Source organism: Neovison vison, chromosome X (genome assembly GCF_020171115.1).
Source record: "Neovison vison isolate M4711 chromosome X, ASM_NN_V1, whole genome shotgun sequence".
NCBI lineage: Eukaryota > Metazoa > Chordata > Mammalia > Carnivora > Mustelidae > Neogale > Neogale vison.
In genome coordinates, this window is record NC_058105.1 from 68620551 (window position 1) to 68686722 (window position 66172).

The following is a 66172-nucleotide window of genomic DNA, read 5'->3' on the forward strand; positions in this document are numbered from 1 at the left end:
CCCTTCTGAACCCAACCTCATCCCTGAAACTTAATAACCACTACTCTATTTTCCATTTCTATGGTTCTGTCATTTTCAGAATACTATATAAATAATACCTTCTACAATTGGATTTTTTCACCTGGCCTAATTCTCTAGAGATTCACCCAAGTTGTTGTATGAATTTCATTCTTTTTTATTCCTAAATGATTACACATATCAAAAATTTAGCTAAGCTTCTCTATATTGCTGCCTCAGCATCCATTTTGTTTGGCTAAACAGGCCTGAAGGGGCCTTAAACTGACATTTGCTCTTCATGCAAACACATGCCCTAGATAACAACCTACACAGTCACAACTATGTTAGTCCTGATACAACTTCCCCAATGGCGCTGTGATAGTCTCCCTTGCCTCCCAGGGCTTTTCCCTTGTGCAACCCTTGTATTAGACCCCTGAAAAGCTTACCAAAACCTTGCATTTCTAGGCTTGAATCGACCAATCCAGTCTTAGCCCAGAAATCCCAAAGCACTACCTACAAACCCGAACAAAGGCATGTGCCCCAGGTCCTGACTGCCGTCCACCTGCACCGTCTTCTCTCCTTCATGTGGCTCCTCAAGATGCGTGGTGTACTTACCTCCAAGGACCTGTGAGTAATGAACTCTCTATTTCCAATTTTCCTTGTGGTCTCTTATAGCACCTAGGCTCACCATCAAACATCCCAAGGGTTTTGCTTAACAAATGTTAATTTGGGGCACGTGGATGACTGTCGGTTAAGCATCCCACTCCTGGTTTCCATTCAGGTTATGATCTCATGAGTTGTGGGATTGAGCCGGTTCTCTGCTTGGCAGGGAGTCTGCTTGGAGATTCTCTCCTTCTGCCTCTCCTCCTGCTCTGTCCCTCTTAAGTGACTAAATCCATCTTGGGGGGGAAAAAAAAAAAGTTAAATTAACAACTTGCAATGAACATACCACAATTTCTTAAAGGCATCCAACCATTAAAAGACATCTGGAAGGAGGTGCCTGGGTGGCTTAGGTGGTTAAGCATCTGCCTTCAGCTCAGGTAATGATCCCAGGGCTCTGGAATCCACCCTTGCATCCTCTAGCTCCCTGCTTAGCGGGGAGTCTGCTTCTCCCTACCCCCTCTGCTCCTCCCCTAACCCCACTCACGCTTGTTCTCTCTTAAAAAATTAAAATCTAAAACTCAAAGAATTTTTTAAAAAATTAAAAATAAAACACATCCTGGAATTTCTACACTGTCACTATTTTGAATAAGATGCTATGAACATTCATACACAGGTTTATGTGTGAATATAAATTTTCATTTCTCTGGGATTTATTTTTTATACTCAAGGGTGTAACTGCTGGATTATACAGTAGTTGCATGTTTAATATAATAAGAAACCGCTAAACTTTTCCAGAATAGCTATATCATTTTACATTCCCATCAAAAACATGAGTAATCCCGATTCTCGGCATTCAATACTTGATGTTACCACTATTTCTCATTTTATTATTTTAATAAAATGTTTTCATCTTCGTTTTAAAAATGGCTAATGGGGCACTGGGTGGCTCAGTGGGTTAAAGCCTCTGCCTTCAGCTCAGGTCATGATCCCAAGGTCCTGGGATTGAGCCCTGCATCGGGCTCTCTGCTCAGCAGGGAGCCTGCGTCCCTCTCTCTCTCTCTGCCTGCCTCCCTGCCTACTTGCAATCTCTCTCTCTCTCTCTCTGTCAAATAGATAAAACCAGTCTTCAGCAGAATAAGAGTTTTTAGTTTTCATGAGGTTTGATTAATCAATTTTTCCTTTTACAGGTCATGTTTTTGAAGTATATGAACTCCTGGGGCCCCTGGATGGCTTGGTCAGTTGAGTAGCTGCCTTAGGCTCAGGTCATGATCCCAGGGTCCTAGGATCGAGCCCCACATCAGGCTCCGGCTCAGTGGAGAGCCTGTTTCTCCCTCTCCCTATACCTAATGCTCTGCCTACTTGTGCTATCTGTCAAAAAGATAAAAACCTAAAAAAAAAAAAAAAAAAAAAGTATATGAACTCCTTGTCTACCCCAAGATTCTGAGGATTTTCTCCTGTTTTCTTCTAGAAGTTTTATAGTTTTAAGTTTTACATTTTACACTGAGTCTAGAGTTTGTTTTTCGTTCATTTTTATACAAGGTGTGAAACTTAGGTCAAGAGTCTTTTTTCCCCCTATGGATGTCTGGTTGCTGAAGGACCATTGTTGAAAAGGCTCCTTCCCTACTCAACTGTTTTTCTGCATTTGCCAAAATCAGGTGGGCATAACTGTATCTATTTCTCAGTTCTTGATTTTGTCATACTGATAAGTATGTGTCTATCCCTTTACCAGCGTAACACTGTCTTGATTATTCTAAATATACAGTAGACATTAATAAGAGATAGAATGATTCTACCAATTCAGTTTTTTCAAGACTGTTTCAGCTATCTAGGGCCTTTGCTTTTTCATATAAGTTTTATCTTTTTTTTAAAGAATTTATTTATTTATTTATTTATTTATTTGACAGATAAAGCACAAGCAGGAGGGGCAGGAGATCCTAGGACCCCAAGATCATGACCTAAGCTGAAGGCTGATGCTTAACCGACTGAGCCATCTAGACACTCCAAATTCATTAATTTCTTACCTTATTATTTCCTTCCTTTAGCTGGTTTGGGGTTAATTATGTTTTTCTTTTTTAGTTTCTTCAAGTGGGAAGTTGATTATAGAATTGACCCCTTTTCCCATTTCTAAAAAAAAGAAAGAAAAGAAAGAAAAAGAAAGTACTTAGTGGTATAAATTCTTCTCCATACAATGCTTTAATACTTTGTCTCACATATTTTGATAACTATGCTTACATGTCCTTTCAGATAAATAAACATATATATGCATATATTTAAAATTCCCCTTGAAACTTTAACTTTGATCCACAGATTATTTAAGAGTGTTGTTTAATATCCAACTAGTTAGAGTTCCTTATTTTTGCTTTTAATTTTTAGTTTGAATCTATTATAATCAGAATACACTCTGTATGATTTCAGTTATTTTAAATTTGGTGAGGTTTTTTTCATGGCTAAAGTTTGGTTTATGTTGGTAAACCTCTTTTTTAATTTGAGAGAGTGCGAGTGAGCCTGTGCAAGCCCCGGAGGGGTGGGGGGGGGGACTCATGCAGACTCCACACTGAGCATGGGGCCCAATGTGGGCTCAATCTCATAACCCAAGATCACAACCTGCGACAAAACCAAGAGTCAGATACTTAGCCAACTGAGCCTCCCAGGCACCCCTAAATCTTCTGAATAGCACAGAAAACACTATAAAATAGTATGTATTTATTATTCAGCAACAAAAAGAAATGAGCTATCAACTCAAGAGGCACAGAGGATTGCTACATGAAAGAAGTACAGTGAAAAGGCTATATAATGTATGATTCCAACTGTAGGAGATTCTGGTAAAGGCACAACAATGAACATAGTAAAAAATATTAGTAGTTGTCAGGAGTTTGAAGGGTGGGATGTATGAAAAGGTGGGAATACAGGGGATTTTTAGGGCAGTGTAACTACTTTGTAGGATTCTGTAATGGTGAATGCATATAATTTTAAATTTATCAAAAACAAATATAATATATAAAGCAGAGTGAACCCCAATGTCAACTATAGATCTTAGTTAATAATATATCAATACTGGCTCAACTGTAATAAATGTACCATACAAATACAAAATAGCAATAATAAAGGAAACTGGTTTTATCTGGGGGGGTGTTTTGAGAGGATATATGGAAACTATATTTTCTCGATTTTTCTGTAAACATAAAACTAAAAAATAAACCCTAGTAATTAAAAATAATTAATGTATATTCTTCAGTTGTTGTATGATGTGTTCTATAAATGCCAATTAAATCTCGTTGGTTTACTGTACTGTTTCCTTTTTTCTTTTTCTTTTTTTTTTTTAGATTTTATTTACTTGACAGAGAGAATACAACCAAGAGGAGTGGCAGGCAGAGGGAGAGGGAGAAGCAGGCTCTCAGATGAGCAGGGAGACTGATGCGGGGCTTGATCCTGGGACTCTGGGATCAGGACCTGAGCCAAAGGCAGACACTTAACCAAGTGACCCACCTAGGTGCCCCACTGTTGAATTCTTCTACACACATACTGATATTCTGTCTCATTGTTCTACCAATTGTGAAGACTGCTGAGTCTTACAATTCTACTGTTTGGTACATGCACTTCAGAACTGCCGTATTTTGGGACGCTTGGGTGGCTCAGTTGGTTAAGCAGTTGCCTTCGGCTCAGGTCATGATCCCAGCGTCCTGAGATCGAGTCCCATATCCGGCTCCTTGCTCCACAGGGAGCCTGCTTCTCCCTCTGACTCTGCCTTCCACTCTGTCTGCCTGGGCTCGCTCTCGCTCGCGCGCGCGCTCTCTCTCTCTCTCTCTCTCTCTCTCTGACAAATAAATAAATAAATAAAATCTTTTTTAAAAAAAAGAGAGAGAGAATCCAAGTGGGAGAGTGGAGGAGGAGGGGCAGAGGGAGAGGTAGAGAATCTTAAGCAAACGCTGCACTGAGGGAAAAGCCCGATGTGGGGCTCAATCTCATGACTGAGATGGTGATCTGAGTAGAATTCAAGAGTCAGACACTTAACTAAGCTACCCAGGGGCCCTAGGACTGCCATATAAGTGAATTTTATCATTACAAAGTACCCTCCTCTTTAATATCTATACATTAATATATACCAATTATATTAATGTGCCATATATACAATATACTTTTGTCTAAAGCCTACTTTATCTGATATTAAAATAGTCACTACTAGGGTATCTGACTAGATCAGTCAGCTACAGCATCTGACTCTTAATCCTGGGGTTGTAAGTTCAAGCCCCATATTGGCTGTCAAGTTTACTTAAAAATAAAATCTATAAAAAAAATTTTTTTAAATAAAATAAAATCTAAAAAAAAAAAAGTCACTACTGCTTTCCTTTGAGGTTTGCATGGCGTATCTCTGACTACAACTCTACTTTCAATCTGCCTACATAAACATATTTGAAGTCAGTTTCTTATTAACACATATAATTGGGTCATAGCTATTACTCTATTCTGACAGTCTCTTGTCTTTGTCTTAAGTGCATTTAGACCACTGAAATCTAATGTAATTGTCAATATATTAAAGCTAACCTCTGCCATTTTATTTTTCCTTTGTTCTCTTAGTTTTCTATTTTTTACATGCATATATATATATATATATATATACACACACACACACACACATTACCAAAGTCTACTGTCAACCTTTTACTAATTCAAATCAAGTGCAGAAACGACCCCTCCTTTATGACCCTTGATCCTCCCCCAATTATACCAAAATTGTCTTAAATATTTCCTTTAAGTACAATTTACATACAACACCAAAACCATGATCCATGAAAGAAATAACTGATTAAGTTAAACAACTAAAATAAGTTGCATGCTCTGTACAAAACAGTACAAGGAAAATGAAGAGACAAAGAGATGATTTTGCAAAAAACTATCTGATAAAGGATGTGTAACCAAAATATACAAAGCACTCTTTTTTTATAAATATCGTATTTCTTTATTCAAGAGAAAGAGATAGTAGGATCAAGAGAGTGAGAGAGAGCATGAATGGGGGGAGGGGCAGAGGAAGAAGCAGACTCCTTGCTGAGCAGGGAGCCCAACACAGAGCTTGATCCCAGGACCCCAGGATCACGACCTGAGCTGAAGGCAGACACTTAATGACCAAGCCACCCAGGCAACCCCACAGAAAGAACTCTTTCAGAACTCAACAATAAGGAAACAAGAAATCTAGTCCAAAAAATAAGCAAAACACCTTAACAGTGACCCAAAGAAAATAAGGAGATGAAAAGATGAACATATATCGTAAGAGAACTGCAAATTAAAACAACAATGAAATACCACTACACACCTATCAGAATAGCTTAAAAAAAAAAAAGAATAGCTAATATATTTTTAAAAAGCAAAAACAAAAAATGAAACAAAATTGGTAATATCAAATGCAGCAAGGACAAAGAGCATCTCTCATTCATTACTAGTGACAGTGCAAAATATCACAGCAAGTACAGGAAAGAGTATGGCAATATAAAACTAAACACACTCTTACCATACAATTCAGCAGTCATGCTTCTTAGTATTAGAACCGAAAATTTATGTCTACACAACCTGCAAAAGGATATTTATAGCAGCTTGATTTATAAAGATATGGGTTTACTTAACAATACATCAATTGTCAAAAATTAGAAGCAACTAAGATGCTGTTCTTCAGTAGGTGAATGGTAAGTAAACTACTGTACACCCAGACACTGAATTATTATTCTCCACTAAAAAAAAAATGAGCTATCAAACCATGAAAAGACATGGAGGGTTCTTAAAAGAACACTGCTAAGTAAAAGAAGCCAATCTAAAAAGGCTATATACTATATAATTCAGACTACAAAACATGGAAAAGAAAAAACCACAGAGACAATGAAAGATCACTGGAAAAGGAAAAACCACAGAGACAATAAAAGATCACTGGTGGCCACAGACTTCAGGGAGGCAGGTGAAAGGAAGGGATGGAGAGATGGTGCATAGGGTAAACTATTCTGTGTAATACTGTAATGTTAGATACATGACATCATGCATTTGTCGAAACTCTTAGAACTGCAGGACATAAAGAGTGAACCTTAACATAAACTGTAGATGGTACTTAATAATGACTGTAAGTCCATTTACTGTAATAAATGAACCACACTAATGCAAGATGGGTAAACTGTATGATGGGGAGGGAGCAGTATGGGAACTCTCTGTACTAGCTGCTCAACTTTTCTGTTAAGTCTAAAGCTAGTCCATAAATAAAATTAATTTAATTAAATTAACTTTAATTAATAGATTTAAAGACCTGCATGTAAGAAGTGAAATGATAAAAAAAAAAAAAGAAGTGAAATGATAAAACGAGAAGAAAACAGAATATTTTTTCTACTTTGGCAAAGGAAAATATTCATTAGATAAAAAACATGGACCCACAACTATATGGTCAACTAATCTTTGGCAAAGCAGGAAAGAATATCCATTGGGAAAAACACCTCTTTTCAACAAACTGTGTTGGAAAAACTGGACAGCAATATGCAGAAGAATGAAACTGGAACACTTTCTAGTTCCAACACCATACACGGAAATAAATTAAAAATGGATTAAAGACCTAAACATGAGATGAGGAACCATTAAAATTCTAGAGGAGAACACAGGCAGAAACCTCTCTGACACTGGTCTTAGAACTTCTTATAAGACACATCTCTATAAACAGGGGAAAAAAGGAAAAAGGAACTACTGGGACTTCATTAAAATAAAAACTCTACACAGTAAAAGAAACAATCAACAAAACCAAAAGGCAACATATGGAATGGGAGAAGATACCTGCAAATGATATATCTGACAAAGGGTTAGTATCCAAAATCTATAAAGAACTTATAAAGTCCAAACCCAAAAGACAAATAATCCAGTTAAATGGACAGAAGACATGGATAGACATTTTTCCAAAGAAGACATACAGATGAACAACAGACACATGAAAAGATGCTCAACATCACTCACCATCAGGGAAAACACAAATAAAAACTACAATGAGATTACCACCTCACAAGGTGGAGAAAGGGGAACCTTCTCACACTGTTGTTAGAAATGCAAACTGGAGCAGACACTCTGGAAAATAGTACGGAGGTTTCCTCAGAAAGTTAAAAATAGAACTGCCCTACAATACAGCAATTGCACTACCAGGTATTTATGCAAGAATACAAGAACACTGATTTGAAGGGATATATGCACCCTGATGTTTACAGCAGCATTATCAGCAAGAGCTAAATTAGGAAAAGAGCCCAAATGTCCATCAACTGATGGGTAAAGAAGATGTGGTAAATATATACAAGGGGATATTACTGAGCCATCAAAAAAGAATGAAATCTTGCCATTTGCAATGACATGAAGAAGCCAGAGTATAAGCAAAATAAGTCAGTCAGAGAAAGACAAATACCATGATTTCACTCATATGTGGAATTTAAGAAACAAAACAGATGAGCATAGGGGAAGGAAGAAAAAAAAAGATAGGGAGGCAAACCATACGGGACTCCTGACTACAGAGAACAGAGTTCCTGGAGGGGAGGGGAGCGGGACATGGGCTAAATGGGTGACCGGTATTAAGGAGGGCACTTGCTGTGATTAGCACTGGGTGTTATATGTAAGTGAAGAATCCCTAAATTCTTTTTTTTTTTTTTTTAATTTGACAGACAGACATCACAAGTAGGCAGAGAGGCAGGCAGAGAGAGAGAGAGGAGGAAGCAGGCTCCCCACAGAGCAGAGAGCCCGATGCAGGGCTCGATCCCAGAACCCTGGGATCATGACCTGAACCAAAGGCAGAGGCTTTAACCTACTGAGCCACCCAGGAGCCCTAAGAATCACTAAATTCTACTCCTAAAACCAATATTACACTATACTTTAACTAACTAGAATTTAAATAAAAACTTGAAACAAAAAAAAAAACAATAAAGTATATACCGTATGAGGAAAAAAAAGTTATGAAATGAATTTCATCAAAAAACTTCTGATCTTTGGGGCGCCTGAGTGGCTCAGTGGGTTAAAGCCTCTGCCTTCGGCTCAGGTCATGATCCCAGGGTCCTGGGATAGAGCCCCACATTGGGTTCTCTGCTCAGCGGGGAGCCTGCTTCCTCCTCTCTCTCTGCCTGCCTCTCTGCCTACTTGTGATCTCTGTCTGTCAAATAAATAAACAAAATCTTAAAAAAAAAAAAAAACTTCTGATCTTTGGGATGCCTAGGTGGCTCAGTTGGTTAAGCATCTGCCTTCGGCTTAGGTCATGATCCCAGGGTCTTCAGAGCAATTAAGTCCTGTGTTGGGCTCCTTGCTCAACAAGGAGCCTGCTTCTCCCTCTGCCTGCCACTCCCCCTGCTCGTGCTCTCTCTATTCGACAAATAAATGGATGAAATCTTTAAAAACAAAAAGTTAAAAAAAATTCTGATCTTTTAATGACATCCTTAAGAAAACCAAAAGCACCCCAAGAGAATGGGAGGATATATTCAAAATACATACATCTGACAAAGGCCTTATACCTAGAAAATATGAAGAAACTTTCTATATCAATCCTAAGATAAGCAACCCAATTAAAAATGAACAAAATTTTGACCAGACATTTCACAAAAGATATAAATGTAAAACAGCACATGAAAAGGTATTCAACATCATAATTCCTGGGGAAATGCAAATTAAAATGACAAAATACTACTAAACACTTATTAGAATGGCTTTTTTTAAAACACTATGAAATGCTGTTAAGAGTGTAGAACATTTGGAAATGCATACATTTCAGGTGGGAATGTAAAGCAGTAAAGCTTTTTTGGAAAACTATTTGGCAGTCTCTTGTAAGGTTAATTATACTCTTACAGTATGACCCAATAAACCTACTCCTAGGTATTTATTTACCCAAGACAAAACTAAAAATACATATTCATACCAAAATTAGTATGAAATATTCAGAAGCTTTATTGTACCACTAAAACCTGGAGACAACCAAAAAGTCCTTCCAACAAATGAACAAATAAACTAAGGTACTATCAATTTTATTTATAAATTATAGCTTGATGTGGGAAACAAAGGTGAAGAAAAATTATTAAATTTCCTTACCAGCTACAAGCCACTGACAAATCCCTAAAACAGGCAGAGTGACATTCCTCTAGGGACTCAACTGCCTCCATGTTAATATGGGCAAAAGGCAATCCTAACCTGACCCCACCCCCAAACCTGTAAGTCTACTTTAACGTATAAAAATTCCTTTGGAAACTTCCTTTATCTCTAACCACCCCCCTCCCCGCAAGATACATGTTGGCAATCTTCCTACAAGCTTATGGCCCACAGGTATACATCTGAAGGGTCTCATAACTAAGGTTACATTAGGTGGTAATAAATGACCTTTTCCCAACAACAGCAAGCCCCCTCAAGGTCCTGGAAACCTTGCTTCCAAATTCCTTAGAGAGTTACAGTATCCCTAAACCCTATCCAACTTGAAAGCATGTAATGGGCCACTCCTCATGATCCCTGTGCAGCTCTTTCTGCCCACAGGTCTTGCCCCCGTGCTTTAATAAAATCACCTTTTTGTACCGAAGATGTCTCAAGAATTCCTTCTTTGCCATCGGCTTCGAACCCTAACATCTTTCCTACATCATCTAAGTTGAAGAAAAAGGAAGAAGGGTAACTAACAAACTCAGGGAAAATATTTGCAATTTAACTTCAGATAGGGCTACATTCAAATTAAACAAAGAATTATTTAAAATTGCAGAGAAATTATCAAAAATCTAACAGATAAACAGGAAAAAGGGGTATTAACTACTTGCAAAAGAAAAGCCTATGAAGGGGAGACTGGGTGGTTCAGTCATTAAGCATCTGCCTTCGGCTCAGGTCATGATCCCATCCCAGGGTCCTGTGATGGGAGTGTCACGTTGTCCCTCCTACTCCCTCTCCTCCAACCCCTGCTTGTGTTCCCTTTCTCGCTGTGTCTCTGTCAAATAAATAAAATCTTTAAAGAAAAAAAAAAGAAAGAAAGAAAAGCCTATAAAAATGATACTTAAAATTGAGAAAAATTTTAAACTTACTCAAAGTTTTAAAAAATACAAATTTAAAAAACACTGGGATGCCATTCTTCACCAAATTGGCAATATTTTTTTAAATATGAAAAGTGGGAAAAATAAAAAGAGCTAAGATGGCAGCATTGTAGGAGGACCGTACAAAAATTCTAAGTACCCAAGAAATCAACCTGGGAACTATCAAAACAAACTGTACAACTAGAGGGAGAGAAGAGGCCACATCAAGGAAATTGGTAAATGTTGAGAGGTGCTTTGGGGGAGAAATGGACTTGTGGGTGCTGTGCCAGGGAGGGAGCCCTGGTCTCAGAGAAGGGTGAGATAGAATGGTACGCACAGGAATACACACAAGAGAACACTCCTCCAAAGCCACTGGCTGGGAAAACCAGAGAGGCTGATTTTCATGAGTTTTTGTAACAAGCGGGACTTAAAGCCTTGAGTTTTGGAGGTCCACAGGCTTGGCTGGGATAGAGACCTGGGGGCACTGCCCTACTCCTAGAGAGAAGGCAGGAATGCAACCCGAGGCAGACAACACCATCTGAGGACTGCCTGTGGCACATGGGGACAGACTGTTCACACTTCCTGGAGCATTATCTGTGAGAGGTGGCTTTGCCTCTCTCCAGGGACAGAATGGACTAAAGAGCAAGAGCCACCATTTCCTTCCCCTGTCCCTCAGCACAGGCACAGAGACACCGGCTGAGGGTGGATAAATCAAACTGGCTGTTCAGCCCACTTTGGTCCAAATCCCACACCCCTGCACTCTGGCGTGACTGCCCTTCTTGATCAAAACCTGCATTAGTTCTAGTGGAGTGAGACCCTACCCGAGAAGACCATCGCAGGCCTCCAGCACACCTAGTCCCTAAAGTTTGGCTATTTAAAAGCCAGCAAGCTTGGCTGGGATACAGCCCAAAGTGCAATAAACTACTCCAAAAAGGCAAGAAACCTGGAGACAGTATGAAAACTGATCTGAATTAACACATGGGACACATGAGGGGAAATTATTCACTGTTCTGAGTGCTTCCCCTGAGAGCACCGAGCACAGACTCCCTCTCCAGGACAAAAAGGAATAGCTGGCGCCATTTCGCTCCACTGCCTCTCAGCACAAACCAACTTCAATAAACAGCACAGCGCCAACACTGGCTGCCTGGCTCCCTAACCAACCCCCGCCCCACCAACCATCCCCCCAACCCCAACACTCTGCTGCTAATGTTTGACTTTAGCAAGTGTAAATAAGGAAAAGCACAGCAGGCCCCTTCCCCAAAAGACCAGCAGAAAGCCCTGCATGCACCAGGTCTACAGACCATAGAGTTCTTCCTTTTTTTTTTTTTTTTTAAATTTAAGATTTAAGAGAGCACGCAAGAGCAAGCGCGCGGAGGTTGGGGGGGTGGTATGGAGAGGAAGAGGGAGAAGTTGGCTCCCTGTCAAGCAAGGAGCCTGATGCAGGGCTTGATCCCAGGACCCTGCGATAAAGACCTGAGCTAAAGGCAGACATGTGACTGAGTCACCCAGGCATCCCCTGACCACGGAGTTCTGCAAGGCTTCAGTTCTAATGGAAGTAGTATCAGTTCTCATGTAACAAGCAGACCAGAGCACACCTGGCTAAAACCCACCATATTCTGGCCAAGAGCCAAACACTGCTCATTGCAAGCAAGGAAAACCTCTACAGATGACTGACCCACGAGCGTAGCAGAGTGCTGCAAAAGGGAGAGAAAAGGCAGAGTGCTGCATGAGGGAAAGCAGAGTGCATGCAGTACACACCACAGACATTCGCTGAAGTGCCAAGCCCTGTACACTACCTGACCTCTTCTTTGTAAAGCCACCATTCTCAGGAGCAGGAAACGTAACAGACTTTTCCAACACACATAAGACAGAGCTGGAGTCAAAGTGCCCAAAAGGAGAAATTCATACCAAAAGAAAACAAGAAAAGATCACAAAGATCTAATCGAAACAGATATAAATAATATGCCTGATGGAGAATTTAAAACAACAATCGTAAAGTCCCTGGGCTTGAGAAAAGCATGAAAGACATCAGGGAGATCTTCACCACCAAGAGGAGAGTTAAAAAACAATCAAACAGAAATGAGAAATGCAATAACTGAGATTTGAAAATGACTGGATGTAATGATGACAAGGATGGAAGAAGTGGACATCCAAATCCAGGAAGCTCCGGAAACTCCCACCAAAATCAAAAAAAGAAGCTAGTAACAAGACATATTATAGTTAAATCTGAAAAATATACTGATAAATGAAAAATTCTAAAAGCATGACAAAGAAAGTCCCTAACTTACGAAGTAAGACCCATAAAATTAATTGCAGATCTCTCCACAGAAACTTGGCAAGCCAAAAAAGAATGGCATGATATACTCAATGAGCTGAATGGGAAATTATCTGCAGCCAGCAATACTCTATCCGGCAAAGTTATCTTTCAGAATAGAAGGAGAAATTTTCCCAAACAAAAACTAGAGTTCATGACCACTAAACCAGCCCTGCAAGAAAGATTAAAGGAGACTCTTTGGATGGGAAAGAAAAAGCAGAAGTGACAAAGACTAGAAAGGGACAGAGAAAATCTCCAGAAACAATGATAAAACAAGTAATAAAATGCCACTAAATTCATATCTATCAATAACTACTTTGAATGTAAATGGACTAAATACGGCAATTAAAAGACACAGGAGGGGTGCCTGGGTGGCTCAGTGGATTAAGCCTCTGCCTTCGGCTCGGGTCATGATCCCAGGGTCCTGGGATCGAGCCCCGCATCGGGCTCTCTGCTCTGTGGGAAGCCTGCTTCCTCCTCTCTCTCTGCCTGTTTCTCGCCAACTTCTGATCTCTGTCTGTCAAATAAATAAATAAAATAAATCTTTTAAAAAAATAAAAAAATAAAAAATAAAAGACACAGGATATCAGAAAGGATAAAAGAAACAAGACCCATCTGTATGCTGCCTACAAGAAACTCATTTTAGACCTAAACACACTTGCAGATTGAAAGTGAGTGAATGGAGAAATACTTAACCATGCAACGAATGTCAAAAGCAACCTGGAGTAGCAATACTTAAACCAGAAAAACTAGATTTTAAACCAAACACTATAACAAGAGATGAAGGAGGACACAGTTATCATAATAAAGGGGACAATTCATACCAGAAGATCTAACAATCGAAGTATTTCTGCCGCCAACTTATATACAAGCAAATATATACAACAATTAATAACCAACATAGGGAAAGCATGGATAAAAATACAGCAAAGAGTAGGACTTTAATACCCCACTTATATCAATGGACGGATCATCTAAGCAGAAAATCAACAAGGAAACAATGGCTTTGAATGACAAATTGGACCAGATGGACTTAGTAGATATATTCAGAACATTTTATCCCAAAGCAGAATACACATTCTTTTCAAGTACGCCTAAGACATTCTGTAGAATAGATCACATATTAGGTCACAAACCAGACCTCAATATACAATGCACCTTTTCCGACCACAACACTATGAAAACTGAAGTCAAGCACAAGAAAAAATTTGGGAAGACCACTAATAAATAGAGGTTAAACATCTTAAGTTGGTCAACCAGGAAATTAAAGAAGAAATTAAAAAATACATGGAAACAAATGAAAATGAAAACACAATGGTCTAAAGCCTTTGGGAAGCAGCAAAAGCCACCAGAAGAGGGAAGTATACAGCAACACAGCGTATCTCAAGAACCAAGAAAAATCTCAATACACAACCTAACCTTAGGTTGGAAAAATCTCAAATACACAACCTAACCTAAAGGAGTCAGAAAAAGAAACTAAAGAGTACAGTCCTCAGAAAAAGGGAAATAATAAAAATTAGAACAGAAATAAACGATACTAAAACAAAACAAAAAAAAAAACCAGAACAGATGAATGAAACCAGGAGCTGTTTCTTTGAAAACATTAAAAAAATCAGGGGCACCTGGGTGGCTCAGTGGGTTAAGCCTCTGCCTTCAGCTCAGGTCATGATCTCAGGGTCCTGGGATTGAGCCCCGCATCAAGCTCTCTGCTCATCCGGTAGCCTGCTTCCACCTCTCTCTATGCCTGCCTCTCTGCCTACTTTTGATCTCTGTTTGTCAAATAATTAAATAAAATCTTAAAAAAGAAATTGACAAACCCCTAAGCCAGATTAACCAAAAAAAGGAGAAAGGACCCAAATAAATAAAATCACAAGTGAAAGATGAGAAAGAACACCAACACCACAGAAATCCAAACAATTATAAGAGAATATTATGAAAAATTAAATGTCAACAAATTGAACAATAAGGAAGAAATGGATAAATTCTTAGAAACATATAAACAACCAAAACTGAAACAGCAAGAAATAGAAAACTTGATCATTAACCAGTAAAGAAATTGAATCAGTAATCAAAAATCTCCCAACAAACAAAAGTCCAGGGCCAGATGGCTTCACAAGGGAATTCTACTGAGCATTTAAAGAATTAATTCCTATTCTTCTGAAGCTGTTCCAAAAAAAAAACAAAAATGAAAACTTCCAAACTCATCCTATGAGGCCAATATTATCTTGATTCCAAAACCAGACAAAAACTCTACTAAAAACAAAAAATACAAGACAATATTCCTGATGAACATGGATGCAAAAATTCTCAACAAAATACCAGCAAATCAAATCCAATAATACATGAAAAGAATGAAAGAATGATTTCACCATGATCAAGTCGGATTTATTTGGGGGCTGCAACAACAGTCATTCAATTATTTGCAAATCAACATGACACACTACATTAATAAAAGAAAAAGGGGGTCACCTGGGTGGCTCGGTCGTTAAGCAACTGCCTTCAGCTCAGGTCATGATCCCAGGGTCCTGGAATCGAGCCCCACGTCAGGCACCCTGCTCTGCGGGAGGACTGCTTCTCCCTCCCCCACTCCCCCTGCTTGTGTTCCCTCTCTGGCTAGGTCTCTGTCAAATAAATAAAACCTTAAAAAAAAAAAAAAAAAAGAAAGAAAGAAAGAAAAAGGATGAGACCATATGATCCTCTCAATAGATGGCAGAAAAAGCATCTGACAGAGTACAAGATCCACTCATGATAAAAACTCTCAACAAAGTAGAGACAGAAGGAACATACCTCAGCGTAAAATCCATATACAAAAAGCCCATTTTCAATGGGCAAAAACTGAGAGCTCTTCCTCTATGGTCTGGAAAAAGACACAGATGTCCACTCTTACGACTGTTATTTAACACAGTATTGAAGTCTAGCCACAGCAATTAGACAGCAAAAAGAAAAGGCATCCAAACAGGCAAGGAAGAAGTCACACTTAGACTATCTGCAGGAGAATGATACTCCGTACAGAAAACCCAAAAGACTCCACCAAAAAAATTGCTAAAACTGACATATGTGGGATATAAAATCAATATAGAGAAATCTGTTCCACTTCTGTACACCAATAAAGCAGCAGCAGAAAGGGAAATCTAGGAATCAATCCCATTTAAAATTGCACCAAAGCCATAAGACACCAACAAATAAACCTAACTGAAGAGATATAAGAGTATACTCAGAAAACTAAAACACTGATGAAAGAAACTGATTTTAGACATGACTCCAACAAAAACACAAAACACAACCACTATGAAGTTATTCACACCACTGTATGTAATCATGAAAAAACTTAAAGTTTCATTAGGATGTAAGGACCTATTTAGCCAGAGCGATTCCATCCAGTTAAACTGATTTTGTTGTTTATGCAGTAAAACTTAAACTGACCCTGCTCCCCCCACCACAGGGGAACCTATTAAAAGCAAGTCCAGGAAACCTGTAAAACGTGGTCTACCAGTCCCAGATAACAGAGCCCAAATACAAGGGTGGGTCAGGTCGGGTATAGATAAGAGAGCCCCCATGCAGGGATGAGTCGGGCCAGGTGGAGACATCCAATCAGTGGGGTGGGGGGCGCGCACATACTGTCTCCCTAGCTACCAAGGAGTGTGGGCCCCCGCCTTTTGGGACGCCAATTCTGACCAAGGTGATAGGCTAGTTCGAATAGCTACTATGGGGTGAATTGTATTCAATTGGACACCCATGTGTTACCTAGCATGACTGTGCAGCTTTCTCTGTGTGTTACAATCTCATTGGCCACCTGCATGCGGCCAGCCTCAACCACATGGCCTTTGCTCTATAAAAGTTAGTCTGTAAGGCAGGGAAGGGTCGCTCTCTGTAAGAGGCAGCCCCGATCGGGTAGGTTTGATTCTCAATGCTTGGCATGAAATAAAGCTTTGCTTGACCTTCGCTTTGTATTGGTCTCATTCCTTTGATTACGGACCCAGCAAGGAGAGGCTTGGGGGTGCCAGGGTCCAGGGAACAAGCACCACGTTGGGCTCCAGGCTCACCAGGAGTCTGCTTGTCCCACTCCCTCCACCCCCAACCCCTGCTCCTCCTCTCTCTCTCTCTCTCTCAAATAAATAAAATCTTTAAATAAAAAAGCAGAGGCTTATTTAAATATAGTATACACATACGGGGGTAAAAGGTTCAGCCATTGCAAACAGATACGTAGCTGTGTTTCTATGCATTTTGTATGCATATGTATACACGCATGACCACCGTTTGTTGTTAAATGCAAAAAATTTATCATGTTTGGTAAAATCTTTCATTTGTTTAAAACTACATTCAGGGGTGCCTGGGTGGCTCAGTTGGTTAAGCATCTGCCTTCGGCCCAGGTCATGATCCCAGTGTTCTGGAACGGAGCCCCACATCTGGCTCCTTGCTCAGTGGGGAGGCTGCTTCTCCCTCTCCCTCTGCCTGCTGCTCTCCCTGCTTATACTCGCTCTATCTGTGTCAAATAAATAAATAAAAGCTTAAAAAAAAAAAACTACATTCAACTGGTGAAGCTGTAGGATACAGGTACTCTCACACATTGCTGATATGAATGCTAAGTGTACAATCATTTGGAGGGATATTTGGCAATACTTAACAAGACCACCTTTATTTTTTTTTTAATAAAGATTTTTACTTATTTATTTGACAGATCACAAGCAGGCAGAGGAGATAGGCAGAAAGAGAGAGGATGAAGCAGGCTCCCTGCCGAGCAGAGAGCCCGATGCGGGGCCTGATCCCAGAACCGCGGGACCACGACCCGAGCCAAAGGCAGAGGCCCTAACCCACCTAGCCACCCAGGCGCCCCACAAGACCACCTTTAAAAGCAATTAACAACTCTCATGGAAGTCTACATCATAGATACATCTTCAACAATACAAAATATATATAAACAAAGCTTTTCTCTATAACCTAGTCTTGTTTGCAATTGGAAAACATTGAAAAATATCTAAATGCCCTCACACATATAGTTAATTAAACAATAGTGTATCCAACAAGGAGATAAAAATGCAGCAGTAAAACAAAACGAAAAAATAATAATGAGGAAGATCTCTATTACCTGATACAGAGTAACTTCTTGAGGATATACTGTAAATGGAAAATAAGAAAGGTCAAATTCCAAAAGAATAGCTATAGTCTGCAACCTTTCATGTAAGAAAAAAAAAAAAAAGGATACACAAAAATACACATGTATCAGTTCGCTTCTGCAGAAGAAATTCAAGGAGTATAAAGCAGAAACTACCAAGACTGATTATATACAGGGAGTGGTTAGGAATGTTTTTCCTATGTATAATATGAGGAATGGAGTGACACTTTCTTTATAAACCTTCTCATATAGGTCTGACATCTGGAACCATGGTAATATTTCACATAACCAAAATATAAATATGTATTTCAACATAACCAACATATGGGAGGAAACCCAAAATGGAATACAAAAAATAACCAACTGAACTGTAAAACAAATGGATAACAAGCATATTTAACCAGGAAGATAAGAAAAGAACTGACTTAAGTAACTTTAGAAACAGTATTTTTGACTATATACTGTAAGACTGAAGACATACTGTACACAATGTACTCTAAATAGGAAATTTGCTCTCTGAAGGGGTATGTTTTGGTAATTTTGAAATTGTTTCAAATATAGAAACAATCAAAAAACTTCTAACGTTCTAAAATCAAGCAAGTATATATACCTATATATATATACATATATATATCAAGGATAATGAGAATAAGGTTTCTCACTTTCATAAAAAGGAATTACAATAAAGAAAAATGGGAAGACTAGAAGAGAGAAGCTTGTGCTTTTATCTGGAATCACACGTATTAATATGAATTCATGGTTTTACAGACACACACAACCACACATAACACATATGTACAGAAGAATATTTATAGAAAGAAGGATGTCTACACGTGATTATAAACATATACTTTGTTGACTGAGAGGACCTAAAAACAATGATACCACATAGACATGTGTTTTTGAGTACACAATACAGAGTACACAATGAGTACACAAATACTGCTTTCTAAAAACCATTCTCCAGTAGGAATCAGGATTCCTTAGAAAAATGGTTGATTCTAGAGTTGGGCAGGGAAAAAAACCAGATGTGTCTAATACATACTGTGCTGTGAGAAAGGAGTACAGTGCTTAAAAAACATGGGAGCATATCAAAAGGACACAGGAGCCAACATGAAGAAAAGGCCAGTGGCTAAACCTGAGAGCCATTACAACAAAATGACAGCATTAAGATTATAACCAAAAGAATGAAATAAATATCAATGAGTCCATACTAATAAATATTTGATTAAGTAAATAAAATGGGGAGAAGGAACAGCTATTCCTTTCAGATTTCCAATTGTTTTTTAAAGATTTTATTTATTTATTTGACAGACAGAGATCACAAGTAGGCAGAGAGGCAGGCAGAGAGAGAGAGGAGGAAGCAGGCTCTCCACCAAGGTTTAAGCCTGATGCGGGGCTGATCCCAGGACCCTGAGACCATGACTTGAGCCGAAGGCAGAGGCTTTAACCCACTGAGCCACCCAGACGCCCCTCAGATTTCCAATTATTAAACACAGAATGAATAATGGAAATCCTAAATAACCTTGAAACACTAACATAATCATTGTGAAAGGTAAGAGGCATGGACGGATAGAATCAGTGGGTAAAAAGTATTAGAAACATGACATTTGCACAATCTCAAAGTAAGTATATCCCCACAAGATACAGATAAAATTCAAAGTAAAAAGCAGTAACTTTATAGTAGCCAACTTTGGTACACTTTAACCAAGAGATGAAAGTTAACAGCACATGTATTAAGATACAATGACAACATGTACATATAATAAACAGAGAATGGGACAGCATTACTTTTGTAGCATTATTGCCAAGGTTGCATAACATGACTTAAATTGTGAAAAACCCCAACAAGGGACACTTGGGTGGCTTTATCAGTTAAGTGTCCAACTCTTGATCTCAGCTCAGGTCATGATCTCAGGGTCATGAGTTCAAACACCGCACTGGACTCCACACTGGGCATAGAGCCTACTTAAAAAAAAAAGCCAACAAGATTACAGTTCTTAAAACTATCTGATAATGGCCTTAAAATAACTATTTATAAAAATGCTGGAAAAAATACTGAGATAAACTTTCTTGCAACAAATACTGAAAGTGAAAATCTTGTTAACAGGCAATCAAAAAAGTGAAAATTCTGGGGGTGCCTAGGTGGCTCAGGGGGTTAAGCCTCTGCCTTTGGCTCAGGTCATAATCTCAGGGTCCTGGGATCAAGCCCCAAGTTGGGCTCTCTGCTTGGTGGGGAGCCTGCTTCCCCCTCTCTCTCTGCCTGCCTCTCTGCCCACTTGTGATCTATCTATCAAATAAATAAATAAAATCTTTTTAAAAATTAAAGTTAAAAATACAGTAACTAAAAGTGATTTAAAATTAAATTACAGTAACTAAAATTTAAAAATAAATAGACAGATTCAACAGCACAATAGAGATGGCAAAGGAACATAAAGAGATAAATAGAAAACCATCCAATACTTAGAAAATATTGAACATATATGTACAAAGGCTTAGGGAATGATGAGACAATAACAAAAGGATAAGAGAAAAGAGTGTAGGACTGAAAATACTTGAGAAAATAAATGCCTGAAAACTTCCTAAATTTTGCAATAGACACAGACCTACAGATTCAAGAAACTTAGAAAACTTAAGAAAGGATAAACACAGAGAAATCCACAACCAGATATACCATAATATAACTGCCGAAAAGTGAAGCTAAAGAAACTATTACAAAAGCACCAAGAGAAAAATAAAATACTGCCACATAAAGGTATAATGATTCAAATAAATGATGTCCCATCAGAAACCACAAAAGCCAGAAGAGTGTCACACATGTTTATATGGCTGAAAGAAAGAAAATGTCAGCCTAAAATAATCTACCCAGAAAAATTACCAGCAGGAATGGAAGTAAAACAAAGACATTCATTCTCACATTAGAGAAAACTAAGAATATATAGCCCCTGAGAGCTTCTCTGTAAGAATTGTTACCAAAAAAGTTCTTTATGTAGAAGGGAAATACCAGAAAGAAACCTGAATCATCAAGAATAAAGAGTAACAGAAATATTTATCTGGATAATGCAACAGATTATTTATCTCTCTTGAATTATTTAAATTTGTTTCAAGGTTAAAAACAAAAGATATGAACATCTTCTGATAATTTTCAATGTATACCAATGCAGTACTTGACATTACAGCATGAAAGAAAGTTAAAGGACGTAAAAGATGTTATCGTTTCTACATTCCAAAATTATAGGGTAAACTAGACAGCAAAAACTTAAGAACACGAAGTGTAACCCCTAAAGCAATTACTTAAAAAGGCTACATAAAAAGATATAGTAAAAAATAAAATAAATGGAAAACTGAAAAGTACTGAAATAACCCAAAAGATGGCAGAAAGGGGGGAAAAGAGGAACAGAAAAGGAACAAAGAGAAACCAATGAATAAAGTAGTAAACCTAAATCCAAACATATCAAATTTACGTTAAATATGAATTGCCTAACCACTAAAACTCAAAAACAAAAGACTGTCAGGATGATTCAAAGAAAAAAAAAAAAAAGAAAGAAAAAAAAAAACTTAAACCATGACACAATATCCTGTCTCCAAGAAACAGACTTCAAATATATTGATATATGAAGACTAAAAGTAAAGGAATGAGAAAATACACAGCATGCAAAGACCAACCAAAGAAAAGGACTGGTTATAACATACATAAAATGCAAAAACATATTTCAGAGCAAAGAAAATTACCAGAAATAATGAGGGGAATTACATAATAAGACAAGGGCCAATTCAACAAGAAGTCACAGCAGGGCTAAAAGTATATGTACCTAATAGAGATTCATAATACATGAAACAAAAACTGACAAAAGAAATACAAATCAATGGTATAAACACTCAATCCAACAACAACAGGATTCACATTCTTTTTAAGTATGTAAGGAACACTCATGTAAAGCAAAGCCTAACATACATAAAAAACAGTATAGAAAGTATTACCTCAAACCATAATATAATTAAACTAGAAATTAATTAACAAAAGAAGATAGGAAACTCCTTCAACATTTTAAAATTTAAAAATCAATTATACTTTTCATTCTCAGAAGTGGAAAGTTTTTTTATATTTTTCATACTTCAACTTAACATTTTCAGTCTTTCCTCTACGTTGACAGTAAGTTTAAAATCCTTAAACCATTAATTCTATCATCTATGTCATTCTGAAGCCAGCTTCAAGTGATAGATTTCTCTCCTCATATTCTCCAGATCTATGCAGGCCTGACATTTTTTTTAATCTGCTTTATTCACTTTTCGAAGTAAACCTTGTTACCTTCTCAGTCTTTTCCAACATACTGGGAGTCAAAAATTACTGGCCTAAGTTAGTTATACAATCCAATGTAAAAATTGGGCAGAAGATATGAATAGACATTTTTCCAAAGAAAATAACCAGATAACCAACATGTACATGAAAAGATGAGATGCTCAACATCACTAATCATCAGCAAATAAAAAACCACAATGAGATATCACCTCATACCTATTAGAATGACTATTACTAAAAAGACAAGAAATAGCAAGTGTTTGTGACGATGTGGAGAAAAAGGAACCCTTTTACACTATTGGTGGAAATGTAAACTGGGGAAGCCACTACTGAAAACATTATGGAGGTTCCTCAAAAAATCAAAAACAGAACAACCATATGATCCAACAAGTCCCCTTCTGAGTATATATACAGGAGAATTTAAATCAGGATCTCCAAGAGATATATACACTTCCACCTTCCTCCGCAGCATTATTTACAATAGCCAAGATAAGAAAACAACCTAAATGTCCACTGATGAATGAATGTATTAAGAAAGGGTGGTGTATATTATACAATGAAATACTATTCAGCCATTAAAAAATGAAATTTTGCCATTTGCAACAACATGAATGGAACTCAAGAGCATTATGCTAGATGAAATAACGCAGACAGAGAAAGACAAGTACTGTATTGAGCTCTATGTGAAATCTAAAACAGCAGTAACAAAACCAAGTTCACAAATACAGAGAAGAGACTGGTGGTTGCCAGAGGTATGGAGAATGGGGGGAAGGGGAGCAATGGGAGGCAGGGATGGGTGAAGGGGAATCAAACAGTAAAACGGAAAAAATGAAATTCAATACTAAAACCCTATTTGAAACTACACCTCTGTGGCCCATCTTGACGGATATAAAATAATACTATATGAAGTATCATTAAAGAGGAAAAACGAAATATAAAATGTTATTTTTAAGAAAAGTTGACTATAACTACACAGAATGTATAGGTGTACATTAGTAAAGATAAATTATTTTGAATGTATAAAGGTTTACTATTTCTTCTTTTTGGTAAATTTAAGCTTGGAAAGAAATTAAAATGGAAGGAAGAGATGTGCATAAAGATGTGCATACAAAAAATTATTTGCATAAGATAGTTGTAGTTTTTCTCATACATCAGTCACCATTATTTTTTGTTCAGTGTGCTTTTTTCTGCCTTTTAAGTTCATTAAATGGTAAGATGTAAGAAGATTATTTTTATTCCATGTTTAAGAGGAATGCTATAACATAAAATCTTTTCTCACTTATTGCTGATGGGGGGTGGTGGCAGCATAATGTGGAGTTACAGGTACAGGGATGTTTAAGGGTAAGCAAGCTCTGATGAAGAACTGGTGAGTAAATATTTTAGTCTTTGCACACTACATGGTTACCGTCTTAGTTACTCAATTCTGCTGTTGTACAATGGAAGAATCCATAGACAACGGGCATGCAGGTAAATATAATTGTATACCAGTATAACTACTTATGAACACTGAAATTTGAACGTCACATGATTTTCATGAGTTAAGAAACACAATTCTCCTTGTGAATTTTTAAACCACTTAAAACTGTAAAACGACTCATAGTTTTCTAGTCATACAAAGTCAGACAACAGGCTAGATTTGACCCACACACCATACTTTGAAGAACCTTAGGACTCAAATCATAAAGAGTATGTTCTCCAACACTACAGAATTTTTAAAAATCGAAAACAAAAGAAAAATTGGGGAGTCCACAAATATTTGGAAATTAAATGATACATTTCTAAATTACCCATGAGTCAAAGAAGAAATCACAAGCAAATTTTTTTCACAAGCAAAATTAATAAAAAGTACTATGAACTGAATTATAATACAATCACAGTATCAAATGTATGAGACAAGAGGACAACACCAAAAATGGTGGAATAGGGAGCTCCTAGAATCCATCCCTCCACTGAAATTATTAAAGTGGCAAAAAAAAAAAAAAGTAAGAATCATCTTTTAGAACTCTAGAACCTAATCAGAAACTTACTACTATCAGGGCAGTGCTCAAAGAAGAAAGGGGCTGTAAATTTTGTCAGTTAAAGAAATCTTATCAGGTCACTACCCGACAACAAAGATAATGGCAGGAGACTTTAGTGACCACATATGACAAGGAATATAGTCTGCAAAAACAGTTTAGACTTCATACAAGTGGACTATCATTAAACAAGTGGATGACTGCACCCCCACAATAAGCAACAACACAAACCCTGGTGACGGGGGAAATACTCTGATTTCCAGAGCCACCATACGACAAAATTCAAAGCGTGCCTATTTATCAAGGCAAATTTTCACTAAAAAATTATTAGGCATATAAACAAACAAGTAGGTATGACCCATTCACAGAAAGAAAGAAGTTAGCAGAAAGTGTCCCCAAAGAAGGCCAAACATTAGACTTTATAAAAAAAATCAACTTTCATAAATATGCCAAAGAGCTAACAGAAACCAGGAACAAAAACTAAAGAAAACCAGAAGAACAGAAGATCAATAAACAGAAAACAACAATAAAGAAACAGAAGTTATAAAAAGGAACCAAATACAAATTCTGAAACTGAAAAGCACAGTAACTGAAATGAAAAATTCCCTGGATTTTAGAGGGGTTCAACATAAAATTTCAATAGGCTGAAGAAAGAATAAATGACCATGAAGATAGTTAAATTAAGATTACCTAGTATAAGAAATGGAAAAAGAAAAAACTGAAGAAAAATTAAGACTCTAAGAGACAACACCAAGCGTAGCAACATATGCAAAATGAGAGGTCCAGAACAAAATGAGAGTCATAAAGAATTTAACAGTAACCAATCTACATAACTTAAAAAATTCAATGAACCCCAAAGAGAATAAACTCAAAGATATCCCAAATAGAAATTCCCCAAAAGAATCCTACAATCAAGAAAAGAGAAGCAACCCATCATCAGAGATCATGGAGGCCAGAAGGCCATGCAATGACATATTTAAAGTGCCAAAAGAAAAAAGCTATCAACCAACAATTCTGTATCTGATAAAAAACGTCTTTCAAAAATAAAGGAAAGAGATCAGCTTATGGCATGACAGTATGAGGAGCTCCAGTGACCTGCTGCTCCCCACTGAAACTGATGAAAACTGTTTTGTTTTGCTTTGAAAGCCATTTAAAGCCTCTGGAAACTGATCTAAGGATAAACAGCAAATGAAGAAACACATATTCAAGAACGACTTCAAAAATTCACTAAGAAAGATGAGTCTGATTTGAACAAATACCTCCCTCTCTCATCTCAGCTCAAGAAAGCAGAATCTCCATTCCAGGTTCCTGCAACCAAGAATACAGGGCTCCCTTTCTGCCCCTCCCCCAGGTCCAGAGTTCAGAGTGCTTTCTTCCCAGGAAGAACTGTTTTTGGTTTTTTTTTTAAAGATTTTATTTATTTATTTGACAGAGATCACAAGTAGGCAGAGAAGCAGGCAGAGAGAGAGAAAGAAGCAGGCTCCCTGCTGAGTGAGCAGAGAGCCTGATGTGGGACTCCATCCGAGGATCCTGAGATCATGACCTGAGCCCAAGGCAGCGGCTTAACCCACTGAGCCACCCAGGCGCCCCGAATAACTGTTTCTCATCCAGCCCCTAGCTGCCTATTAATAGCGTTGAGTCCTGGGCAAGTGTGGTTGAGAGGTAGGGGTTCTAGCCCTTCCAGCCTCCACTGGTGGAATCTATACTTTATTGGGTATGGAGCATGGAAAAGACCCAGAATCTTATCATCCCTGCCTGGGTTGTGAGGAGAGAAAAGCAAACCCAGATGACCTCTGGCTACACCATACACCCCTGAGAGTATTGTCACTCAGAGTGAAACTTGCTGTTGTTCCTACCCCACCTCCAGAGACCTGACTCAAGCAGACATTAAAACAGAAAGCTCTTGGGCGCCTGGGTGGCTCAGTGGGTTAAGCCACTGCCTTCGGCTCAGGTCATGATCTCAGGGTCCTGGGATCGAGGCCCGCATCGGGCTCTCTGCTCAGCAGGGAGCCTGCTTCCTCCTCTCTCTCTCTGCCTGCCTCTCTGCCTGCTTGTGATCTCTCTCTGTCAAATAAATAAATAAAATCTTAAAAAAAAAAAAAAAAAAACAGAAAGCTCTTAATTTCTTCCCAAAGGGACTGACTGCATTTACAAGAGTATGGAGAAGGTCAAGCCTTAAGGAGTCCTAAAAAGAAAATGAGGTTGTAGCAAAAGCCCACTAGCAGATTCAAAATATAAAGGCTAAACACTACGTAGGTAAACTAGCTTGCAGGGGAGAGCAGGGGGCTGAAACAACTGGAAGGAGCCCTTCTAGGGTCAAAATAAGTATCAAACACTATCCTCAAAAACTAGTTCAAAGGACCCGTATTTTGATGGGATTAACTTTTAAAAGTAGTTTATGCCCCCAGGCATTATGGAAAAGAAGTGAACAATTAGCTCCCAGCAAGCTGATCTCTGGGCTGCTGGGTGTGGTAAGGGAAAGACGGCCCTAACAAAACCAGTCATCCCAGGGTGATTGTGGGCATATTCAAATTGCCCCTCCCTATGGACCACCTCTGAGGACTAACTTGTGGGAAAGAAGACTACAATGAGATACAACTTCACATCCACTAGGATGGCTAGAATTGGATGAAGTCAAATGACAAAGGTTGGTGAGAATGCAGACAAGTTAGAGCCCTCATACGCTGTTGCTGTCAATGTAAAATGGTTGCCACCACTTTGGAAAAGAGTTGGGCAGTTTCTCAAAAAATTAAACATAGCTACCGTAAGACCCAGCAAAAACACTCTAAAGTTTACACATAGAGAAATGAAAACATGCCTACAAAGAAATTTGTACATGAATATTTTAGCTGAATTATTCTTAATAGCCTAAAGGTGGAAACAACCTAAATGCCCATCAATGAATAAATGCATAAACAAAATGTGGTATATCCATAATGTGTAACACTCACCAGCCACAAACAGAATGAAGTACTGATACATGCTACAACATGGATGAACGTTGGAGCACTATGCTAAGTAAAAGAAGCCAATCACAACAGACCACATACTATATTATTCCATTCATAGAGAATGTTCAAAACTGGGACATCTATAGAGACAAAAAGTAGATTAATGATTACCTAGGGCTGGGGAGATAGGACTCAAGGGGATATGGGTCCATGCTAAAAAGTGCATGACTTCCTGAGGAGATGAAAATATTCTAAAATGACTGCAGTGACAGCTGTACATAGATTAAAAACCACTGAACTATACACTTTAAACGGTTAACTGTATGGTGTGTGAATTATATTTCTGTCAAAAGAACTGAAAGGAGAAATTAAGGCATTTCCAGATAAAGAAAACAAGAGGGATTTTGTTGCTAATAGACCTACCCTAAAAGAACTGCCAAAGGGTCTTCTTCAGGCTAAAATGGAAAGATAATAGAAAGTAATATGAAATAGGAAATAATAGAAAGTATTTGAAGAAATAAAGAACACAGGTAAAGATACTATACAGATAACTATAAAAGCCAGTACCAGTCCTATTTTGTTTTTGGTTTGCAACTCCTTTTTTTTTTTTTTTTTTTTTCACATGGCCTACAAAGAAATGGACAAGCTGATCCTAAAATTCATATGGAATTGCAAGGGGCCCACAAAGCCAAAACAATCTTGAAAAAGAACAAAACTGGAGGAGCGAAACTTTGCAATTTTAAAACTTACTACAATCTAGAGTAATCAAAATAGTGTGGTACTAGCAAAAGCACAGATATAGAGACAAATGGAATAAATCTGAAAGAACTTAAATAAACCTATACATCTGTGGCTAACTGATTTCAACAAGGGTGCCAACACCATTCAATAGGGAATGCACAGTCTCTTCAACATACGATGCTGGGACAACTGGCTATATGCATGTAAAAGAATGCAGCTGGACCTCACACCATATACAAAAATTAACTCAAAATGGATCAATGACATAAATAAAGAGCTAAAACCATAAAACACTTAGAAGAATACACAGAGATAAATCTTCATGACTTCGGATTTAACAAAAAAATTCTTAGATTTGACACCAAAAGCACAAGCATCAAAAGAAATAGACAAACTGGACTTCAAATTTAAAAAAAAAAATTGTACAGCAAACCAAAGGACATTATAAAGAATGAAAAATACCTACAGAATGGAAAAAAAACTTCCAAACCATATATATAACAGTTCAGAATATATAAAGAATTTTTACAACTCAGCAACAAATATACCCAAATTAAAAAATGGACAAAGGACCTGAACAGACATTTCTGCAAAGAAAATATACAAAGGGTTAACAAGTACATGAAAACATGCCCCAAATCATTCTTTAGGAAAATGCAAATCTAACCCATGACATAATTCAAACATACTAAAATGATTTTAATTTTCTTAGAAAAAACAAAACAAAGGAAGCACAGTAATTCTACGTTTAACCTACAGAGAAATCGCAAAATCATGCTGCACCATTTTATACCCCAAAAGCAATGTACAAGGGTTCCGATTTTTCTACTTCCTTACCAACACTTATTTCCTGTTTTTTTTTTCTTTTAATTAGATTCTGCCTTCAACTTAGAAGAAACTTCAAACGGCCCCGTTACTGTAATCCAGATAAGAGGCACTTAAAAATTATTTTATTGACTTTTCTTTAAAAAAAATTCTCTTCAAAACTTTTTTAAAAAATAACCCATCTTAGAAGTAGTTCACATGTCACAAAAGTTTAAGAAATGCATGGGAAATATAATCACTGTTTAAATAATGGTTACCTCTGCGGATGAAGGAAGAAGAGAGATGACTCCAGGAATGGGTACACAGAGAACTTCAACTATCACAGTAATGTATTATTTTTTTGTTTAGATGATGAAAACAGAGGTTCACTGTTTTTTGTTTTGTTTTTGGGGGGGCATCTCTTGTGTTATTCTTTACATGTCTGTATATCCCAAGTACTTATTTCATAACATATGTGGAAACTCCCCCCCAAAAAAAGGACAAAAAAAAGTTAATCTTACATTCTCTCATCACCCCTCCCACCAAAGACACAGGAATATATTAGGCATCTGCGCTTACTTTTCTCACATAACAATCTAACATACGCTAGATCAAAAAGTGTGTAAAGAGGTAAATCTGTTTCTACAGCTGCAAAATATTTCATAACACGAAGGTCCCACAATTTATTCCAACAATCTATAGATGGCTATACAGATTGTTTCCAGTTACTCATCATAAAAACAAAGCTGCACATTTTTTACTGTCTTCCCCAAACATGTTACGCTTAATATAAATTTATTTTCATCAACAGATCTGAACACGGAATATCTACTTCTTTTCCTACTCAGTGAGAAATCAAGGTAATAATCCACGAAATAATTTAACAATTCCCCCCAAAGATTACCTGTACACCGACGCACACACCTACGTCTGACATAACATGTGCTTCTGGAACAAATGTTAAAATGCCCAGAAGTTCTCATCTGAAGCATAAGGGGCATTTAAAAATTTTTTTTTTAAATCTAGCCCATGAGTATGTTACAAACTGAGTATCAAAACCACAACGTCTGCACGCGAAATACAGTACGAAGAAAGTAAGAGAACGTAGGTCCAAGAAGTTAGGCTGCTCCTGAAAGCCCTCTGGGGACACAAAATCTTTCATTTTAAGCCCACGTGGTGTCAATAAAAACCCATTTAAATGAGGAAAAAATGAGAGGAAAACGGCCCAGAATCCCTCCTACGAGCTAATACCCACAACCGTCTAGCTTTTTCAGTGGTGGTAAGGTGACTAAAGAAAGAGAAATTACTCTCCGATATTTTATAGCGAGGCGGGAGAGAAAAATGAGAAACAGGCCGGCTCCTCCCCCCACTTAGGCAGGCCACGCGATCCTGAAATGTGTAGCCTTACTAACGAACACTTTTCCAGCTGACGTGAAGCTCAGCACTCACCACAAAACAAAAGTTGGCGAGCTTCTGTATTTTCCCCAGATTTGCTCTTTGGCTGCTTTCCACACCTAATAGGCCAGCAGTACTTTTCCTCAGCACGCACGCCGCCATCTTAAGTCTTAGTTGAGCTCTAGGGGATAAAAGCCTGGAGCAGGCGTCACAGCCAAATAGGTCCGCGCCTAACCGCGGTGCACTGCCGAAATGGCTCCGCCCGCAACGTGATCCGGCTTCCCGGCGGCCCTACCCCCAGTTTTCCAGAGCGCCTGCGTATTCTCTTACGGCCTTTATCTTCGTCGAAATTGCCTCGTCCTTCCTCCTTTTCTTTCTTCCTTTTTCTTTTTCTATTCCAAATTTCTTTTGCCTTTGCTTCCACTCCTTTCTTCTTTCTACATTATAGATCTCTCTCGTTCTCAACTTTCAGTTACCTCACAGGTGTACGGCATTTTATGACAAAACTGCCTTTCTGTAATTTTGCCAAATTATTGTAATACTATAAGGTAAGCTGGGGACTGATTTTCCCAATTTTATAAATGAGGAAACTAAGGCCCAGAAGAGGTAAACCAATTTTCCAAAAGCTGTAACAGCTAATAAGTGTAACAGCTAGTAAGTGCTAATAAGAGTGGACAGAACCTTACTTTTTTTTGCGCCGTGCTGCTAGAGATCAAAGTCTACTTCATCCAACTAATGAAAAATTGGAAAACTAAAGACAGAAATAGGAAGGGTTAGGCCTAAATTCATACAGTGAGTCAGTAACAAAACTGGATTCAAAACAAGTTGCTTCCTTGTTTAATTCTGTAACAGTAAGCATCTTCATAAGGGGTTTGGGACGCTGTTCTCAAGCCCAAAGCGCCTTTCTCTTCGTTTGAGCTCAGCCCTGACTCTTTTTAAAAGCCTGTATATTTATCAAAAACGTTTATCTTTTCCTGGGTCTCTCCATGACGAAAAATACACTAGCTAGATGCGAGCCCCCAAAACACGTTTAAAAAACAAGGCTGAAACTTCTTTGTGAAGCATTGTGCATGAAAGGTGTGAGAGATTAGTGTGAGGGAAGGTTTGTGCTGCATAAAGTATGGGAAAGACAATAAAGCGGTCCTGATCCCTTTCCAAAGTTTGGTTTCTCTCTCCATTCTAATGTCACCTCTAGCTTTGTACAAGAACCCAGCATGGAATATGCTTATTCTACTTCTTTTTTTTTTAAGATTTTACTTATTTATTTGACAGAGATCACAAGTAGGCAGAGAGGCAGGTGGGGGGGGCAGGCTCCCTGCTGAGCAGAGAGCACCATAGGGGGGACCCTGAGATCATGTCCTGAGCCGAAGGCAGAGGCTTTAACCCACTGAGCCACCCAGGCGCCCCATACTTGAAGTTTGCATCATTACTTTTTCTTTATTTTGATCATTGTCACCTTCAAATAAAGGTTAATCATAGAGAATTGTGTAAACTTCTCTGCCTTGATTTATGACCATTCTTGTGTAAAACACTATATGGACCCAGTCTGTGTTGTCAGTAATCTGTGTAGTGAGATGAAGAGGTCTTAGTTTAAGCTTGAGGTGTGTCATTGCCTGGGGTTTAGACAAGTGTGAGCACATCTAGGAAACTGATAGGGCAGACACCACAAGTCAGTTGCAGAAGGAACTTCTGGCATCTTGAGAAATAAGTTATCTAAGAGAGGAGGGAGTCAGGCAAACAACCTAGAGTAAATGGAGAATCAATCCTGAGTATTGCAGATGATTTGGTTGTACTACCAAGTGTATTTATTTTGAGCTAAGTACACATCTCTCTACATCAATTTAAGGGTAAGTAGAAAAGTGGAGAGCGTTGAGTGAAAACTATTTCAGTTTTGCTCTGATGACTTTAAGGATTTTTTCTGTCGGGAACATATGACAATTTGGATTTTAAAGAAATACGTATAAATAAATAATCAGAAGGAAGCATTAGTAGAACAATAGGCTTTGAAGCTGCTAGTTAGTTTCAGTGGGGGAAAACCTGGTGCACTGTTTTATTTAGTTGTGTATCAAATTGAGAAGTGCTGGACCCAGGGACCTAGGAGGAGAAAAGCTCAATTAATTCACAGCAAAGGAGGAAACCCCTGCCTCTAACCCCTCACACTACTTCTAGTATCCCTGCCTTGATCCCAAGAAAAATGCCTCCAGAAAACACCAGAGACAGAGTTTGGTGGCCAACCTACAACATTTGCTCTTCAAGGCTGATCCTGCTTACTTCCTGGACTCCTGGTCCTGTCAGTACCTGTTCCATTCTCTCTGAGAGCCCAGTTTTCAACTTTCATTGTAATTGTTTCAAAAGTAAGAAAACTGTCTCCTGCAAGGATGTAAAATCCAAATAGGCAGGAGAAGAGTTGGGATTTCACCATCATCTGGCCATATTTAGCAGACTCCCAGTTGGAGAATATACAAATATAATTGCACAGGCTATGATCTCTGGGAAAATAGTTTATCTTACCTTGGCATTTATTTTTTAAGACAAACAAATGAGTAATGAACCTATAAATGACAGTCCAAATAATAGATACATGCATGGTTAAACTAGAGTACGTTAATTTGAAACAAGAATTGGGAAAAAGTACAATTTGATGTGGCAAATGGGAGACCAGATATAAAAGAATTTATTCATTCATTATAAACTTGCATGTAGGGAAGCTTGGGTGGCTCAGTCGGCTAAGCACCAGACTCTTGGTTTCCACTCAGATCACGACCCCCATGTTGGGCTCCACACTAAGCATTCTGCGTGAGATTCTTTCTCTCTCTCCCTTCCCCTCTGCCCCTCCCCCAGCCCATGTGCATATGCATGCTCTCTCTCTTTCTCTTTCTAATAAGTAAATAAATAAATAAAATCTTTTTTAAAAAAGAACTTACATGAAGAATAGGGCTACACAAGAGGGTGGTAGAAAATACAAATGTGAATGAAACCCAGTATTGGTCATCAAGATTAGGTTCAAGTTGGGGAAGGGGAAATAAAAGGAGTTTTAAAAGAATTATAAGCAGTATCTTTGTATCAGACACTAATACAAGGTGGAAATAAAAGTGAGGTTTGAGTGTGCAGAGAATAGGGGGATGAATCTACCATGATTTTTAGCCTCAGGGAATTTGTGGATGAGGGGAGAAAAATAAAACATGAGGTTTGAGTAATGTTTTTTATTAGGGAGCTCAAGGAGATTAAAAAGCAATTGATACATATAATGCATACATTTCACATCTAAAATGATTTATAAGATCATGCATTTTGGAAGGCACTGTACTAAATGATGTAGGGTATGAGAAGAAAAACAAGAAGAAATCTATAAATGTACTTTGAACCACTGAGGGCATTTATATAGAATGAGGATGTATCATGAGACATGTAAAGTCACACAACTTTCTCTGTGTAAAATTGACCTGTCTTGAAGGTCTTTTTTAAAAAAAAAAAGATTTTATTTATTTATTTGACAGACAGAGATCACAAGTAGGCAGAGGGGCAGGCAAAGACAGAGAGGAGGAAGCAGGCTCCCCACAGAGCAGAGAGTCCAATGTGGGGCTCGATCCCAGGACCCTTGGATCATGACCTGAACCGAAGGCAGAGGCTTTAACCCACTAAGCCACCCAGGCACCCCAGGTCTTTTTTTTTTTGAGATATAATTCACATACCATAAAATTGATCCTTTCAAAGAGTATGATTCAGTAGTAGCCCTCACCACTATCTAATTTCAGAACATTTTTATTACCCCAAAAAGAAATCCCATACCCATTATCACCTTTCCCCCCAACAAACAAGTCCCTAGCAATTTCTAATTTATTTTCTGTCTTTATGGATTTATCCCTTCTGAAAACTTCATATAAATTAAGTAATACAGCAGGTGGCCTTCCGTGATTGTCTTCTTTTGTATAGCATATTTCCAAGGTTTATGCATGATATAGCATATATTAGTACTTTATTCCTTTTCTAAGCCTTTTATGATTATATAATATTCCATTGTATGGATATTTATCCATTATGTGTGTTTGAATTGTTTCCACTTGTTCGTTATTATGAATAATGCTGCTATGAACATTCGTGTACAAGTTTTGTATAGACATGTTTTCAATTCCCTTGGGCATATACCTAGGTATAGAACTGCTGGATAATATGGTAGCCCTATATTGAACCCTTTGAAAAATTGCAAACTGTTTTCCAAGGCACTGTATCATTTTACATTACTGCAAGCAAGTATCAGGGTGCCAATCTCTCCACATTCTTACTAACATTTGTCACTTTAATTATAGCTAGCTTAGTAGGTGAGAAGTAGCATTTCATTGTGTTTTTGATTTATATTTCCCTGATGGCTAACAAGGTAGAGCACCTTTGTGTGTACTTATTGGTCATTCGCATAGCTACTTTGGAGAAATGTCTATTTAAATCCTTTGCCCATTTTTCAATTAGGTTATTGGTCCTTTACTGTTGAGTTGTAAGATATATATATCTGGATATGTGTGCCTTATCAGTTTGCAAATATTTTATCTTATTCTATGAGTTCTTTTCCATTTCTTAACATGTCATCTAAAGCATAAAATATTTTAATTTTGATTACATGTAACTTATCTGTTTTTTCTTTTGTTCCTTGGACTTTTGATGTCATATCTAAGAAACCATTGTCTAACCTAAAGGCATAAAGATGTACACCTAAGTTTTCTTCTAGGACTTTTATAGTTTTGGTATTTACACTTAGATCTTTAACCTAATTTGAATTATTTTTTTTATATTGTGGAAAAAAGGCATCTAACTTCTTTCTTTTGCATGTAAATATTCAGTTGTTCTAGCATCATATGGTTAAAAAGCTATTCTTTCTTTGTAGGAAATTGACCATAAAATGTGAAAGTTTATTTCTGAACTCTCAATTCTATTTCATTCATTTATATTTCTAACCTATGTCTCTACCACAAATCTTGATTACTGAAGCTTTGAAGTGAGTTTAAGACTCAAGGGGTCTGAGTGCTACAACTTTATTCCTTTTTTCTGGATTGTTTTAGCTATCCTGGTCCTTTGTGTTTTCATATTAATTTTAGGATCACCTTGGCAATTTTTGAAATAGTCAAGCTGGAATTTTTATAGGGAATGTGTTTAATGTGTACAAAATTTGGGAGAGTATCAATATATCTTAACAATACTTAACAATACAAAACATCTTAACAATACTAAGTCTTCCAATCCATGAACACAGAATGGATGTTTTCCCACATATTCAGGTCTTCTTAAATTTTTGTCAATGACATTTTGTAATTTTTCAGGGTACAAGTTTTATACTTTTTTGTTACATATATTTCTAAGTGTTTTTGATGCGATTTTAAATAAAATTGTTTTCTTAATTTCATTTTCAGATTGTTCATTGCAAATGTGTGAAATACAACTGATTGTTGTATGTTGGTTTTGTATTGTACAACCTTATCAAAATGGTTTATTAGTTCTACGTCTAGAATTCTTATGGATTCCTTAGGATCTTCAGTATATAAAACTATGTCATTTGAAAATAGATATAGTTTTACTTCTTCTTTTTTTTTTCTAATTTTTTTTATTTATTTATTTAACAGACAGAGATCACAAGTAGGCAGAGAGGCAGAGAGAGAGGAGGAAGCAGGCTCCCTGCTGAGCAGAGAGCCCGATGTGGGGCTCGATCCCAGGACCCTGAGATCATGACCTGAGCCGAAGGCAGAGGCTTTAACCCACTGAGCCACCCAGGCGCCCTACTTCTTCTTTTTTTAAAAATTCCATTTATTTATTTGACAGAGAAAGACACAGTGAGAGAAGGAACACAAGGAGGAAGAGTAGGAGAGGGAGAAACAGGCTTCCCTCTGAGCAGAGAGCCCAATACGGGGCTCAATCCCAGGCCCCTGGAATCATGACCTGAGCCAAAGGCAGACACTTAATGACTGAGCCACCCAGGCGCCCCTATAGTTTTACTTCTTTCTGTTTTTTTTTATTTATCAATTTATTTAACATATGCTGTATTATTAGTTTCAGGGGTAGAATCCAGGGGAGTTTTACTTCTTTCTTAATCTTAATTTGTTTTATCTCTTTGTCTTTTCTAATTGCCCTGACAGAACCTCTACTACAAGGCTGAATAGAAGTGGTAAGAGAAGGGGCACAGTCTATTAAGTGCCCGACCCTTGGTTTCAGCTCAGGTCGTGGTTTCAGGTCAGGTTGTGGTCCCAGGGTCATGAGATTGAGTCCCACATCAGGCTCAGTACACAGCATAGAGTCCCCTTGGGATTCTCTCTCCTTCTCCCTCTGCTCCTCACACTTGTGTGCACTCGCGCTCTCTCTCTCACTCTCCCTCCCTCTCTCAAATAAATCTTTAAAAAAGAGGGGGGTGCCTGGGTGGCTCAGATGGTTAGGCATCTGCCTTCAGCTCAGGTTATGATCTCCAGGTCCTGAGATGGAGCCTCACATCAGGCTTCCACCTCAGCAGGGAGTCTACTTCTCCCTCTCCCTCTGCCTCTCCTCCTGCTTGTGCTCTCTCTGTCTCTCTCTCAAATGAATAATATTAAAAAGAAGAAAAAGTGGTAAGAGAAAACATCCTTGGTTTATTCCTGACCTAAGAAGAAAGGATTTTTATTGGTGCGGTATTGGCTTCCTATTGCCACTATAACAAATTACTGCAAAGTCAGTGACTGAGTGTCATACAAAGTTACTCTCTTAACATTTCTGGAGACAGGAAATCTGAAATCAGTTGCACTTAGTTAAAATCAAGGTGTCAGCAAGTTTGTTTCTTCTGGAGGTTCTAGGGAAGAATTTGTTTCCTTGCATTTTTCTTGCATCTAGAGGCTGCATGCATCCCTTGGCTCATGGGCCCCTTCCTCAATTTCCAAAATCAACAGTGTAGCATCATCCCTAATCTCTCATCTACTCTCTTTGACTCTGATCCTGTCTCCCTCTTATAAGGAAATTTACGATTGGGCCCACCCGAATTATCCAGCATAATCTCCATATCTCAAGATCTTAGTCACATCTAAGTCTATCTTACTATGTGAGGTAACACATTCACAGTTTCTAGGGATGAGGACAGGAGCTTACCATAGATACCCTTTTTCAGTTTGTGTAAGTTCCCTTCTATTCCTACTTTTTTTGTTTTTCATGAAAAGGTCTGGATTTTGTTAAATTTTTTCTGTACATCTACTGAAATGATCATGTGGGTTTTGCACTTCATTCTATTAATAGGGTGATTGATTTTTATATGTTGAACCAATTTCTGCAGTAAATTCCACTTCTTCATGACATATCATCCCCTTTATATATTTCCAGGTTCAGCTTGATAGTATTTTGTTGAAGCTTTTCGTGTTTATAATCATAAGAAATATCAGTAATTCTCATTTTTAATGATGTCTCTCTCTGGTTCTGATATCAGTGTAATTCTGGTCTCAGAGAATGAGTTGGGAATTGTTCCTTCCTCTTCTATTTTTTGTGAAGAGTTTGTGAAGGACTATTAATTCTTCTTTAAACATTTGTTTTTTGTTTTTAAGATTTTATTTATTTATTTGACAGACAGAGATCACAAGTAGGCAGAGAGGGAGGCAGAGAGAGGAAAGGAAGCAGGATCCCCGCTGAGCAGAGAGGCCGAAGCAGGGCTCAATCCCAGGACACCGGAATCATGACCTGAGCCAAAGGCAGAGGCATTAACCCACTGAGCCACCCAGGCGCTCCAAAACATTTGGTAGAATTAATCAGTTAAGTCATGTGGGCTTGTGCCTCTCTTTACAGACTTCTCATTGATTACTAATTCTATCTCTTTACTTTTAAAGATCTATTCAAATGTTTTATTTCTTCTTGAGTCAGTTATTCTTCTTGAGTCAGTTATAGTTTGTGTTGTTATAATTTTGCATGCTTCTTAAAACTATCTCAGATAAAACTTATATAGGACTTAAGTCATCAAAATATTTATGAACCAAGTCATTTGTTCCTTTTTGTAAATCAGAAGTATTCACAGACAAAAACTTTTCTCTGGTTAAAATTAAAATTTTGAGAGTACTTCATGTGATTTTTTATATCTCCATTTCAAATATGAAATTATGACATCTATAATTTTCTTAATTTCTCTGATATTTTTTCTCTAATTGATCCTCTCATCTGGTTATTTGTTCATTTCCAATTTTCTTTTCTTTTTAATTTATGTTCAAATTCAGGAAGAATATTCATATCTCTTCACAGTCATAAAGGTACTTTCAAGGTTTTTTTTAATGAACATTAAAAAGAAATAGAAACGTGTATATGGGGGGCGCCTGGGTGGCTCAGTGGGTTAAGCCTCTGCCTTCGGCTCAGGTCATGATCCCAGGGTCCTGGGATCGAGCCCCACATCGGGCTCTCTGCTCTGCAGGGAGCCTGCTTCCTCCTCTCTCTCTGCCTGCCTCTCTGCCTACTTGTGATCTCTGTCAGATAAATAAAGAAAAAATCTTTAAAAAAAAAAAAAAGAAAGAAACATGTATATGGGAACATACATATTTCCTTTTGCCTCAGGCTCTAACATGGCTCAGCACAGAACTGCAGGTGCTGTCTTTATTAAAAAGTTCAATATCTTGTTCATCGTGGATTTTTGCATTAATTTTAATCTTAAAAAAACCTTGCATTCATGACTTCACACCTACTAGAATGGCCATAACTGAAAGACAATGATCACTGACAAGAATATGGAGAAGTGGAAACCCTCATATATATATTTCTGGTGGGAATGTAAAATGAGGGATTGTTTGGCAGTTCCTCAAAAAAGTTAAACCTAGGGGCACCTGGGTGGTTCAGTGGGTTAAGCCGCTGCCTTCGGCTCAGGTCATGATCTCAGGGTCCTGGGATCGAGTCCCGCATTGGGCTCTCTGCTCAGCGGGGAGCCTGCTTCCCTCTCTCTCTCTCTGCCTGCCTCTCAGTCTACTTGTGATTTCTCTCTGTCAAATAAATAAATAAAATCTTAAAAAAAAAAAAAAGTTAAACCTAGAGTTAACATATGACCCAACAGTTCTCCTAAGTATATGTCCAAGAGAATGGAAAACATGTTCACACAAAAACTTGTTCATAACAGCATTATTCATAGTAGCCAAAGAGCATAAATGAGTCAAATGTCCATTAGCTGATGAATGAATAAACAAAATGTGGTATATCCACACAATGGATGAATTTTTAAAACATTATACTAAATTAAAGAAGTCAATCACAAAAGACCGCATATTGTATAATTTCACTTACATGAAATGTCTAGAACAGATAAATCTATACAAACAAAATATTTGTGGTTGTCTACAACTGGGAGGAGAGAGGTTGGGAGTTGACAAGAATGGGAACTGACTCTTATAGGTTACAATGTTTCTTTTTGGGGCAGTGAAAATGTTCTAAAAATCTATTATGGTGATGATTGTACAACTCTGAATATATACCAAAAACTATTGTAACGTACACTTCTTTTCACAATTTTATTTATTTTTTTAACTAAACCCAACATGGGACTTGAACTTAAAACCCTGAGAACAAGAGTCGCATGCTTTACTGATTGAGCCAGCCAAGCAACCCTATATTGTACACTTTAAATGAGTGAGCTTTATGGTATATAAACTATATCTCAATAAGACTAAAAATGTAAACAACTCTGAAAATATCATTTATCTTGATTACTGAGTTTTTGATGCTCTCTTAAATTTTGCATCCAAGGCCAGTGCCATACTTCACCCTACCTGGCTCTGGAAGTCAGTGACTCCCAAAGGCTTCTTGCATAAACTCAAAAATTGCCCACAATTACCTGAAATTCCAACCATTAGAGATTGTTCCTTTAGCATAAGTTCTTCACTCCTATTAGAATGCTAATTCCTCAAGAGGAAAAGGAAAATATCCCAGTAAGTATTGTCCATCTTGACATCTTGTACGTTATTTTCCCCAGAGTATTTTTTTTAACAGGAAAGTGTCATGGTCGCCAAACTGTGGAAAGAACCAAGATGCCCTTCAATGGACGAATGGATAAGGAAGATGTGGTCCATATACACTATGGAGTATTATGCCTCCATCAGAAAGGATGAATACCCAATTTTTGTAGCAACATGGACGGGACTGGAAGAGATTATGCTGAGTGAAATAAGTCAAGCAGAGAAAGTCAATTATCATATGTTTCACTTATTTGTGGAACATAACAAATAGCATGGAGGACAAGGGGAGATGGAGAGGAGAAGGGAGTTGAGGGAAATTGGAAGGGGAAGTGAGCCATGAGAGATTATGGACTCTGAAAAACAATCTGAGGGTTTTGAAGGAGCGGGGCAGGTGGGGGGGTTGGGGGAGCCAGGTGGTGGGTATTAGAGAGGGCATGGATTGCATGGAGCACTGGGTGTGGTGCAAAAACAATGAATACTATTACGCTGAAAAGAAATTAAAAAAAAAAACAGGAAAGTGTCAAGCAGTAGGGTTCTGAAACAGAAGGAGCACCAGTGATAAGAAAAGTTTGTCAAAAAATATCAAGGGCCATAAAAGCAAATTATGCCTTTTTAATATGAACTTCTTATGATCAATTTAATATTTACTGGATACCTACCTACTTTGTGTCAGTCTCTGGGCTAGGTGCAGGGGTTTAACAGTGAAAAGGACAGATATGTCCCATGCCTTTAATGACTTCACAGTCTAGTAGATGAGATATACCAATAAAGACCTCACTTTGTATTGTGCCAAGTATTGTGATAAACACATAAGATAGTGCACAGAGGAGGAAAGTTTTGGGGTTTGCACAGTGCTTTATAGTTTACAAGCAGGTTCTCATCCATGATCTCATTGGACGATCACAATAATCATTTGAGTTTCTTAAAGCAGAGGTTGGTATTCTCATTTTACACATGAGAAAACTAAGGTTATGCTAAATGGTAGTCAGGACTAGAACCCAGGTTTCATAATCTTTTCACTACATCCTGCAACCCCTATACACAGGGGCTTGCCTGGTCTCCTTGGTTCACAGTGCTGGAGCTATAAGAAGTATGCCTGGAAGAATTTCATTTTCTGTCCTCCCTCACACCCCTCAAAATCTGCTTTCCTGGGTATTTCCAAAAACACAGTCAACACCTGAAAGGGATAAAAGTAAATACATCCTTAATTAAATGATGTATACACATTGTGCTGGGATATACTAGAGTTCCTTTTCATAAGTTCTTTGCCAGCCTTTTGCTTTTCGCCAAGTAGAATAATAATTGTATTATTGATTACCTCTAAACAAAAACCTCAGTCTATTAAAATGTGAACTGAAGCTCACAGCTAAAGATTTAGAGAAAAACAGATTTAGATTTTTCCCCCAAGATTTTAAAAAAAGATTTTTTTTATTTATTTGAGAGAAAGAGAGAGAGAGAAAACATGGGTAAGCAGAAGCAGGGGGAACAGAAGAGGGAGAAGGAGCAGCAGACTGAGCAGGAAGCCCAATACGGGGCTCCATCTCAGAATCCTGGGATCGTGACCTGAGCAGAAGGCAGACACGTAACTACTGAGCCACCCAGGCACCCACCCTCCCAACAAAATGTTATTTTTAAGTAGTTCCTACACCCAATATGGGACTCAGACTCACAAGCCCAAGATCAAGAGTCTCATGCTCTACCAACTGAGCCAGTCAGGCGCCTCTAAAATGATTTAGATTAACTGATATGTCTAAGAGGCAAAAGAAACTATAAAAAAGTTTCTGAAAAATTAAAAAGAAAAGAAAAGTTTCTGGGGCTTAATAACAGTAATAACTAACACTTAACGTTGTATGCTGAGTGTTAGTTTAAGAGCTTTATTTGCTCTTTTATTTGTTTAGAATGATTGATGATACTATTATCCCATTATATAGATGGAGAACAAGAGGCACTGAGAGATTAAGCAATTTGCCCAAAGTCACATATCTGGCAAGTGACAGAGCTAAGATTGAAACACAGGCAACGGGGCACCTGGGTGGCCCAGTAGGTTAAGTGTCTGTTTTTGGCTCAGGTCATGATCCCAGGGTCCTGGGATAGAGCCCTGCAATGCATCTGGCTCTTTGCTCTGTGAGAAGCCTGCTTCTCCTTCTCCCTCTGCCTGCCACTCCCCCCCACTCTGTGTGTGTGTGTGTGTGTGTGTGTGCGCGCGCGCGTGCATGCGTGCGCTCACACTCTCTCTCTGTCTGTCAAATAAACAAATAAAATCTTGAAAAAAAAAAGAAACACAGGCAGCTAGGATCTAGATCCATGATACGCTTCACTATATATGGCCTTGTTAAAGACTGGTTTCTTCTCTCCCCTTCACCCTCCAAATAACAGTTCTCAGGTGTTTATGGCTTTATATTCTATTAAAATGAGTAGAGTCCATTTTTAGAATGAATGGTTTTGTTCCAAAAACTTGATTTTAAGTTTTTAGGAACTCAGAGTCATTTTCCCATAGAAGCAACATTATGCATAATAATTAAGTTCTCAGGCCGGACTGTAGAAATCTATTTAACTTTGTAGAACTGAACCACAGCAATAATAGGACGGATCTAAGCCTTAGGTCTTAGAAGAAGAAGGTCCTCTTCATGGGATGGAGTATAAGGAGAGGGAAGGAAAAGAGTTACCTACCCTTCCTTGAGCAGAGACCCACTCCATCAACAAAATATTCAAATAGCTAAGTTTGCTTTTTGTAGCCCTTTGTTTTATAGAGCTCCTCTTTCCAGACTCTTGAGTGCCAAAACCCTCAGGCTTATCCTAGGAGATCACCTAGGTACTAGTTTCTATTGCTAAGATAACAAAATAACACAAACCTAGTGGCTTGAAATAACAGCCATTTATTAGTTCACAGTTGCCATGGGTTAGGAGTCTGGTATAGCTTGGCTGAACCCTCTGCTCAGGTCTCACAAGGTTAAAATAAGGGTATTGCCCAGGGCTGCAGTTCTCATCTGGCCATCAGGGTCTTCTGAGCTCAATCAAGTTAACAAAATTCAATGCCTTGCATATGCAGAACTGAGGTTCCCATTTTCTTGCAAGCTGTCAATCAGGGGCCACTCTCAGCTTCAAGACGCTGCTCACATTCCTTTCCGTTTATCCTTCTCCATTTTCAAACCAACAACAAAAAAACTTTTTATGCATTAAATCCCAATACTACTTCAAAACTCTGACTTGCTGTTCTGCCACTAGTTGGAGAAAAGTTTCTATTTTTAAAGAAAGATCTCATTGATTACTTCAGGCCTACTCTCAAAATCTCTCTATTTTATGGTCAAGTAATTTAGGACTTTAATTTCATTTGCAAAATCTATTCACAGCAGCTCTAGATTAGTGTTTGATCAAATAACTGATAAAAGGTGTGTGTACAGGAGGAACCCAGGAATCTTAAGAGACCATCTTAAATTTCTGCCTATCATACCACTAAAGTCAGCTAGGCTTCACAGATTGACTTATCCTCTCTACCAGAACCCAAACTCTCAGTCCCTGATATCCTAATATTCATGTGTCATCGGGCAAAGTGAGCTAACTATTAGCCTGTAGGCAATGGGCCATTATTTGGCACAGGTATATTAATAAGAGTCTAATAGCCACTTTAAATCTCCTAGAGGTGTTTGTATACATAAAAGGAATCTAATCTAATCTAAACATGATTAATCTAAACATGATTTCATATAGTTTGTTTTCAGGCAGTGTAACAAATTTATGAGAAAAATTAAGGCCATTGATGAAAGATATATTGGGGCAGAGGTCAAGACCTCTATTTGTTAACCTACTGCTACCTTCTTTATGCCCCGGAAGTTCAGCTTTGTCCCTTCCTCCCACAGATTTTCTGAAAATTCACTTGATTTGCTTTACAATGGCTCAACTTCCAGTTGCCTCAGGGGCCTTGGAGAAGAGGGAGGTAAGTGAGGAAGGGGAAGAACAAAAATGACAATAGATTCCTGTAAGAAAGTATCATTTGTGAATCAAGCATTTGTAAGTTAGAGACTATACAAAATATAATTTTAAGGTTTGAGAAAGGCTACTTGCTATACAAAGAACTTTGCATAACAGTTTACAAGTGCTCAAGGAGAAGAAGTTGTAAAACCCTTTTTTATCACCTTTAGTTAGAGGGCAAAGGTTGAATTCCTCAAGGACTCATTCCCTGAAGAGGACTTGATTTCATACAAAGGCAGAGGACCTCTCTGTCTCTGTCTCTCTCCCTCACATTAAACTCAAATTTTCAGTTGTTTTTCACTTATCCTGAATTTTCAAATGGATAGTGGGACCTCTTTCTGTCTCACATACCTAATTTAACATGGCCACAAGCAAAATCAGGAATTCAGTTAATAAACAAACTGCCAACTCCTCCTTCATATCTCTGGTCCTTTCATTTACCAGGCTAAGAGCTGTGGAGGTATTAAGATATAGGATACCATTCTCATCTTGAAGTAGTTTAGAATTCCATAGAGGAACTGGAACATGTAGAAGTGACAGCGCAATGGAGGCTGAGAATACCAAACAGCTCCCATTGCTTCCTGATTAAAGTCCAAGCTCTTTAGCAAGATCAAACCATTCCTGTGTGCCTTTGTCTGGTCCAGCCTCATTTCTCACTACCCTCCCTCTATTTTACCGAAAACCAGTTTACATAGTATCCCACCATACTCAGTCTGTATATCTTTATTTTTGCCTGGGCTGCTTTTGCCCACCTCTCTTCTTAACCACTCTACATTTTATCCATCTTTCAGGACTTTAGTCTTGAAAACTTTTGTGACCACAGCAATCTTACCCTTCTCTGAATTATAATATTAACTCTCAGTACCCCTCATTTTGACCTTGGAATACAACTGCTTTGTGTGAAGTCCGTTTTTTATTCACTTAGTCTTTCTGTCCTCTTTATCAGCAAGGGCTTAATAGTCTAAATTTTTAAAACTCTTTGCTATAATATTGCCTGGCTCAGTGCTCAGTTAAGACTTGGTTAAGGCATTGATCAGAGTCAGGAGAGAGGAGTGAAAGTGGTGGAAAATTACTTCGTAAAGGACACTGAGGCCTCTTAGAGAAGAATGTATCCATTGCTTATGAAGTACCCTATCTAGGTAGCTATTTCATTTCATTTTTTAAAGATTTATTTACTTATTTTTAGAGAAAGAGAGAGTGAGCAAGCATGTGCGGGGGTCGGGGTGGCACAGGGAAGGGAGAAGGAGAGAGAGAATCTCAAGCAGATTCCCTGGTGAACACAGAGCCTGATGCAGGGCTCAATCTCATGACCCTGAGATCATGATCTGAGCCAAAATCAAGAGTGGGACACTGAGCCACCCAGGCGCCCTAGGTAGCTATTTTAGATAGAATAACCACAACGGGGTCAAATTTTTCTCTCAGAAGAATAAGAATAAGCCTAGTAAATTTGGCCAGGTTGTCCTGAGGAAGCTATACCACCAATTTGATGCCCTGTCTTCTCTTAATTGTCCACTTCCATTCCCCAGGAAAGACAAAGCCTAGATCTAAAAAAGTTCATTTCTAGAAAGACAATAATTTTAATAGAAACTTAAAACTTGTCCTGTTATCATAATAACTTGCACAAAGGGACCCAACCTGATGGTTGAAATGAAAGAGAGTAGACAGGGTCCCAGGGCTTTTCCCTTATTTCTATCCCTCTATTTCTCTTGCCTTTAGGCACCTCTGTCAAAACTTCAAACTAATTGTGTACAGAGACCCTATCTTACTTACAGCTTTCATTTCCAGAGCAGAGCCTAACACAGTCCCTACAAATGTATTTTTATGCCTGGAAAAGGCTTATTAAAGTGAAAGTTTAAACATGGACACTTAGAAGTTAGAGATAAATGATATCCAGTATTGGGAGCAGGACAGAGTGGATATCTACTACCAACAAATAATTACTGAGCACCTCATGCAAGACTCTGTGATTGATGCTTCAAGGAATACAGAGATAAGTAATACATGATCCCTGCCCTCCAAAAATTCAAAGACTCATTGTGAAGACAAGACATAGTCACAAATGAAACACTTCCAAAAAAATATCAGTTTAGCATAGAAGACATGATCAGACTTGAAGTCAGGAGTAGAGCTGGGGGCCTATTGGCTATTTATGTATTCATGACCTTGGACAAATAACTTCCCTGAACATGTTTCCTCCTTCTTGCTGCATCTAACTCACAGGGTTATATAGTAGCTCAGAAAAGTGAGAGTATTTACACATGTGAAAAAGGGTAAAATGCCATAATAGAGCAACACATAGAATATCAAATTGTTATTGTGCTAAGCAGTGAGGCTCAGACTCTAGGTACCGCTCAGACTGTAGGTATGCTCTTTGAAGGTACCATCACCACAACAAGAAACCCAGGCAAGAATTTCAGGAGGAAAGAGGTCAGTTGCCCCCCCACCTTATTTACCACTTTTTAAAAACTAGTTTTTAAGGTATGATTGACACACAAAAGCCATATTTATTTAATTATATAACATGATAACATGATAAGTTTGGAGATAAGTATACACCCATGAAACCATCACCACAGTCTATGACATGAACATAGCCATCACTTCTAAAACTTTTCTCCCATCTTCTTATTTATTAATTTTTTGTGATAAGATAATAATATAAGATCTATCCTCTTACCAAATACAACACAGTATTGTTAACTATTGTATTGTGCACTATGCTACACAGGAAATCTCTAGGATTTATTCATCTTGCATAACTAAAACTTTGTGCTCATTTCCCCCTCCCTTCAACCCATGGCAACTACCATTCTACTCTTTGCTTCTATGAGTTTGACTATTTTAGATTCCTCACGTAAGTGATATAATGTAATGTTTATCCTTCTGTGTCTGGGTTCTTTCACTTAGCATAATGTCCTCTAGGTTCATGAGAAAGGAGAGTTCTTAATAAATAAATTGCCCCTGGTCTCCTTCATTCTCTTTTGATCTGAGGACCCTGAGCTGAAGGCAGAGGCTTAACCCACTGAGCCACCCAGGCGCCCCTAGATGAAATAAATTTTTAAAAATTTTTATTTATGTTTAAAATTTCTTTTCAGTGTTCCAGAATTCATTGTTTATGCATCACACCCAGTGCTCCATGCAAAACATGCCCTCCATAATACCCACCACCACGCTCACCAACCTCTCACCCCCCAACCCCTCCAAAACCCTAACATTGTTTCTCAGAGTCCACAGTCTCTCATGGTTCACCTCCCCCTCCAATTTCCCCCAACTCCCTTCTCCTCTCCATCTCCCAATGTCCTCCGTGTTATTCCTTATGCTCCAGAAGTAAGTGAAACCATATGATACTCTCTGCTTGACTTATTTCACTCAGCATAATCTCCATCTATGTTGATACAAAAGTTAGGTATTCATCCTTTCTGATGGAGGTGTAATACCACCATCATATATATATATATATGGACCATATCTTCTTTATCCATTCGTCCATTTTTCCCAGCACCATTTACTGAAGAGACTCTCTTTTTTCCACTGCATATTTTTCCTGCTTTGTTGAAGATTATTTGACCATAGAATTGAGGGTCCATATCTGGCCTCTCTACTCTGTTCCACTGGTCTATGTGTCTATTTTTGTGCCAGTACCATACTGTCTTGGTGATCACAGCTTTGTATTAAAGCTTGAAATCAGGCAGCGTGATGCCCCCAGCTTTGTTTTTCTTTTTCAACATTTCCTTAGTAATTCAGAGTCTCTTCCGATTCCATATAAATCTTAGGATTGTTTGCTCCAACTCTTTGAAAAATGCCAGCGGAATTTTGATTGGAATGGCACTGAAAATATAGATTGCTCTAGGCAGTATAGACATTTTAACAATGTTTATTCTTCCGATCCATGAGCTTGGAACGGTCGTCAATCTTTTTGTGTCTTCTTCAATTTCTTTCATGAATGTTCTGTAGTTCCTTGAGTACAGATTTTTAGCTCTTTGGTTAGGTTTATTTCCAGGTATCTTATGGTTCTTGGTGCTATAGTAAATGGAATCGATTCTCTCATTTCTCTTTCTGTATTTTTCTTGTTAGTGTATAGGAAAACAACTGATTTCTGTACATTGATTTTGTATCCTGCCACATTACTGAATTGATAGGAACTACAGAACACTCATGGAAGAAATGTTTGCTCCAACTCTTTGAGAAATGCCAGTGGAATTTTGATTGGACTGGCACTGTATCTTGTCAAATGCTTTTTCTGCATCAATTGAGAGGACCATATCGTTCTTCTCTCTTCTCTTATTGATTTGTTCTATCACATTGATTGATTTGTGAATGTTGAGCCACACTTGCAACCCAGGGATAAATCCCACCTGGATAATCTTTTTAATGTACTGTTGGATCCTATGAGCTAGGATCTTGTTGAGAATCGTAGCATCCATATTCCTCAGGGATATTGGTCTGAAATTCTCCTTTTTGGTGGGGTCTTTGCCTGGTTTGGAGATCAGGGTAATGCTGGCTTCATAAAAAGAGACTGGAAGTTTTCCTTCTGCTTCAATTTTTTGAAACAGCTTCAGGAGAATAGGTGTTATTTCTTCTTTGAAAGCTTGGTAGAATTCCCCAGGGAATCCATCAGACCTTGGGCTCTTGCTTTTTGGGGGCTTTTTGATCACTGCTTCAATCTCATTACTAGATATTGGTCTATTCAGGTTGTCAATTTCTTCCTGATTCAGTTTCAGAAATTTATAGTTTTCCAGGAATGCATCCATTTTATCTAGGTTGCTCAACTTATTGGCATGTAACTGTTGATAATAATTTCTGATGATTGTTTCTATTTCCTTGGTGTTAGTTGTGATCTCTCCCTTTTCATTCATAATATTATTAATTTGGGTCCTTTCTCTTTTCTTTTGGATTAGTCTAGGCAACGGTTTATTGATCTTACTGATTCTTTCAAAAAAACAGCTTCTATTTTCATTGATATGTTCTACTGTATCTCTAGTTTCTATCTCACTGATCTCTGCTTTTATTTCCCTTCTTGCGCATGGGGTTGGCTTAATTTGTTATTGATTCTCCCGTTCTTTAAGGTGTAGAGACACTGGTGTATTCTGGATTTTTCAATTTTGGAGGGGAGAGGCTTGGATGGCTATTTATTTCCCCCTTAGGACCACCTTTGCTGTATCCTATAGGTTAAGGACCGAAGTGTCTTCATTCTCCTTGGTTTCCATGAATTGTAAAAGTTCTTCTTTGATTTCCTGGCTGATCCAAACATTCTTTTTTTGTTTGTTTGTTTAAATTTATTTTTTATTTATTTTCAGCATAACAGTATTCATTATTTTTGCACCACAGCCAGTGCTCCATGCCCTCTATAATACCTACCACCTGGTACCCCAACCTCCCACCCCCCACCCCTTCAAAACCCTCAGATTGTTTTTCAGAGTCCATAGTCTCTCATGGTTCACCTCCCCTTCCAATTTCCCTCAACTCCCTTCTCCTCTCTAACTCCCAATATCCTCCATGCTATTTGTTATGCTCCACAAATAAGTGAAATCATATGATAATTGACTCTCTCTGCTTGACTAATTTCACTCAGAATAATCTCTTCCAGTCCCCTCCATGTTGCTACAAAAGTTGGGTATTCGTCCTTTCTGATGGAGGCATAATACTCCATAGTGTATATGGACCACATCTTCCTTATCCATTAGTTCGTTGAAGGGCATCTTGGTTCTTTCCACAGTTTGGCGACCGTAGTGATCCAAGCATTCTTAAGCAAGGTGGTCTTTAGCTTCCAGGTGTTTGAATTTCTTCCAAACTTCTCCTTGTGGTTGAGCTGCAGTTTCAAAGCATTGTGATCTGAGAATATGCAGGGAATAATCTCAGTCTTTTGGTATTGGTTGAGTCCTGATTTGTGACCCAGTATGTGGTCTATTCTGGAGAAAGTCCCATGTGCATTTGAGAAGAATGAGTATTCTGTTGTTTTAGGGTGGAATGTTCTGTATATATTTATGAGGTCCATCTGGTCCAATGTGTCATTCAATGCTCTTATTTCTTTATTGATTTTCTGCTTCAATGATCTGTCTAATACTGAGAGTGGCATGTTAAGAACCCCTACTATTAATGTATTCATATCAATATGACACATTATCTTGATTAACAGTTGTTTTATGTAGTTGACTGCTCCCATATTGGGAGCATAAATATGTACAATTGTTAGATCTTCTTGGTGGATAGACCCTTTAATAATGATGTAGTGTCCTTCTGTACCTCTGACTACAATCTTTAGTTTAAAATCTAATTTATTTTATATGAGAATCACTACCCCAGCCTACTTTTGTGGCCCATTGGCATGAAAGATGCTTCTCTATCCTTTCACCTTCAGTCTGGATGTATCCTTAGGTTCAAAATGGGTCTCTTGTAGACAACTTATTGATGGGTTCTGTCATTTTATCCAATCTGCAACCCTATGCCATTTTATGGGCACATTTAGGCCATTCATGTTGAGAGTATTATTGAGAGATATGTTTTTTTTTTTTAAAGATTTTATTTATTTATTTGTCAGAGACAGAGGGAGAGAGAGCGAGTGAGCACAGGCAGACAGAGAGGCAGGCAGAGTCAGAGGGAGAAGCAGGCTCCCCGCCGAGCAAGGAGCCCGACGTGGGACTCGATCCCAGGACCCTGGGATCATGACCTGAGCCGAAGGCAGCTGCTTAACCAACTGAGCCACCCAGGCGTCCCAAGAGAGATATGTTTTTATTGACACTGTGTTACCTGTGAAATCCTTATTTCTATAGATTGACTTCATAAATTTCTGTTCAATGGTATTCTTGGGTTTTTTCTTCTTTTATAGAAACCCCCTTAGGGACGCCTGGGTGGCTCAGTTGGTTGAGCAGCTGCCTTCGGCTCGGGTCATGATCCCAGCGTCCTGGGATCGAGTCCCACATCGGGCTCCTTGCTCGGCAGGGAGCCTGCTTCTCCCTCTGCCTCTGCCTGCCTCTCTGTCTGCCTGTGCTCGCTCTCTATCCCTCTATCTCTGACAAATAAATAAATAAAATCTTTAAAAAAAAAAAAAAAAAAGAAACCCCCTTAATATTTCTTGGTGATCACATACTCTTTTGAACCTTGCCTTCTTGGAAGCTCTTTATCTCTCCATCCATTTTGAATGTGAGTCTTGCTGGATAAAGTATTCTTGGCTGCATGTTCTTCTCATTTAGTGCCCTGAATACATCTTGCCAGCCCTTTCTGGTTTGCCAGATTTCTGTGGACAGGTCTGACGTTATTCTGATGGGCCTTCCTCTGTACATAAGGAATCTCTTCCCCTTAGCTGCTTTCAAGAGCTCCTGTCTAAAATTATGTTTCATCATTTTCACAGTCAGGAGTCTTGAGGTCTTTCTAGATTCTATGATCTTGGGGGCAAACCTTTCTGCCTCTAGGACACAAACACTGGTTCCATTCGCCAGATTGGGAAAATTTTTATGAAGAATTTGTTCAGCTATATCCTCTTGTCTTCTTTCTTTCTCCTCCCCCTCAGACGTTCCCATAGTTCTGATGTTGGAACTGTTTCATGGCATAATTTATTTCCCTAAATCTGTTTTCATGGCTTCTAAGCTCTTTGTTCCAGGCCTCCTCCGGATCCTTTTTCTCTATCAGTTTGTCCTCTAGATCACCAATTCTATCTTTTGCCTCAGTTACCCTAGCTGTTAGAAAATTTAGATTAGATTGGAACTCATTGATAGCATTGTTAACATCATCCCTCGTGGCTTTCACCTCTGCCCTGATCAATTCCATGTTGTCATTAATGGTTTTCTCCAGCCTAGCCATTGCCTGGATAATTGTTAGCCTGACTTCCCTTTCTGACATACTGTTTATGTCCATATCCAATAGCTCTGAAGGAAAGGGCACAGTCTCTGAATTTTTCCTCTGTTGGGCATTCCTCCTCCTAGTCATTTTGGTGAGATATGGCGAGGGGTTGTGTAGCTGAATGTATCAACTGTGGTCCAGGCAAGGTGACATAAATTTTTTTAAAAAAATATTTTATTTATTTATTTATTTGACAGACAGAGATCACAAGTAGGCAAAGAGGCAGGCAGAGAGAGAGGAAGGGAAGCAGGCTTCCCGCTGAGCAGAGAGCCCGATGTGGGACTCTATCCCAGGACCCTGGGATCATGATCTGAGCCGAAGGCAGAGGCTTAACCCACTGAGCCACCCAGGTGCCCCTGAAATAATTTTTTTTTTTTTTGCCAGAGAGAGAGAGAGAGAGAGAGCACAGGCAGGCAGAGTGGCAGCAGAGGCAGAGGGAGAAACAGGCTCCCCGCCAAGCAAGGAGCCCGATGTGGGACTTGATCCCAGGACGCTGGGATCATGACCTGAGCCGAAGGCAGCCACTTAACCAACTGAGCCACCCAGCCGTCCCATGAAATAAATTTTTAATGAAGGTTAAAGGTAATCTTTAAAAGTTGTGACAGGTAGTCACAAAAAGATATACTTTGAAGTATATGGATGGGAACTCTAATGTCTTCTCCCTACCATTTCCTATTTGGAGATAAAGAGATACTGAATCTGACTTAGTCCCTGCCTTCAAATAAAACCAGTCAACCAATTGAATACTTTCCGGGGACCAGAGAGGTAACATAAATGAATTAAGTTACCAGAGAGAAGACAATAGGGAGTTGTAGAGACTATGAACAACTAGAGAATGTATTCTTCATATGATGACATTTTTATTTATAAAAATGGGACAACAGTAAACCTGACCAATAAACATCAAATGACCTGTCCACTTACCCAAAAAGTCATCCTAGAAAGGTACTTGATTGCTCTCTTGTCTCTTTCTTGACCAAATGGCATGCACACAGCCTAACCCCTTTCCAGCTCTGCATATTTTTCACTTAAAGAAAGAGGAATCCAGCAGTAGCAATGAGGACCATAAGGTAAGGATAAGAAAACTGGAAACCTGAATTTTAGCCCCAGCTCTAACCTTGCCTTTCCACAGCCTATTACCAAGTACCTCATGCCTATTTACATGCCTAAATATCCTCCCCAGCAAGTGAGGGTGTGTTTTTGAGCCTCAGTGTCCTTGACTATAAAAATATTTAGATTAGAATTGCCCTTTAACTGAGACATTCTATATTTAAACTTGGGGTGAGAAAGGTGGAGTATTTATAGTTTATTTTTTGTTACCCATGCCAGCATTCCCTCCTTCCCCTGGTCTTGGGAACAGCCCAACTTAATTTTGGATTGGATCAGACTTAAAGGACTTAGTTTTCATTGGATAAAAATATTTTTTTCCTTGCAAATTTGCCATCAGTCAGAGAAGAGGGCTACTCTTGCAAGAGAACAATCAATACCTCCTTGATCCTCTGCTGCTTCAGGCAGGGGAGAGGGATTGGATATAGAAGGTGAAAGTGAAGAAGTGATAATTGAGGAAAGAAATGACAGTGGCTGTACAGAAGATCTCGAATGGAACTTTGGTCTTTGACCCCTTTGCTCTGCAGTCCTGTGGCCCATATCTACCTCAGCCATTTCTCGGTTTTCTACCAACTTTCACTTAGTGCCTATTGCAGAGTATCCCATCCTGGTTACCACACCCAAAAGAAGCATGAAGATTGTGGTGCCAGGGGAAGCCAGATAGGCTACAATTGCCTTGTGAATATGTGTATTTGGGGAAGGGGACAAAGGGCAATGGAGCTCAGGGGTCACCTCTCCTCACTTTAGAATAAACAACTAAAAGGCCTGGCTAGTAGGGGGACCCTCTAGGAGAAAGGCAAAGGAATTTTACTTGGAAGGATGGCACCAACCAACTTGAAGTGGGTTGTGAGTTCCCAGAGCCTGTGGGTAGGTTATTTGCACAGGAAACTCACAGGTTGGGGGTTGGGGTTGAAAGGGGGAATGTAAGTAGTTGAGCCTGGTCCAGGGGGCAGTAACTCTGAGAGATGGAATAGCAGTGCTTTCCCTCTAAACTCTATAGGTAGTTCAACTGCCTGGGACAAGAAAAGCTCCAACTCAGTAATGCTCTCTAACTCTAAGCATCTCCCCATGGAGGGGAGATAGACAGCCATCCCTACTGATTTTGTTCTATCCTGGGGCTTGGCTAGGAACTTTTAAGGAAAATCACCATTCTCTAAGATTTGCCTGTCTTATGATAGAACAAAGGTCTATTCAGCCTCAAACAAGGCAATCCTTCAACCAAGAAACTGACTTTTCTCCGAGGGCCTAAAGAGCAAGTCAAGAGGAGGGTAGGGTGCATAAAGTGCTGTCTTTACCTTGTTGTACAGCTCTGGTGCTCAACTTTCTCACTGATCCTTTTATTGGAGAATATGAGGCCAATACTGATATGTGTAACTCCTAAGGCTTTTCTCACCACTACCCTCCTCAAAAAACAGAGAACAGATGCCTCATGGAGAAGTTTTTATAAACTTCCTTTAGTTCCTCTTCTACCCACTTGTCCCCCATGCTGAAATTCCTCTACTTTATCCTTTTCCTTCTCTCTAGCCTTTGTGTCTGTACTTCACATGAAGCCAAAACATCAAAACGGTGAAGCATTCAAGTCCATACCCTCTAATGGAGGGGCAATCTCCCCAGATTTCCATGGGTCTCCTTCCCAAGAAAATCCATCCAATGATGTGAAGTTAGAGGAGAAAATCCCCTGAGAGAGTAAGAATGAGGTAAGGCAAACGTATATATGCTTTCTTAGTCAGAGAGGGCTATCTGGGAAACATATAAACACACACACACACACACACTCCTCTCCCCATATGTGTCTTTATCTGTTGTATGTGAACATGTGTCTAATGTGTATATACATGAGTGTTGAAAGTATAGTGTATGTGGTTATGGGAATAGAATCTTAAATTAAGTTGTACATAGCATTGCTTTCTTGACACTCTATGAGTTATGTCAATCATTTTCTAGGAAGTGACTAAATGGCCCCAAGAGTAATTTTTCTCAGGTTTTTCTAGGTTGGTACCATAGCAAGCTTCCAGACACTGGTAGAAGAAGCATTGCCAAGAGAAAAGAGAAGGGCTGTACTTGAATCCCCAAAGGCAGTGAGTGGTAGACTCACCGTAGCCAGGCTTAGCCAACCTGATGAAGCTTTCCTCCCTTGGACCTTGACTCTGGCCTGATTATAGCACCAAGTTCCACCAAATTTTCCGTGACAGATCGCTGAGGATCCCAATTATCTGGATACCATTTTGAGAAGTATCAGCCTAGGCCTTACATCTCCAAAGGATAGACAAGTATCCACACCTAAGACCAGACCAAAAGCAGAGTGCTGGTGGCACTGGGTAGGAAAGGAGAAGTGAGCCTTCAGAAAAATTAGAAAGCAGGTGAAGCTGAATGCTTGCATCTCTCCTTTCCTGAGACATGCATCTCTCTCAGACAATTTGTCTACTCCCATCCTAATTTATTTACTTGATATCTAAAACCTAACCCATTTCCTGGTATTAATGAATGGAATGTGAACCATTTTTCCACTTAGACAGCTATTTCATATCTGAAAACTCTTAGAGATTATGTGTCCAATTCTCCCAATTCTTTTTTTTAAATATTTTATTTATTTATTTGAGAGAGAATGAGTGAGAGAGAACATGAGAGAGGAGAAGGTCAGAGGGAGAAGCAGACTCCCCAAGGAGCTGGGAGCCCGATGCGGGACTCAATCCTGGAAGTCCAGGATCATGACCTGGGCCAAAGGCAGCTGCTCAACCAACTGAACCACCCAGGCGCCCATCTCCCAATTCTTCTCTACGAAACTGAATTCCATAATATGGACATGATTTGTCCAAAGTTATACAGCAAGTTGTAGAACTGCAAATGTCTCCTGATTCCTTGATCTTTGTTTTCTATGACAGCAACAGTTAATCTTGACCTTTGTTCTGTTGATTAGATACCTTATATTTCCATTGGCTTTCCATGGGTGGGAGAACAGATCTATCTTCAGGTTCAGGATACCCCATTTATGTCTTTCAATGTAAGACCTATTTTTTCCAGTCTCCTCATTTTCTTACCTGTATGTATGTCACACTGGCTCCAGCAAAACTCATTTGCTTGTCAAGGCCCCAAGTGCCCACTCTGAGGAAGGAGGAAGGATTTCCAGTCACAACCCAAGAGGGTGACTCTGCCCTACATAACTGTTCCTATGGCTTGATTGCCAAGGGACTTAATGGACATGCCCTTGGAAGAACAATCGGTTCTGAAACTACAATAAGTATGATAGTGAGTTGAAAGCCACCTATGGAGGCCCAGATAGCTCAATATTAAGGCTGAGAACCGAGCAGGAAGGCCAGAGATTCTAGATGGGGAAAGGAATATATTTCCTTTTTGAAACCTCTTTGTCTTTGCTTATCCCTTATGCCTACCCCCACAAAGTACAAAAATGGTGCACTTCACTTTAAAAAAGACAAAATAAGCTCCAAGAGTTTCAGTATATTGTTCACAGATACATACTGAAATTACATTTCCTATTGAATCCCAATTCACTTCATTCACACCTCTCTCCAGACTTACCTCCTAATTTACTCATTAAAGACTTTACCCATTACTCATCAACCAAGAAAGTCAAGATGCATGTCTGAGTGTTCTACTATCCTTGATTTCTGTTTCTTCAGCTATTTCTTCATTTAGCTTGAGTGGATAGGTCATATTTTTCACCAAACTACTTGATTGTTCCTTATTGTTTGATGCCACGACCCTGGTTTTAGCAAATAATGCACTTCTTTTTTTAAGATTTTATTTATTTATTAGAGAGAGAGAGAGAGAGCGCATGAGCGGGGGGAAGGGCAGAGGGTGAGGGAGAAGCAGAGTCCCCACCGAGCAGCAAGGGGCTCAGTCCCAGGCCCCTGGAATTACAACCTGAGCCAAAGGCAGATGCTTAGCCAACTGAGCCACCCAAGTGTCCTGCAAAAACGCCACTTCTAAATGAAACCTGGGGAAGGAATAGGGAGGAGAGAAAATAGAAGAAAAAGAGAATGAGTTTGGAGTATGTTTGTCTTTCTTCTCAGATTGATCTTTTTCTGATGAAGAGAAAAATTGCTATTCAAGTCAGCTCCCACATAGGGCTAGAGATTTGGGATTTTGAAATGGAGGAAAGTAAGGGATGAGAAGAGATAAGGCAGGAAAGAGGAGTGAGTGAAGATAAGGAGTAAGTGAGTGTAGGTGCAGGTGTGGGAAGTTAGTAGCATAGAGTGATAGGAGTAAGCGCAGAAAATAAAGAGTAGGAGGGGACATGTAGAGCAAGGAGGGAGAAGTGTTGAGGAAGGAGCTCTAAAGTTTTAGTCTCAGAGCAAGGGCTGTACGTTTGTGCCACTGTGGCTCAGAAGTATGTGTATCTCTGTGTGTGTGTGTGTGTGTGTGTGAGAGAGAGAGAGAGAGAGAGACAGACAGACAGACAGAGACAGAGACAGAGACAGAGAGACAGAAACAGAGATGGAGATAGACCAGATGGACAGAGACGAGATAAAGAGAGTTTCAAGTCTGGCATCCCAGAATTCAGAGGTGCTCACTAGCACACTCAGGAATGAATCTCTGTTTAGATGTATTCTCAAGAAGTAAAACATGAGAAAATGAGTTAGATGAGTCTGCATTTTCTTTTTTTTTAAGATTTTATTTATTTATCAGAGAGGGGGGGGGGAGAGAGCGAGCACAGGCAGACAGAGTGGCAGGCAGAGGCAGAGGGAGAAGCAGGCTCCCTGCCGAGCAAGGAGCCCAGTGCGGGACTCGATCCCAGCACGCCGGGATCATGACCTGAGCCGAAGGCAGCTGCTCAACCAACTGAGCCACCCAGGCGTCCTGAGTCTGCATTTTCTTAAAGATTTATTTATTTGTGTGAGATAGTGTATGAATTGGGGGAGGGGCAGAGAGAAAGAGAGGGGAGAGAGAGAGAAAGAATCTTAGGCAAACTCCCCACTGAGTTCAGAGTCTGATGCAGGGTCCAAACCCATGACTCTGAGATCATGACCCTAGACAAAGCCAAGAGTCAGAGACGTGTTGACTTCTGATTGAGCCACCCAGGTGACCTGAATCTACAGGTTTTGTTTTGTTTTGTTTTTAAAGATTTTATTTATTTATTTGACAGAGAGAAATCACAAGTAGACGGAGAGGCAGGCAGAGAGTGAGAGAGGGAAGCAGGCTCCCTGCTGAGCAGAGAGCCCGATGCGGGACTCAGTCCCAGGACCCTGAGATCATGACCTGAGCCGAAGGCAGTGGCTTAACCCACTGAGCCACCCAGGCGCCCCTGAATCTACAGTTTTTGATTAGAGATTTCCACTTTGGATTTGTCTTGAAAACTTCCAAAATGGAGGAGGCTGGGTGGCTCAGTCATTAAGGGACCGCCTTCTGCTCAGATCATGATCCCAGGGTTCTGGGATCGAGCCCCACTTTGGGCTCTCTGCCGGCGAGAAGCCTGCTTCTCCCTCTCCGTCTCCCCTTCCTTGTGTTCCCTCTCTCACTACTTATCTCTCTGTCAAATAAATAAAATCTAAAAAAAAAAATTCCAAAATGACGTAAACCTGATCAGAGAATTAGTGATGGAAAATATTCCATTTGTAAATGCAGCCATAACTTTCTAAAGAGGAAGGTGTTTAGTGTTTGTTCAGACCAGCAACTCCCTTTAAACCCCCTCAGCCAAGGAATTTAGAGGTGGAGAGTAGGCAAGAATATGCAATATGGACCTGTCAGGTATTTTTCTTCTTTAATGCAATAAGGATAAACTTGGCTTTCTCTTAGATTTTCTTCTCCTTACTATTCCTACCCAGGATGCCCCTACATTCAGCTCTAGAATTCCAACTCAGATACTTGGACAACTTTGTCTATAAGAACTCCAGCCCAGGGGCGCCTGGGTGGCTCAGTGGGTTAAGCCGCTGCCTTCGGCTCAGGTCATGATCTCGGGGTACTGGGATCGAGTCCCGCATCGGGCTCTCTGCTCAGCAGGGAGCCTGCTTCCCTCTCTCTCTCTCTGCCTGCCTCTCCATCTACCTGTGATTTCTCTCTGTCAAATAAATAAATAAAATCTTAAAAAAAAAAAAAAAAAGAACTCCAGCCCAGAATCATGCTGCTCCAGGGCATCTTTCTGGAGACCAACTGTATTTCATTTTACTTCTCTCCTTCACGTTTGGGTCAGTGGGAGGTGGCAACACTAACAGTGTGAAGAGCAGCAATGGAGGCAATGGAGAAAAGCACAGAAGGAGGCTCCTTTCTCATACCAAGTCCACCAACATACACACAGGGCCTGTGTATGAGTCTTAGAGGCTCTTAAATGCCTCTAAGAGCAGAGCATTTATTATCCATACCTGAAAAGTCAGAAATGGTGAGCTAAGAATTTGAGCATTTTTCTTTCTCTTCCTATGTTACTAAACTTTCTAAGTTTATGGTTTTATGCTCTTATTGGTTATTTCTTATGGAAGCAGAAACCCCCTGAGAGGATCCATCCCTTCATATCTCCTGATACTTTTCCATCTGACTACATCTTCTTTTAGCTTGGAAAGGGTAGAACTGGGTCTCCTGAAATTGTCACTATTGCTCAGTACTTTAGGGAACACCCCACTTGTGTTGCTCTTTAGGTCTTCTTTTCTCTTTTCCAAATTATTCATTTATTTCTAAAGTCAAAAGTATGACCTTCTGAGATTTCATTTGAGTTCATCTCTCCCTTTCCTCAAGATGCTCCCCAAGGGTCTCTTTTCCAAAACTGTCAAACAACTCAGCATCATGGTCTAGTGGTTCTGAAGTCATATTTTCCCCATTCCCCCCAAACCTCTGTTGTGTTTTCTTGCTTCTGTTTCTTAGCTGTTTTTCTCCTACCTACCACTCCTCCCAGTTTAGGTTCTCTGGGATATGCATGATAAAATGAAGAGGAAAGCTAGATGCAAGGCAAAATATTGCTATCATTCTCTAGCCTGGTAACAGCTAAATTTCCATAAATGGATATATATGTGTTCATTTATGAAGGTTAGCATTTGGCTCTTAAATTTTGATATTTTCCCAAATAAGTGGATGCAAGAAGAGGAGCCATTAAATGGCAAATGTATCTTATTTTTCAATAAAATACATTGTAGCTTTACCACTACTATAGCGAGTCTGTCAGTTTGACTGATGCTATTTTTATAGAAACTCATACAATTTTCATTACTGATAAGAAATAAGAAGGCAAAGAGGCTGAATAGAGTCCATTTGTTTATTTTTTTCAAGGTTTGAATAGACTTTATTGCTACAAGGAGGACCTTAACAAGCAGGGACTTATAAACAAAATATATAGTCCTAGGATGTCACCATGGAGAAATCAAGAGGCTGTGATTACAGAATAGGTCACTGTAGTTGAAGGACATGATCCAGGGAAGGCCAGCCAAGAATGCAGCAGACATGATCAGGACAGGCCAGCGGTGGTGAGGTCACAGGGTGAAAGGACAGAACAGCTCTCTTCACTCTCACTTCTTGTAGCTCTCCAGATGTGACAGGACGCAGCCCAATGGCAGAAGGAAACACAGGAATCAGGAAGTGAGCCCAATGGCAACATCCATGGTCCTGAGCTGCTCTCATGGTGGCTTGAAATGGATCTAGGCACACAGCACCAGGTGCCTCCAGGCTAGGCCTGCCAGGCCCCTCAGCAGCAGTGGTGTCAGTATGGACATGACCACACAGAATGATTGCAGACAGTGGTCACAGGAGCCCAAGATTGGGAACCATTTCTTTATTAAAGAGTTCCTACTTTGTGCCAGCCACTGGGACTGGAGCCAAAGATACATTTAAATATGAATAAACCATGGTTCCTGCTTTAAGATACAGCACTGTAAACATCCTAAAAATAATGCTGTTTAATTTTTTTCAAGATTTATTTATTTGAGGGGGGAGGGGCAGAGGGAGAAAGAATCCTGAAGCAGCCTCCTTGCTGAGTGCAGAGCCTAAGCAAGTCTTGATACCAGAACCCTGAGATCATGACCTGAACTGCAATCAAGAGTTGGCTGTTCAGCCACTCTGGAGAGCAGTGTGGAGATTCCTCAAGAAATTAAAAATAGAGCTTCCCTATGACTCTGCCATTGCACTACTGGGTATTTACCCCAAAGATACAGATGTAGTGAAAAGAAGGGCCATCTGTACCCTAATGTTTATAGCAGCAATGGCCACGGTCTCCAAACTGTGGAAAGAACCAAGATGCCCTTCAATGGACGAATGGATAAGGAAGTATCTATGGAGTATTATGCCTCCATCAGAAAGGACGAATACCCAACTTCTGTAGCAACATGGATGGGACTGGAAGAGATTATGCTGAGTGAAATAAGTCAAGCAGAGAGAGTCAATTATCATATGGTTTCACTTATTTGTGGAGCATAAGAAATAACATGAAGGACATGGGGAGATGGAGAGGAGAAGGGAGTTGAGGGAAATTGGAAGGGGAGGAGAACCAGGAGAGACTATGGACACTGAAAAACAACCTGAGGTATTGGGGAGGGCACGTATTGCATGGAGCACTGGGTGTGGTGCAAAAACAATGAATACTGTTACACTGAAAAAAAAAAGTTGGCTGCTCAACTGACTGAGCCACCCAGGTGTCCCAATTAGAAATAATTTTAAAAATGCTAGAAGAGAAGGAAACAATTTCTCATGATGTGATCATCAGAGAATGCTACAAAGAGAAGTAAGACTTGAATTGGACTTTATATTGAAATGAGCACATTTCATATAAAAGCATAGAAATAGGAATATGCAGGGTTTGGCTGAAGTAGAAAGCACATATATGTGAAAAGTGGGTGATAAGTGAAAAAGGCAGAAAGAGCATAAGCTGGAAACTCAGAACTCCTTATTCATAGTGTTGGTCCTTGATTGGACAGGTTCTAAAACTCCTAGGGTCGTTACCATAAAACTTTGTCCAGCTCAGATAGGTGACAGAAACTGCTCTTTGGCATGAGCTCAGTGAGTGGTATATATAAGGGTAAGTAGAGGGTAAGGAAGAAGAGTATTTGCGTGGAAGAGGGCATCTGATCTGGGGCTAGTTAATAAATGCTTTGGAGCCTAGGGTCCTGAAAACTAGAATGAAAGCAGGGGTTAGAGGCAAAAGAAACATGAACTTTCTCAGTACCACACAGAAACACAAGCCGCAAAGAAGATAGTGTAATGGGAAATAGGAAAACCAGCATTCTGGCTTTGCTAGTATTTGCTGCATGACCGTGGGAAGGCCATTACTCCTGTCCTGGCTTCAGTTTCCCTATCTGTGAAAAGAAAAAGTTTATTCAGCAATCATTAAAATACCTTCCAGTTTTGACATTGTATGTTGGATAGTTGAAGACCAGAGTTGTGGTAAAGGCTGAGCATGTCTGCGATGGGAGTATGTATGGGAATGGGACAGAGGAGCCCAGAAAGCCCTGGTGCCTGCCTGAAATCCATTTTGTAGAGAAAAAAGACTTCCATTCCATTATCATATAAAGATAATGTCAAAAAAATCTTTCCTGAAACTCTGAAGAGAAAGAGAAGTCCAGAAAATTGCTGCCTGTGTGTCTCAATGGGCAGGGAGCACCACAAAGAGGCCCACAGATGAAAATATCTGTGCTCTTAAGACAAACATCAAGTTAACAGTCTAGCTTTGGTCCTTTCTGTGAGCCAATCAGTCCCTCTACTGATTATAGCAAGTCAATGGAGAGTTTTCTGACTTCATCATGATTTCAGAGTCAGGTGTTTGGGGCATAACATCCCATATCACAGGGTCAGATCTATATATGGGAAGAATAGGCAGCCACATATACAGCACCTATATTTGAAATTCCACCTCAATCAGGTTTTGCTAAAAAATGCAAATATTTTAGGTGTGCATGCCTGGCTCCCTCTGTAGAGTATCCAACTCTTGATCTCAGGGTCATGAGTTCAAGCCCCATGTTGGGTTAGAGCTTAATTTTATTTTATTTTATTTTATTTATTTTTTTTTATTTTTTAAAGATTTTTATTTATTTATTTGACAGACAGAGATCACAGTAGACAGAGAGGCAGGCAGAGAGAGAGGGAAGCAGGCTCCCTGCTGAGCAGAGAGCCCGATGTGGGACTCGATCCCAGGACCCCGAGATCATGACCTGAGCCGAAGGCAGCGGCTTAACCCACTGAGCCACCCAGGCGCCCCATTTTTAAAAAAAGTTACAAAATGAAAATATTTTATCTGAGAGTGATAGACAAACTTATTAACTCAGGATTAGTCATCAAAATCTTAGCTCTGTTCAAATTCTCTGATTTGGCTGGAGGAAATGGTGCAGAAAGAGTGGTTATAATTTAATAGATGATTTGGGGGCTGAAGAAATGTCTGAAAGGTTCTGGAATGTGGGACACTGGCTGGGTTGGGTAGTATGCCAGAGTGCAAAATGGCATGAGGGAGGGGAGTTTTCTCCAACTAAAAAAGGAAGCATTTATTTCTTTTTTTGCATAACATTATAGTTAATTTTTGTAGACTGTCTTCCCAGCTGAGCTGTGAGTAACTTGGGGTTCTAGTATGCTCATGGCTATCTCCACCAAGTGTCTAATCTCTTATCTCAAATTGCTGCTACTGAATTAGGAGATAAGCTTCTAAGATCCAGTCATGAATGCCTTTCCATGGACAAAGGAGCTTGTACTCTATCTTTTTTTTTTTAAGATTTTATTTATTCATTTGACAGACAGAGATCACAAGTAGGCAGAGAAGCAGGTACAGAGAGGAGGAAGCAGGCTCCCTGCTGAGCAGAGAGCCCGATTCGGGGTTCAATCCCAGGACCCTGAGATCATGACCTGAGCCGAAGGCAGAGGCTTTTACCCACTGAGCCGCCCAGGTGCCCCGCTTGTACTCTATCCTGTAGGCAGGCTCAGAAATGGCTACTTCCCTTTCTAGTGGTGTTTATTATCTTCTCCCCTCTGTCAGGTTTTAAATTCCTGAGCCCTTCTCATTAATCTATGATCTGGATGAAGATATTAAGAGTAGGACTAGACAATCAGAGAAATCGTATGATCCCCCTGATATGAGGAAGTTGAGAGGCAATGTGGGGGGTTTGAGGGGTAGGAAAAGAATAAATGAAACACGGTGGGATCAGGAGGGAGACAAACCATAACAGACTCTTAATCTCACAAAACAAACTGAGGGTTGCCGGGGGGAGGGGCATAGGGAGAGGGTGGTGGGGTTATGGACATTGGGGAAGGTATGTGCTATGGTGAGTGCTGTGAAGTGTGTAAACCTGGCGATTCACAGACCTGTACCCCTGGGGCTAATAGTACATTATATGTTAATTAAAAAATTAAAAATTATTAAAAAAAGAGTAGGACTAGAAAGGAGAGGATGACCACAAGAAAATTTAGCAGCTTTCTACCTTGTCTACTTCCAACCTGTCCTTCTTTTAAATATATATGTATATATTTATTTACTTATTTTTAAAATTCCACTATGGAGTGTTATATATAACTGTTGAATTATTGAACACGACACCTGAAACTAATGATGCACCATATGTTGGATAATTGAATTTATATTTTTTAAAGGTTGTATTTATTTATTTGACAGAGAGAGATCACAAGTAGGCAGAGAGGCAGGCGGGGGGGGTGGGGGAAGCAGGCTCCCTGCTGAGCAGAGAGCCCGATGTGGGACTCTATCCAGGACCCTGAGATCATGACCTAAGCCGAAGGCAGCGGCTCAACACACTGAGCCACCCAGGCACCCAGATAATTGAATTTAAATAAGAATTTCCAGGTAATTAATATATAGTGTTATATTAGTTTCAAGTGTAAAATATAGTGATTTAACACTTCCATACATTATTCAGTGCTCATCACAATAACTATACTGTTAATCCCCTTTACCTATTTCATCCACCACCACCCCACTTCTCCTCTGACAGTGACTAGTTTGTTCTCTATATTTAAGAGTCTGTTTTTTGGTCTCTTTTTTCTTTGTCCCTTTGTTTTGTTTTTTAAATTCCACATATGACTGGAATCATATGGCATTTGTATTTCTCTGACTGACTTATTTCATTCAGCATTATACCCTCTAGATCCATCCATGTTGCTGCAAATGACAATATTTCATTCTTTTTCATGGCCAAGTAATAGTCCCTCCTCTGTTTACCACTTCTTTTCCCATTCGTTTATCAGTGGACACTTGAGTTGCTTCCATAAATTGGCTATTATAAGTAATGCTGCAATAAACATAAGGGTACATATATCCTTTCAAATTACTGGGTTTTTTTGTGGGGGGAGTAAAATACGCAGTAGTGGAATTATGGGATCATATGGTAATTGTGTTTTTAATTTTTTGAGAAACCTCCATAATGTTTTCCACAGTGACTGCACCAGTTTGCATTCCCACCAACAGTGCATGAGGGTTCCTTTTCCTCTACATCCTTCCAAAAGTTGTTTCTTGTATTTTTTATTTTAGCTATTATGAGGTGTGAGGTCATACTGCATTGTGGTTTTGATTTGCATGTCCCTGATGGTGAGTGACATTGAACATCTTTTCATGTGTCTGTTGACCATCCATATGTCTTTGCAGAAATGGCTGTTCATGTCTTCTTCCCATTTTTTAATTGGATTATTTGGGTGTGGTTTTTTAAAAAAATTTTGAGTTGTATACATTCTTTATATATTTTGGATATTGAGCCATTATTGGATATAATCAGTCCATCTTGCCAGAAATGCCAGATTATTCACTCCAAGCAGTGAAATCTGTTGGTAAAAACAAAACAAAAACAAAAAACTCCTCTATACTTTTTCAATGCCTTCAGAATAAAGTCCATCACCAATTTCTAATAAAAGCTTTCAGAAAATGAGGACTAGAGGGAAATTTCTCAACTTTATAAAAGTCTTTGACAAAAACACCAATTTATGACATTGTACTTAATGGTGAAAGATTGAATATTTTCCCCTAAGAATAGGAGAAAGAAATTATGTTTGCTCTTATCACTCTCTTATATTTGATATATTATTGGATGTTCAAGCCACAGTAGTAGGGCCACAAAAAGAAATAAAAGGCTTTCTAATTGGAAAGAAAGAAAGAAAACTGTCCTTTTTCCAGAGGACATGTTTATCTATGTGGAAATCCTGAGGAATCTACAAAAAAAAAAAAAACCTCATAG

The 66172-nt window shown here is 39.1% G+C and overlaps 1 long non-coding RNA gene and 1 pseudogene across 1 annotated transcript; both read right to left on the bottom strand.

The window, feature by feature from the left end:
- Positions 1–795: 795 nt before the first annotated feature.
- Positions 796–30468, bottom strand: LOC122897646. The gene is made up of 3 exons (XR_006382580.1): positions 30310–30468; positions 2622–2724; positions 796–896 (listed from the first exon to the last, which is right to left on the bottom strand). It is a non-coding gene; the product is annotated as an uncharacterized LOC122897646 (long non-coding RNA).
- A 30061-nt stretch (positions 30469–60529) lies between these two features.
- LOC122897444 lies at positions 60530–60733 on the bottom strand (annotated as a pseudogene).
- Positions 60734–66172: the final 5439 nt, after the last annotated feature.